Genomic DNA, 68389 nt, shown 5'->3' on the forward strand with positions numbered 1-68389 from the left:
CAATTATTCCAAGTGATTTGAAGCCCATATATGGCATTTCTAACTGCAAAAATTCATCATTCTGCAAAAAGCCTAATGGGAAATGCTCTCATGCCTATACCTTAACCTACACTTTTTACAATGGTCTTCCTGTAAAGCTATGTGCCAATCACAATATTTAAATCCTATGTATTCTCTGTACAGCTGGATTAAAAGAAGTTCACACTGAGTATTGTTAGTATGTTGGATCCACAGCTGAGGTACCACAGCTTTAGTATGAAAAAAAGTTGCTACCACAGCGTTGCATTTCTCATTTGCTAATCCCTCGAACAGCATCACCTATCTGGCTGTCATCACAGAAATGGACACTATTTTTTTCTAAAATAAATGTGTAAATTCCACCAATACAAAGCACGCAAATGTCTGCATGCACCAATGAGGTAACCAACTTATACAAAGAGGCTCTAACAAGCAACACAGTTTTGAGGCAATGCAATGCTGTTCCTGACAGAGGCAGTTTATTTGGCCTCTTCAGTGCACAACGAGGTACCACAAACAACAGTAATTCATTCCCTTTTTTTTTCAGGCCTTTTGAAAAAAACAATGGCTCAATTTCTAGAATGCTTGGCAGCCACAAAATGGGTTGATTTGCTGGTCCAGTGGATTGATGTGAATTTTGAAAACAGAATCCGTTACATGCCATAGAATGTGAGTTTTCTTTTATTAAAATGGAAAGAGAGAGGAGAAATAACAACAATAACACTAGAACTTGGGATGCATTCTGACACAAGCAACATTATGACAAGCAACAAAGTTTTCCTCCAGTACAATAATTCTTAAGGGTGGACCAAAAGGATTATTTACCACTGCAATAAACAAGGTATTATCCATGTATGAGATGACTACTCTATTCCCTATATGTGATAAACAGACAACATAACCTGTATCACTTTGGAAACCCATTATCAACACAATTCTGCTCAAACTTTCTGTCTTTCCTGTCTCTACCAGATCACCTAAGATCATATTTGGACAGTTAAAGTCCAACACATTTTCCTCAGTATTATTTTACATGGGTTAGCTAATTTCAGAAAGGGATTTTGTCAGAGGAACTTAGGCCGAGGTTTTTTCAGTCAAGACTCATTTCCAATAACTCTTGCAGCATAGAAACACAGGAAAGACATAAGCAGTTGGTGTCATAGAGCTTTTCTATGCTTCATACTCAAGTATTTTAAGATCTTCAAGTAGTTCTTTTGCAAGTGCTTGCAGATCTGCATTGCGGCTCTTTGTCAGTGCGATGATGCGCTGAAATGGCAAAGTATCACGCATCTCAGAGGCTGACTTGGCTAATACTTCTGGCTCCAGAATGACGGACTGGAGGAGCCGCAGAACATGCAGACAAACTTCTGTATCTGGGTCTAAACATGGGGGAGGAAAAAAAATCCAGTGCTTATTAGAAGTGAGTCCAAAAAAAGTAGCATTAAAGTTCGACGCTGCCATTTCTCATGACCCACCACGTAGGTGGGGAAGAGCTGAAGGGCCGTAATTCTCAGCTGCCATGTGGTGCTGGCTGGTTGGCTCCAGAAGGAACCTGAAAAAAAAACACCTAAGCCCTCCTCAGCAGCTTTCGGAGGGACAGACAACCAGAAACCTTTCTCTTGCCTTTCAGATTTTGAAAAGGTTATAAATGAGGGCATTTATCAACTTGAATTTATTCAGTCAGGAACCAAGATGTACTGTTGGATGCAGTCCAATTTAAACGCACAACAAGCTATATCCCATTGCTACTCAGACTTAAGAAACAAACAGGCCAACTAATCAAATCAGCAGTAAATCACCACGCTTTCCTTTAATTTTGTTTTACATAAGCCTTCAGGTTCCTTGAAAGCTCAATAAAATATTAATCTTTACAAAACTTTCTTGGTAATGATGTATCAACCTTTCAAGTGTTTAATTCAGTCTACACAAAATTGAAACGGGTACAGAAGCTAAGCGCTGTTGCTTGGGCTGAGGCAAGTTCTTTTATTTGCTGGCGATTTAATAACTACACCAATGGCCTGAGAAAGGAGTAAGGAGAATTATTCGTTAAAGCATAAGGGGAAATGCTGAAAGCACCCAAGGGAGAAAATGGAGTAAGATGGACAGCAAAAATGACTATGGCTTTGAGCATGAAACTATCTGTTCAGATGGGAATTTTTAAGCAATTCCCATTAGCGCAAAGCTGAGGTACAACATTAAAGAATGTGACATCTGATCTACTCCCACAAGCCAGCCATTATCTCTCTTCCTCCATTTTCCATCAGTAAATGAGATATGGAGGTCTTTTCTACCATATCTTCTTCCCTATTTAAGGTGTAAACCTCTTAAGAAGTCTTTCTCCTGAGAGATGCAGAGCGTGGTATAATCAGAGGACACAGGAACTGCCCCAAACCAATCAATAACATTCATTTCCTGAGTTTCTGTGCAACAAGAATCTTAGTCATTGGACATACTGGACAACTTTAGTCATTCAAGTCAGTATTTAAAAACAACAGAAACAACGATTAGTGCTGCACACCTCACAGAAGTGACCGTGCCCATAGCACAGCTGCTGCTACTGCTGGCTCCTGGGCTGAGGGCCCTACAGAATTCCTTTCCATCATCAGCTCCAACAGTAGCTGGAGCTGAAGTGGAGCTTTGTGAAGTGATAAGGAGTCATAACTTCTCACGGAGAAATGCTGTAACAGCCTCACAGACAGCAAGACTATGCCTGGTTTCTTGGACAGCAACACTTCAGTAAACCCTTTTGAAAAAAATGTGTGTGCAGGTTTTTGGTTTTCTGATTTATGCTGACCTCATGAAAACATGACTAAAAGCCTTGAGTTCTTCCTTCCGTTTCTTCCATTTTTATCTTCATGCCTGCTAGTCTTTTTTTTAAAATTCTTATATTTTTTTCCAGGTATAATGTTCAAAGTCTGCACTTCTCATCTGCGCCTTTTCTCTGTACTTAGTATTCCTCGCTGAAAATAGCAGTAATAAGACACAGCACAAATAGTCAAGAAGAAAGAAGCTTTTCAAAGTGAAATCTATGTAGCCCATTACAATCTTCCTCTGTGTGAGATTTCCCTCCATGAAATAAAGACATTTATACTTTTAGCGACTTGCAATGCTGCTGGGAAGCTTCATGTATGTAAGATGTTGTAAATCTCTGGATGAAAAGTGCTCCATTATTAATGCTGTTACAGGCATCCACATTAGTATTATCTGCAAGTGTTTAAAGGCTGTAGAAAGTAAAGAATTGATCAAGGAAGATGTGTTAGCAGGGGAGGTAATAAGATTAGTATCTTTAGGAGATCAGGAAATGACTTCCAGCTTGACTAGCAAGAATGTTTTCCAGTAAGAGCAAAGAGATTCTAGGAAGAATCTCCAACAGCAGCCAGGGAAGCCCAACAGCTTGAGTCACTCAAATGAAGAACACATTAGGCACTCAGGCACACAGCAAAGGAAGGAAATGGTCCTACACCAGAGGATGACATAATATGCATTTAACCTCGCATTTCCATTGTTGAGTATGTGTTCCGAGATGCTCTGAATTAAATAAATACATATGCCTTGAAATATGCTCCCTTAAAATTACATATGGTTTTGAGAAGAGTACTTACTACAGATAACCACATTTCCTAAGAGGATTTTTAAAAATAACCCTGGAAGTCTTTCTCTTCCCTCTCCAATATCATTAGGGATTTTTTCTGAAAGACCCATCTAGAGAATGCTCACAAGAAATGTAAGGAATCTTCATTATTCAGCATTATGTGTGTTTCAATAGCTTCCAGATTTAGTCATTTCTACACTAGCTGAGTAACATTTCGTTTGTACAAGGTGAAAAAAAATAAAAAGCTTCAGCTGCAATCAAATCACTGCATCACAACCTCCCAACAACTAGCACACACATCTCCTACACTGAAACTTCAAAACTACAATCATTATTTCTGGGGAACAGGGTAGGAAATCAAGCTGCTTGCCTCAGTCGGGGATCACACGTGGAGCGTAAGCCTGCCACCCTCATAAAACGCTGATGTCATTTTTACAAGGTATTGAAGCTGCTGGAGTTCGCTGACGTTCTGTGAGCTGCCAGCACTACTGTTTGATGTCACTGGCTTTCAGTCACTGACAAAAGCAACTGATAACGTGGACAGGTTTTAGTCACATCTGTCATTAGCACCGTGCTCTCAGATGAACTGTTCCCTACAGCGGGATTTAAGTAATTGCATTACATCAATGCTAAACAGCTTATCTACAATTGGCTCTGAGCTGGGTGAACTCAATTTACACGTGCCCATACCATTCCCTGGCCACCTGAACAAAAGATTTATTACCAGCAAGCAGTTTACAGCTATGCCTATGTATGACAGCAATATTTCAACAGCTCCCCACCGCAGCTGCTAGTGTAATTCAGTTCAATCACTGTCTGATTCTAGCACAAAGGGACAACCTCTCCCTTTCCTTTTTCTGAACCTGTCAGACTGCCTATGTTCACAGCAGGTCTAACAGGGCCACAGGGCCACAGCTTGCCCTGTGTAAGATCTTACATTGCTAGCACTGGTGGAGCTGAGCTAATATCTGCAGCAACGCAGAGTTTTCAGGACACTTTCATAATGCTGATAGGTCTGAGGAGCCAAGAGGTGTTGCAATAAAGGCACTTCGTGGGGAAGGAGCAGAGAGAACACTATGGCAGAAAAAAAAAAAAAGAGTTTTGCTTGCTGTTGCAATTCTTACGGATACAAATGTACTTTCTCTTTCCAACATACTTTCCCCCAGCTCCTGTATAGCAGCTGGGCTTGCTTCAGTCTGCTCCCTGGCCAAGAAACTACTCTCACTATCAGTCAAGGAGTTCAGCTAACCAGAATCCCCCACTCTCCTACAGATACATGCCTGTCATGCTTTTATCAAGGAAATCCTTGAGAGAGACTCCTGGAGTCCAGACTGAAGCAGCAAACACAGTCCCGATTTGCCTGACAGCTACATAAGGTGCCGAGAGTGAAAAGGAACTGGCAGTGATGCCGCTCTGCAGCTGGCAGATCCTGGGTGAGCTGTTAGGTGCGCTCCCCAGCTTCCATCAGTCCTAACTCGGGCTTCTAAGGATCCCCACGGTAGCTACTGAACAACAGCCCAAACTCGTGCTTTACAATGACAGATGCATTTACCAAAGTTAAGGTTCCTTCCATATATTCACAATTGTTTCTCCTCAGGAGAACATCAGCTTGCATGAGTCTGCTGTTAAGTAGTTCTGAGGACCTGGTCAAGAAACTCCTGCTCAGACGGTAAGGACAGCCACTTGGGGCTCAGCTGGAGCTCCATCTAGGCAAACATCATTTGCAGCAGCTGCTCAGAGAAGAGTGTGGAAAAGGGGAAGCGTTTAGTGAGACCTCCTCTAGCCACTCTTCCAGCCTCTCGTCTAACAGTGGTTCAAGGACTTTCTGCGTCAGAGCTGATATATTTGCATTCAAGAAAATGGATGTGGTCTTTAAGGGCAAGAAGGGCAATCCTCTTTTTTAGCGTAGTTTCACAGCCCAGAGACTATGAAACTGTTGAGAACCTGACAGACTGGTAACTGAGCTTTTGATTTATGAACCAAAATTTGTTTTAATACAGACACTGATTTATAAACAGTGGGGCTCTGTTTGTCCAGATGTCTTTTAAATAACATGTTGCCATGCAAATAACCTGACTTTCAAAAACTCTGACAGCCACAAGCAATTCAAACAGAAAAGAAAGGCATTAGAAACCTTCAGGGTTACTCATGAAAAGCAAATACTGAAGGTTGCAGGCAGCATTAGCAAAATGAGAATGTGCTTCCTATAGACATTTATAAAGGAGCCATCATTTGCAAAGAATTTGGATAAACAAGGTTAGATTTCCGTATGGAACTGTTGTGGAGGAAACTGAAGGGAGAGGTCTAAAATTAGCCCTTGTCTCTTGTCTTCTGTTTAATGAAGTACCTGGAGCAATTTCCCATCTATGGATGGGAAATGTCACTGACATACAGTCTCTGAATTCCACTTTTCTCATGTATCCAACAAGAATATTTTTTTTAACTGCAATAAAAGAAAAAAGGGGAAAAATAAAACAGAGGTATGGGTTATTTAAAAAACAAAGCAGAGAAGAGCTCAGACCAAATCTTACCCATACATATTTGTTTGTAGATGTTCTGTATGATCAAAAATGAAAAACAAACACAGTATTTACTATTAATACCTGAGCTGACTGCATTTTCTTACTCTTCGAAAGATCGTTGGCAGAGGAAAGTCCCAATCTACCTCTTGGGGAACTACAGATTGAAAGTCTTATTGCATCCATAGAAGTAAAGCACCAGAAGAAAATAATACTGAAAAATCTCAAGTGGATTTCTACAGAAAATTATATAACATCTTTTTCTACTGCTGAGGACGGGGCTTCCTTAAATCTGAAAGTTACATAAAGCCTTTAGCCAAGATACCAACACAGGGATGGCAGATGGAGATGGAGAAAACTAAAGCTGCCTATTTTCTCCAAGACAGTAACAGCTGCTCCACACACAAATGGTGCTCCACAAGAAGAGAACTCTACTAATCCCACAAGCTGCTCCACAGACAGAAATCTGAGTCATCATTCATTCACATGTTTCATGCTGGTGCCAGGCTGGGAAGGTATAGGTAGGTACAGGTGATACCTATGCAACACCAGTACCTATACAACAGCTAGATAGCTACCAGACTATTTTCTTCAGAGACCTCTGTTGTGTATTAAAGGACGCTCACCTTTCAGTACATAAAGGGGGGAGGAGGAGAATAGCCTACGTGGCAAAGTGCTAAGGCTACAGAGAGCTGCGTTACCTTCAAAAAGTGTGTCAAACATTTGTTTTTCTCCTATTTTCAGTATAGCCTCCAGCAGAAGGAGCTATTAAGAATTCTTTCTCGTGAATGTGAAGACAGACTGGCTCATCCAAATTTTCTAAAGGCAGCAGGACAGACAAACCCAGTTTGCTGTTAACATTCTTACTCCAGCAGGAATCTTAATCAGGTTTACCTCCTTTCTCTTACCAACCGTGTCTTCAATGTCAAGGCATATTTCAAAAAGCCTACTAGACAACCTGAATCAAACCCCTCTTTGCTTTAGGTACAGCAAGGGGGAATAAAGAGAGTCAAGTTATTTATTATTTGCTCTCTTCTTCACTGGATGGGAAGGACGTTCTTCCTCGGGGGATGAGAATATTGGGAAGGGACTGAAAATTCTGAGAAAGAATTGAGGGATTTATAGCTGTGTACAAGCAACTGGGAGAAAAATGGCCTTGATGTATAGTATGAGGTCACAGGCACTTGTAGCTTGGTGACAGCAAAGCAAACAGGATGATTCTCTGAAAATAAAAAAGTCAGAGGATGATTTCTGGGGCCTCTCTTAGTGGTAACGCTGATAAAAGCTTAGAGAACCGTGGAAAGCTGAATCATCTCATAAGCCTTAACCAAAACACTCTTTGAAAAAGCTTCCTGCAGGAAGGCAGCATATACAGGATACCCTGACAGCAGAGTGCATTGCTCTGCTCTTTCCTACGGAAAAAAACTGTGAGACCTTATGCTGTAGCGACTCCAGATGTATCTAAGCTGAATCATGGCGAGCAGAAGCTGAAGATGCTGGCCACGGAAACAGCTGAGGAGCACGTGTGGGAGGGAGCTACTGGAAAAGTTTAGAAATGGATTAAATGTAGAGAAAAGGATAGAGATCTCACAAAGAGTGACTGGAACAAGATTGGGTCTTGGATCTGACCTCTCATCTGATATACAAACTAGTCAGCCATCTCCCTTGACAGTAAGCAGACTTCCTCTGAAGTCAAAAATCTGAACCAGCAGATGTAATTTATCTGAGAATCCTACTCATTTGCTGTAGCTGGAGAAAATTATTATCAAAAAGTAAAGGAATTAGCCATGCCCATCTTTTCCTTCCACCACCCTGCCATACGTGATTAACACTTTCAAAACATAGAGTAGCTTTTCAATTTCTTATTGCCATTAACAACTGCAAATTATTTATAACTGTGCCCCGTTTCATCCTGTTATATGACCTGAGAGCCTTCTTCAAACAATAGACTGCATCAAACAAGATTAGCTTCCTTGTCTTATCACAACATTTAGAAGGGCACACTTGGGAACTCATAACAAGGAACTCATATATAACAAGGTTTTTGAGGTTTTGGTTTGGTTGTTTGTTTTACTAGAGCAACAGCTTACGTATATATTAGCCGAACATAAAGTAAATCGGAACTAACGTATGTTAAATTTCTACATATAGCAGAGTAAAGGATGATATACTCAGTTCTCTCTGAGAACGTGGTTCTTCTCAAACTACATTAAAAACTGTAAAACAGACAGGTGTTTTTCAACAGTGTTACCAGGATTACCAAATTTTCTGAGGCCACAGAAGAGTGAGCCTATGGCAGTACAAAGCAGTAAGTTGTTTAGTGAGAAGTATGAGTACCTACATTTTCTTTAAAATAGCTGAGGGAATTGTGAGAACTGTGAGCAGCTTCCAGATTACCAGCCCAAGTCAAAGCTGTTCAAAAACTTCAATATTAAATTAGTTCCTTGAAAAAGCAGATGCAACCTCTGCCACTTCAGCTACCTTTTGTATTTACTTCTTGTATTGCACAGCAGTAGAGAGCCAAGATGACTAACCTCTCCGATCCTATGAACTGTACACCAAAATCTTCTCACAGACAAACCACAGAAACTTCAGAAACCCAAGATGGGGCAAACTCCAGGAGCAGTTCATAGGCAGGGCAGTGTCGTGACTCTGTCCTTACTGCTGTCCTTACTGTCCCTGACAAGCTGTGCACGCAGCTGCCAGCCAAATTCCAACGCATGCTATCAACGTCAATCTCTGCTGGCTCTTACGCAGGGATTTGAAGCCTCTGAAAGAGCAGAGCTTTGATGTCAGTCTTGTAGCTGACAGTGGCAACAGAAGTCCTTGAAGTCCTGCACTGACCAAAGGCAAAGCTGGGAATAGTACTCAAGCCGGGCAAGCTCAAATCCTATTAGAGCAAAATGCCAGCCTTCAGCTGAGGAAGGGGGCACTTTTGTCACAGGCTGAGTGTAGCTCCAGAGATTGGCTTATTTCCCCAAAATGTCTCAGAACACAGTTACATTTCCTTTTGTTAAATACTAGTGATATATAGTTTCACTCAGGTTTTATTTTCAAGTTGGTACATGAAAACACAGGTGGCTTTTTTTTAAAGCACTTCACAAAATTTCACCATTTCCTATTTTTAATACTACCATCCATAAATTTTGTATTTATGGAGTATTACACACAGCACCAAAAATGTGGTGGGAAATGAACATCTCCCTCTATTTGACCTTTTTGTTTACTTTTAATCTGACAAAAGCTTTACATATATCAGGTTACACATAAAAAATTCTATTTTGGTATTTGCAATACCCATTCCCAAACTACAATTCCCAAAGTCACAATTTGCAAGGTTCTCAGAGGAACTTACCATTCAATAGCCACCACAGCAAAGGAATAAAACCTGGACTTTCACTGATGTACTTCAAGCCTTTCAAGTTGATGCTCACGTTGTAAAGTGACATTAGCATTAGCCTGAAATTGAAAGAAAAAAGAAGTGATGTTCTTTGATTTCTTTGCATCTTTTGCTATTTACACCCACCACATATTGATGCAGAAGCCTATTCTAATAACTTACACTTTGATAACAGAAACAAGTCTGAAATGTTATATAAGCAATGTTGTGCAAAACCTTGATTCTACTGTTAAATCATGTATTTTGCTCATGTGGAAAAATATCCCATGTGACAGTAAGAAAGTCCCATCAAACTCTATAAGATGCATTACATAACATGTGCAAAACCAGGATTTGGCTTTATGTGACCAGACAAGCTCTATAATAGAGGTTTCATAGTGACAATCCCCACTGGCACACAATCATCTCATGATGATGAATCATCAGCTGTCTGCCCTGACAAACAAAAGGGCCAATAAGAAACACAAAAAAGAGAGGTTGGACATTGAGTACTAGAAACAACGTAAAAAGAAGTATGTGCTCCATGGGTTGTGCAGCATGCACCTTATGGACACCGATCCTTCGGTCAGCTGAAATACAGACATACTGCTTGTGCCACCCTCTTTCAAGTATCCTCCTATTTGTCCTGCAAGCCAGAACAGATGCAATACACAGCCAATGCACAGCAAACACCAACGCGCTCTCCCCACTGTCGGGGAAGTTACTTTGCCTACAAAAGCACTTGAAAAAAAGGGACAGGCCCTATGGATGGAAAAGGGAAGTACGAGTAGTCATAACTCAGCTTAGCACGCTCCCTCCTAAGCTAGACCTGTCCTTTCTGCTGCGGGTGAAGGGCAGAGACGGCTCGCCCTGCCTGTCATCCAAGCCCTTGGGGAGCCAGGCAGGGCCACGCAATCCACACTGTGAAGGGAGACCCTGCTGTGAAAAGAAGTGACTGCTCATCCCTCAGAATGTCATCACGGGCTTTTCTATTTATTCTGCCTTCAGGAATCCAGATTGATTACGTCCAATTTACAAGTGGAAAGAGATCTGGCTTTTTTTTTTTTTTCGTTTGTTTTAAGTCAACAACACCGGAATTCAATTTGGCTGTAAACTGTGCTCTTTTCTTAGCACAGACCAACACATGACAGCACAGGCCAAAAGGCACTCCTCTTCAACACCCTTGTTTCCAAATGACATTTGGGCAAACTCAAAGCCTTTTTTTTTTTTTTTTTCTTTCCTCTGGTCTTTTATTATGGTCACTGACGTTGAAGAAGGACAGAACCAATATCCTGCCTTCCAGGTAACACGGAAAGTCTTCGGTTTGGCAGCTAGAAAGCATTTACTGACTTGGGAACTGAAAAAGATCTACCTCGACACCTCTGACAAACAGAAACCAAGACCGCCGTTCTTGACAGTCGCGCTGCACATCAGTGTGTAAACCACATAATAAAAATACACGTAGCAAGTCTACAGTAATTTTAACCACATTTTGAAAAGCTTCCAAAAACTGCATTTCCTAATTTATCAGCCCCCTAAATAAGGAAGTTCACTAGTCATTTTTAGGGCTGCATACAAAACAAGTTATACATTAACCCAAAGTCTCAATTTTTCTACAGAGTCGAAACCAGATTTGTTGGAGAAGGCTCTGCATGTTGAAAGGATGGCTCTAGCCTGCCAACCCCACCAGCTTCTCCCAAGAAGGCTTCCGCTGAAGTTGTTACAAGCAAGAAAAGCTTCAACATGGTCACTAACTTGAAAAATCTGAAAACCATTAAGAAAAGTGGGGTTGACTATAGGTGCCACCTCAGCCTCAGCTACAACAGTGCTGAGGTGATGCTGTAAGACACGGGAAGCTATGGACAGAAATGACAGCTGTGCCAGTTTATGCAGATAAAGTGCACAGGCCAACATTGTTTTTTAGCTGCTTTAGACTGTTGGACAAGTACAGCAACTTGGGGTTCAAAATGCATCTCCCTATCCAGTGCTACCCAGAACAACTGTTAATACTCAAAGCAGAAGATTTTGTTGGTATTAAGCCTTCTCCTGCAGCTTCTGCTGAGCTGCGTTCTGCTTTCATCCATCCTTCTGGCGATATTCTCCTGCTCTGCCCTTTATGCAGTTGTGCAGTAGCTGGGAAGACAGGATATTAGTGCATTTTATGATTTGCTACGGTTGATGTTGTGAATTTCTATTTATTTTCCAAAGATGACAGCACGCAAGTGAGTTTTCTGGACAATGAAAAGGGAAGAGGAATGAGCACAGCTCCTCCAACATTTACGGAACGTCATCATACCCACCCACAGCGTGCTGCTGGGTTGCAGACAAAACAATAGCAGAGAAACAGGAATGGGCTGGAATTTTCTGCTCTGTTCTGGGGCCAGCTTGGCTGTTGCTGTCTCTCATGACTGTGATAAACCTGCCTGCTACTGTACTGCCACCATTTCCAAGCAAGAGGGAAATAATGTTGTTCCTAATGGACTTCACACCTCACGTCCTGTACTCAAACAAGTGATCATGCCTTAAGTTACTATGCCATCACCAACATTTCTGACAGTACTGTCAGACAGCAGGAATGGAAAGCAACATGATTCAGTCTAGCCAGCAACGGAAGAGGTGTGAGTTATATTATGTGCTGCACTATTATCAGTTTGATCACCAAGGCTCTTAAGTAGTTGGAAGAAGGAATAGTAGATTATTAAATCTACTGCATCAGGGGCCACCAATAAGCAGGGAAGGGTGCTGTGGAACTGAATTTGCAGCTTGTAAAGCCCACGCATTCCTTTTCATACGGCCCCTGCAGCTCCTGCTTGGGTTCCAGAATCCAAGCATTGACAAAGACCTGCAGTCATAATTACATATAATCAGCCAGAATGAAAGTGATCAAAAAGACAATACCTTATAATGGAAAGTGGTAACATTTCTTGACAATGTCTTTCATCATTAATCTGTTTGACATTTGCAGTTAGAAATAAAGTGACGTAAAAAGATGCTGCTGTGTTTGTATTTTTCTCTTACTTGTTTGCTTTGTGCAGACGAAAGAGACAGAGTAGTGGTGGTGATCCAGGAAAGTGCTGCTGTTTGGAGTGGCAAAAGACTTAACCCATACCACAAGCCAATGTTAAATGGCTAGCCCAGAAGTAGCAGCACATTATTACTAATTAAACATGCTCACGTGGGCACAACATAGAAACTTTTGCAGACACTTCAAACCAGCTTCACCTCTAGTACTTGCACATTCCAATAAGTATTTTTTGCAATATGTATTCTTATTGAAGGAAACCTGACACACAGAATTACTTTATAAGCAATACTTTCTGGTTTTTGTTAACATGGAAGGTTTTTAGTTTTTTTTTTAGTTTTGCACTTTGTAGTCTTCATATTTAGGGAAGCCTAAATTTAATTAACATCATGTACTACTGTATCTGTCAATGCGTTCTTTAAAATCTAGAACTAAAAGCACAGCTGAAGTCCCTTCTCTTTTACTGATAATACACGGGATTAGTACATACAACCACATATTTTTACTGTCTGCTTTCAATTACTACATAAGCAAAGTTGAAGATTCTTAGCAATTTAATACAAACAACTGTGTAAATGTTTATTGAGAGCCTAATAATTAAAAATGTTGAACAAAGCATATACTAATGAAAAGAAAATCTGAAATCTTTCACACCGCTATTTCAGAAAGGCAAAGAAACCCATGAGATTTCAGCCCTAGCACTCATGTAGATCTCTTGGTTACACCTATTACATACTCATAGACTAGAATGGATATTGTAGCAGTGCTAGAATAAATGAGTTTTTCTCTGTAAATGTTTTATTTATATGCTGTTACAAGTAAAACAGGATTGCTAGAACTAAAAGAGAATTCTTTTTCAGTTTACTTTGTGTTTGATACTGCTGTTTAAAATTAACTCAGTTTCCCCTGATTTGTCACACAGAAAAGAAAAATATTTTTGAAAATATAAGCTAAAAAAGAATTTTAAAACAAGAAAACTGAGCAAAGAACAAACACACCCTTGAAAATATGAAGCCAATTTTTCTCTTTTATTGCTTACATTTTAAGTTGATGCTTTCCTTCCACGTAACACCACGGTGATGTTTTAAGAGAAATACATTGCCTTTCCACAATAATGGATATTTCCATCCATGAGATATAGTTGAGAAAATCTGTCTGTGTTTATGTATATAAGAGTGTGTATGGGTGTGTATAAACGTAATTCATGATGACTCCAGAGTCTGTCTATATATAACTCTTAAATTTCACTATAATTTCTGTTAACTATCATATCTTTATCTCATGATTGTCTTTCACTTTGTACTACCTTATGTTCCTTATAGCAGAGAGTTCTTCTGACATGTCTGCTTATGAAAATGTTGATTATTTAGGATCAACAAGCAGCCAAAAAATCTCACATGCAGCGAACAACTTAAAAACAAACAAACAAACCCCCCAAAATAACCTTTTTTTCTGGGCTGCGAGAGTGGAAAATCTCCAGAAAGGATAATGAAAATGTTAGTAATGAGTTTTAGGAACTGAACACCAACAAGACATATAGGGAGCTTGCAGACAAAAAGGAAACCTGACCATGGACGTAAAGACAAAACACAGGGAAACATTTTGTGCTAAAACATTTGAGCAAATTAGGATCCTTCATTACATGACAAGGCCATGAAGAAATCTCATTTCTGGCATTTGCTGTAATGTCATAATACAGCATTGTTTTTTGATTGTTTGTTTTTTAATCAAATGACAAGTTCAGAGTAAGAGAAAAAAAAAACGAAAAACATTGCTAGCTTTGTGGAACATTGGAAAACATTATCATAGCACTGGATTCAAGCTAATGCAACATATGCTTAAAATTTCAAGCCACATATCCTCAGCTTGTAACAGCTCTGAGAAAAAAAAGGAAAAGCCAACAGTTTATTTCATTCCTCTACCACCTGGTAAGTACAACTTTTCCAGTGTCTGAATGGTGTAAGATGGCCTTATGGCCTTTTCTTTACAACTTGGTATCACAAGGTCCATTTACAGGCAGCACCTTTTAGAAATGTAAGTGCATGGTGCTTCTGGCTATTCAAGTAGGATAAAGTAAACTAACTTTTGCTTTTAGTAGACCACATATTTCACTACGCAGATGTAGAATTTTACAGTCTTCTTCATATTGGAAAGGAACGAGTCCACATTTCCCATGGTTATTATTTAAAGCTTGACCTCACACCTTCCTTATCAAAACATGAGCCCCTTGTAAGCCAGAGGAGTGTATCCCTGCTCATCCCTACAATATTACAGTGCTTAAGAGACTTTCAAAGAGACATGTATCCGGGTTGAAGCTAGCACTGCAGCCAAGCCTAGTGCATATGCAAGGAATGCTGCTGTGAAAACAGTTTTCCAACCATTATTCCTTACGTCACAATCAGATTTAGATATTAGGAAGAAATTCTTTACTCAGAGCGTGGTGAGGCAGGTGAACAAGTTGCCCAGAGAAGCTGTGGGTGACCCATCCCTGGAGGTGTTCAAGGCCAGGCTGGATGGGGCTTTGGGCAACCTGGTCTGGTGGGAGGTGCCCCTGCCCATGGCAGAGGGGTTGGAACCGGGTGGTCTTTAGTGTCCTTTCCAACCCAAGCCATTCTACAATTCTGTGATCTCCAGGAAAGGAAATAATGTGAGAGTGGGAAGCCTGCTGTAATCACTGTGATCTGCACTGTAAGGTAATGCATTTCATTTGAAAGAAAAAAAAGGTCACCATACACTTTGAATTTTGTACAGAGTCCAGGCTTCATGTCTCCCAGGAGGTGCACCATTGTGTCCAATAATTCACGACTTGAAGTAACCAGGAACTCACGGCCACATGCCAGCGCAGCCACATCTGTGAGAGAACACAGAACATTACTATAAAAATTCATGTTTCAAACAAAGTTTTATGCTAATTATAAGGACAACTAAAAAAAATGTCAGCTGTGAAGAATGAACTATGGCATCTATATAAACTTCAAATTATAACCATCTACATAGCAAATACTGAAGCAGCAAACGATACTGATTAAACTCCTTCATAATTCTGCTTTGATAATTCAAATATTTATTCAGGGTGGCCAGTATCCTAATAGTAACACAGTGAATCATGAAACAAAATGTTGGATTTAAGCAGTTCTAAGCTGACATCTGCAAGTAATGTGGGAATGAAGCAAAGCTGATCATCATAGGTTCCGTTTTACAAAAATGAGATTGCAGATTGTTTTACAATCAGTCAATCCAATGTGCCTGGCACATTACACAACTGAAACACTTGTGAAAGTCTACTCAAAAGTTCTTTTTCTATTTCTCTGCAGGCACTGCAATATTCATGCACAAACCAAAAGGCAAAACATTTCCAGAAACTACTGCTCCAAAACATATTTTCCTGAAATGTTTTTCCTTACGCTTGCCCCATAATTCAGGGCATCCTTATATGCAAGAGGTATTTTCCAGCGACCTTTATCATGCTGAAGTTTCAGCAACCCCTTTCCTAAATTACAGAGACAAAGAGAAAAATCTTGGCATTATCAAATTCAGTGGAAAAATTTGTATAAGCTTCAGTGAGGCAAGATTTCATTCCACCACAGTGATTCCTGCTCAGGCAGAACACCACCATCCTTCCCCATCCAAGCCTTTAAACATCGTCTTTGTTCAGACATTACTTTTGCTATGATTTTTTTTTTTCTTTTTCCTCCAATGAAGCTACGAGAGAGAACTGGATTACACCTTTACTTGGTAAAGTGGCACAATGTGCCACGTACTGTGCTTTACTATAATCTTTAATGGAACCATGACACCTAAAATCACACATTCAAAAAAGCTGTTAATACGCGATTCCCTTACTTGTATAAATACCCATTGTTTCATCTATCTTACATCATGACATTACCTAATGCCATTTTGAGAGCTGCACCGTTTCACAAAAACGCAGCTGACATATCATCCCCATTTCTAATAGCCTTCCAAGTCAAGGGCAGCCATACTAAGACAGATGTGTGGCTTCCTACTTATTTCCTGACTCTAAAAATAAGTATTTAGTATGGAAATTATGGAAGTTAGGTTTATTAACTTTTACTTCTCTTAGCACCATGGAATTGGGAGATCTAGAAGACAGTGGAGTCCACCTGGCATCAACAAAATTCTCACACAGTTTCAAAATGCTGAACACATACCTTGAGGTGGCTGCATCATCTGCAATTAATTTGAGATTAGTACATCTCTAAGATGTTAGCATTACTGGTGATTCAGAAAGTATACTGCTTGACATTTACAAAGTAAGGTGAGTACATATGATGGGTAAAATGGCCCTTGTTTTACCTGAGATTGAACAGAAGTTCAAGGACTTTCAAAACTGAGTGGTTTTTATACATCTAATCCTGAACTACGCTACAGAAAGTACAACTCCTCACAGACTTGCCGAGTGACAAAATCTGTTAGAACTTTAAAAGAATAGGAAGTCACCAAAATACCAACACTGGCTAAATACCTGACTTCAAAAAGGTGTAATTATTGCAGTACCTATATGGCAATGTGGAAATTCCCAGTGCCTACGGAATGCTATTTTGAGAGAGAACATTAACTCACTTGTTACAATCCCTGCCAAAGCTAACACAAACTGGTTTTCATCAGAATCCAAATCCTGCTGTTTCATGTCTTCACTTAATGACTTCACAAAGCTCTCCATAGTCTGTGCAGTGATTGTAAAAAACTTTGCTGCTTTGCTCTGCAAGTGCGGAGGAGAAAAAAGGGTTATGCACACTACAGCAACAATGATTATTAGATGCTACAGTAAACTGGACAATCTGCAATATTACTAAGACATCCAGTCACCTCACAAGACAGCAGAAAACAGCAGGTACACACTAAGTGATGTGTTTAATCCTCTAATATTAGAAATCATTATCTCAGGAGAATATGGGAAACTACTCAATACTACATTTATTTGTAAAACTATACTATTGTGTATTGACCTTCTAAACCCACAATAACACGTATCAAACAATAGAATTAATGCTTAGTCTCAAAACTGAGGACGTTATCTTTTTGCTTTGCAGTAGTTGCATGTAGTTTCATATTCACATTTCAAAACAGCCATGGTCAACATCCTATCCAGCTGAAGACTGGACGGCTGCCTAAGTTAGTGGCTTGACATGAATTTCCTAAGAAAACCAATGAAATACCCAGAAAATAAGCATTTGATTGGATCCTAAAAGGATTCATGAATTGCTCAATACAGGATGGAGAACAAGAGGCTACACAGAAGTTCTTTGGAAAAGGAAATTGAGGTCTCTTCTGGGTCACAGGTTGAATTTTAGTCAGCAGTGTCAGAAGTATAGCCCATAATTATGTGATGCAGTCTTCCCCATGCAGCACAAGACCTCAGCAGGAATACTGCTCTGTTTTGGGGTATCTCAGCTGAAGAACCAACCAACCAGCACAAAGCTCAGAGCGGATCAAAGAGCCTTGTCAGAGGTGCAGGCAGAACCCACAGAGAAGAACTGAAAGAATCATTTCTGTTTATTAGTAATTCTGACCTGTAAAGCATTGCTGAAACACTATTTCCCACAGAGAATTCTGGTTTTTGTAAAAAAAATAGCATAACAGGAAGCCCAGATTTCCCAGTGCATTTAATAATTTTGATAGTTGTTTCATGAGAGAGCTGAAACTTCTAGTAATTTCCTGCAGCAACCCAGTAAAACAGCCGGACAGTTCAAGGAAGTGCCTAGAAATTAAGATAATTTTGTGAAATTCCGGAACATCTATTCATTTTGCAAAGTGACTGAAAAATTCAGTATTTTATCAAAACCACAGTCTTCACAATATGTACAAATCTACTGATACCATTCATTTATTCCTCCATTGCTGCACATTGACCACATCAAAGACATGTTTTGGGAAGAAAGGAATACAGTTCCTGTGGGGTGATTCCAACAACAGGGAGTAAAAGGCAGGGTCAGCCAATACTCCATTTCTTCACAAATTAAATTGTGGTCCCAGACCAACAGGAATAAAGGGATCATGGGGAAAGAGAGGGGAAAAAATGCACGTTGCTTGCTCCGGATGTACTTTATATACTTATATGGGCAACGTACCTCCAAGAAGGTCATTTTAACATAAGCAGTGATGACTGTTCAAGCAGCAAAGGACGTTAAAGAAAGTGAAGGAAGACAGCCTACCATTGCAGACTAGTGTAAGCTATTATAAAAAAGTGTATTCACATAACAACACAACAGAGTACTAAGCAGATCAAGTAATTGGTATGTTGCACAGACACCAAACAAAATCTTTTGTCAGTCTCTTGAGGTGCCACTGGTGTCCTCTCCGCTGAGCCTTCTTCTTTCCAAACAACCATTCCTTAACTAGTGGGGAGGTCTGAGAAGCTGAAGCAGAGACCAGTCAGGTTTATAAATAGCGAACCTTACATACTCTGCACAGTCTAATTAGCTTGACAGTGTTTTCATGGAGCTGAAGAATCTCTCACTCACAGACATTGAGATAAGGGCAGTTCTGAGAGCAGCCATTAAAGTGCTTGAGCTCAAATGGTATTTAAGGAACCCTTTGCATTCCAAGTAAATCCTGAATGAAAACATCAGGTAACATGCCATAACACACAAAGCCATTTTTCACCATAGCAGATAACTGAAATAGCCAACCTCTTTGTAGGATCCAAAATTTCTCATGCTGAAGTAAACCCTGCTGCCATTCTGAAATCAAACCTTCAGTTTCTGTTTCAGTGTTAGAGCCCTGTAATGTGGATGTCCAGCTGAAGCTTTTTTGAAAGACAACTAGAACAATTTCATGGGAATTAATTTACTTCATCTCTGGCACATGCAGGTAGGCATACTTGAAAACCGTCTCTCATGCTGCTTCTCTGGATGCTTCTCCAAGCTCTAGAAATGTAGAGCATGGGTAGGAACACCAGGCATTTCTCTCCCATTGCCTTGCAATCTACTCGTGCTACAGTTCAGATTTGCTGCTCAAGTTTTGACTTGCCTAACCCATATGGACACGAATGCTCTATTAGTCACAAACACCATTTCAGTCAATCTGCATTACAGAACTGTACAAAAGACCTACTTCTGTATCTGTGCAATGACTGAAAAAGCTGAACATTGTTCCCTAAGGCATGAAATTATCTTGAATTGACGCCACCCCTCCCCACACAGTTAAATATGAGCAATAGTTTGAAAGCACTCCTGATGTTCTTATACATTTCTGTAGTTTATAGCACTTTCTCAGGGGAAGGGGGAAGATGCTACAGGCATCACAGCTTGTCCAAAAATAACTCAAACCAAAAACTTTTTATGACAAATCTCCATCAACTTTTAATAACCTGACTCACTGTCAGTTGTAATCTGTTGTTGATGCAATGCCATGCAATCCTTTTATGTTTTTCCTAGTAGTCTTGTTGCAAACCCAGCTACCTTTCTTATCCAACACAAGAAAATGATGTCCAAAAATTTTGCTATGACCTTCACCAGAAGCGCAGCAGTTCAGTGGGCTCTAATGATTGTTAGGAATGACTACAGCAGAACGATTCTGCCTTTCAAATAAACTTATAAAAAAAAGTATTGCATCTTCATAGTAAGGCCTTTTATTCTTACACATGATCACTGTATCGGTTTTGTTTTTAATCAATTCTATTTTATTTTGATATTTAAGACTGTTTTCAAAAAGGCTTCTACTAATTTTACTCTCATCTTGTACAAAAGTGGTCATTTACAGCACTGGTGTCTTGTTTGTAGGAAGCATGCCCTTTCAATACTGTTTCACAAGTCCAATAATGATGGCGAGTCACCAGACAATACCATTTAATAAGATTCAGTAGACTTGAAACAGCTAGGCATTCTAAATCTCCAAGACTCATGTAAATATTAAGGTAGCACAAAGACAGTATTAGGATGAAGATTTAAAGGAGTTGAGAATTGATGGATGTATCTTCTCTTCCATGGAATTGGCTCCTCCGAGCTTTCTGCTGGCATGGGAACAGCTGCTTGTGCACAGTGCAAGTCTTTTGTGCAAGTATTACTAGCTTGCAAAGATATTTACATTGTGCTAGCTGTAGCCTTGCTTCCAGTTTAACTGTGTGTGGTGGAAAACAGTTAATCCTTGTTTGATAACATAATATTTAATTACTGCACTTATTCCCAGCCCACTACATATTGCTAAATAGCTCCAGCGCTTCTTAAATGAAAATGGATTTTCCCCCAAAAATATACAAATCAGAAAACATTTTTACTGTCCAACTAGTTTCTGAGATATATCCCTACATTAAAGCGTGTTACAGAGCAAGGTACTTCTTTTAAAAAACCAACAGCATTGCCACTGCTAAGCGTTCACCTGCCATACTTACTCCTCCTAGGATGGTTTTAACAGCTTCCTCGTTGCTAGAGACACCCCACAGCAAGGTGCACACCGCTGCACCCATCTCTGTGCAATACTCTGCTTGCTGCAGGAGCTGCTGCTTAGCCTCATGCAGGTGCTGCCGGAGGTCTAGTTTCTCCTGAAACAGGACAAGGAAATTTTGGTTGCACTTCATGTCAGCCCGGGTGTTTTAGGCTACAGGACAGAACGAGAAACATCATCAGGGCCATATATGAAAGAGGGGGCAAATTCACAGCAGTTGCGGATACAGACCTTCTCTCCTGAGCTCTATCTAAGTCGTATGTATATCACGTAGGCTGACAGTAACCAGAAGCCTGTCCACAAGGTCAGACCAAGTGACCCACTCAGACTGAGCGGCACCTAGAGAAGCCTGATAGGAAAGTTGACTCCTAAGCAAATAGCTACATGTCTCCTAGAAAGGGAAGGATTTCAGCATTAGAGGTCAGCCTTTCCAGCCACCTTACAAAAGATAATGGACACATCTTACAGGAAGAGAGAGTTGTACTGTTTTTCAAAATGGACTGTCTTAGCCAGCAACTCTGCCACACTGGCTATCTAGGATAAATCCTGTTGTCTCTTCCAACTTCTTTCAGTTGGCACATTCCTGAACAGCAGTGGCAAAATGAGACAGTCCCTAGAAAAACAAGCCTAAGGTTTGAAGTTTGGAGCACCTTTCACGCGTATGACCAGAAAAGCCCATGCTCTACCATGCATCCATCACCTGAGCGAGCTTGCAGAAAGCACAGAGCAATTCAATACAACCAGGACACGGTTTCAATTTGCTCGTATTTCCTTCCAGTAAGATGGGAAGCTGGCCAGAAGATATCATGAGATTTGGTGTGATTCTATGTCTCGCTGGCTTGCTAGAAAATGTCACGGGGTAGTGAAGCTTCTACATCTCATTCTGTCCATTTTGGGGGTATGTGATTTTCAGATTCAGCTCAGAAAACACCCTCCTCAACCCAACCTTCCCCATATATCTGGTTATCATGATGAAGTCTGGGGAATGAGAAGGGATCTTTTCTATGTCATTTTGGAAAGTAAGCAAACACAACAAAACTTTCAAGCACGTATTCCCAGTGAGATTTTAAAATAAGTATCTTGTCATTTTAGGGGTTCACCTCAATGGTTTGGAACGAGCAGAAAGGTAAGCTCATCTAAAAATGTATGTAGCATGGTATTTACCAGTACAAAGCTGCTTGTCTTCTGTTTGTCATCAATTACCTACCTAGCCTCCTATATCACATCTGACAGACATATTTGAGTTGCTTTATCATGCTGCTAATGGAACACACAGAGTATAGTTTGTAAAGTTCAAATGAAATTTATGAAGCAGGTTGCTATGTGTATTTTCTCTCTGGACTCTCTCTCACCTTATAATTTAATATATGCAAAAGGCTGACACTTGCTGTTGATTTCCTAGGCATGGAGTGCCAGGAAAAGTCTCTTACCTCTTAATTCCTCTATAACAATGCTGAGACATAAAACTCTGCCATACCATATAGTTACATTCCCCCAACAATGATGCAAAGCCACCACAAGAAATGCCAGAATTTTGAATACATCAAAAGCAACAGCAGAACAAAGGTACGAAGCAAGGAAATCAAAATAATACATTCAAGAGCCAAGAAAACAAATAGAGCCTGCAAAAGCAAATAACCTAGCTGGAAGCAACACTCCGGAGAGTTCACATCATGAAGCAATCACTGTGCTGTGCAACACCACCATCTTCAGGAAATGGTCAAGGCACGAGAATACAGCAGTGCTTAAGTACCTAACTACAAAAAGGCAAGGAAGACATTAGCCAAGAATAACATGTGCACTTCAAGTTTTGCTCAAGTTCAGAAAGCACCGCAATTCCCTAATCAGCGACACAACGCTGCAAAGAAATTTTGGAAAACAGAATGTTGATTTATGATCCCCTAAGAAAAGGGCACTGCTCAACCAGAAAAGGCATTTACTTTATGATCATTTCAGTGAATCATTTCCTTTTCCTTCAGAAGATAAATACGTAGAAAATAATTCAGGACCTATATACAAGGATGCCTATAACAGAACAGCAAGCAAATGAAAAACACTGTGCAAAATGATTAACAGGAACAAAAAATCACACACACACACACACATATATATACACACACAACATCATCATTTATCCTGAAGAGGATTTCGTGATGTATATAAGCTCAATCCACTCAAACAGACTTTTTTGGCATACGACAGGAGCTATTTAGACAACTGATGTATACTGCTCTGCAGCAAAGATATGAAGGGAAGAGCTTTGATCTGGAACACCAGAACAACTACTCTAAGAAAACTATCCATGCTTGAACTAGGAGTTTCATCCAAAAGAAATCACAGACCTAAACCACCTCCCATTCGTTTTGTAACACTAACATGCATAAAAGTTGGGACCCACTTATTTAGTAGTTACAACAACATTAAACATTAGTATCTAAGCAGCATTAAATAGTACAGAGATTTCATCCTGGATGCTTATACAACTAACCACAGCAAAACTAAGTAGCTATTGTAAAATAGCTATTCCAGAACATACTTCTTTTGAAGTAAGAAATATACAAATAGACAGCTATTCTATCATACCAGCTACCAAACTTCATTCCAGAATGACTTCTCCATACAGACATGCCCTGAAACAGAAAGCCTTATCTTTTCATTTATTTATTTTTCAAAAATGAAATCATTTCTGTAGACTCATCTGCCTTTGTGTAACCCCCTACCTGGCAGATGCTATCTCTAGAACCCCAGCAAAATGAGATTTTGCTGACTACAGAAGACAACTCACAGTTCCAAGGAAGTGAACTTGTACAGGCAAATAATCACCACTGATTCACACATCCCTCTCAAAGATTAAGCCACTAGTCTATGTGATCCTGTTTGAATCCAAAAGGCTTCACGGAAGATCTGCAGTCTGAGAGGTCATGGTCTGGGTTACTCCTTCATTGTTAACAACTTTCCTCTTATAATCACTAAACACAATATTGACATAGCAAAAGGAGCACTGTAATTCTGTTTTGACTAACAGCTGTACATGGCAGTTGGATCAATAAGTGCACTGAGAAAGACTATTAAAACTAAACAAAGGTACACAGCTTCAAGCAAGCCAAACAAGAAACTACTTTCATTTTCTATATTGTGTGGCTTACATTATCCTCTATTTTTCTCTTTGAAAATATGTTATAGTTACACTGAATTGAAAAAAAAAAAAAAAAGATTTTGTAAAGTACCATTTCAATGCCAACTACACCACAATCTTTCCAAATACCCATTGTTTTACTTCAACATGTTAATAGAGGCAAATTGATAATGGTTGATTTTAACATTCCAAACATCAGGAAGAATCCTACCAAGAAGCCCAGAACACAACCCCATACAGCTACACCTCACAGGATATGGAAGCTAGAGAGATCTATGCAGTTATGCAAGAGTTATGTATGTAAGTGGCAGACCGCCTGTTCACCGTACTTGTATTTGTACAAGTTGAATACCGTTTTGGTATCTTGTCATATTTTATCTTGTTATAATATTGACCTTTCTCCCTTTCAACAAGGGAAAAATGCATCGAATGGTAATGAACTTCTAGGTAAGTAGCTTACTCATCATCTAACTACATGAATAGAAATCCCAGACTGTTTTCCAGGCTGACGATGTGACATGAAAATGGAAAATTGATCACTACTGTTTTTGTTCTCAAAGCTCAAGCATACAGGTATCAATATACTGACAACAAATATACCTTCTTCTCTCTTATGCAATCTGCCTGGGCTGCTTCCAGGCGGGCTCTGAAGTGTTCACAATCCATTTTTAACTGCTCTAGTTCCTCCTCCTTTTTCTCCATGCCTGTGATAGAATAAATTAAATAAAGGAAATAATAAGTTACGACCAACTCGCTTGCACTACAGAAAAACGAATCCACCAAATGCAGACGCGTTAAATGTTTGCTTGTGTTAGGCCACCTCCTAGTGGCTACAGTGACATATAGCAACTTGCCACATAGTTCCTACAAAAACTAAATGGACATGATGTTTCTGATTTAAAACAGGGAAAGACTGAAAGAAACACATCTATCTACTGAATACTGTGTGCTGGTAAGATACCGTTCTGGAACCGACTCCACATCCCCAGGAATTTTTTAAAATGTAGTCAATTTTCTACTTTTTTGTTCTGCTTTCACAGTCTGTCCTGTATCTTCAATGAATTCAGTGAATATAGAGAAAATCTAAGAAAAAGAATACCACAATCATTCAAAAGTGATTGGTCAATATGCAATGTACAAATTATGTGAATAGTAAGAATATTGTGCAGCTATTTCAAGTATTTAAAAATTAATAGCTATAAAGCATTATAAAAAATGATAAACCATTTTAACATTGTCAGTGACAAATTTTATCACTGACTCCCTTTAGAAAATGAGTCTCTGATGTCATCACGTCACGTAATACACATGTATTTCACATTACAATTTAGGTGCTTTATTTTAGTGAATGGAAATCAAAGCAGTGTATTTCAAAATCCTGATGTCTTAAAAAAAAATCCCTTTGAAGGATATTTTTAACAATTACTGAGGTTTATATAGAGCTATTGTATTTTATTTTAAAAACCATGGTTCTGGGTGCTTGGTATTTATACTGAAAAAAAAAAAGGAAACACATTTAAGTAATTCCAAGCAGTAATGTCTGAAGAGCATCTACTGTATTTTTTATTAGCTTAAAAACAAGTTACACGCCACTTCAAGCTCCACACCCTTGATTATGAATGTTCAGTTTATAGCTTAGCACACTTTATGTACTTCCCTTATACGTGGTCGATATTTTTGAATGTGTTTACCAAGTAGCATATCAAATTAAACCATAAAAAGATAACATTAGAAAAATACAGCCCTTACTATCCAAAGAGGTTGGATTCTGGCATTTTGTTTAGTAATTCTACTTTATTTGGAAATAAATTTCTTTATTTTTGTCTTAACCGACAAAATATTATAATCTCAAATACACACACATTGCTTTGAGTAGCAGCTATAAAAGAAGATAATGTAGCTACATACAGCTTTTCTAAAAAGGTGGAACTTATTTCCCTCAGCCCATGTGTGATTCTAAGCCACCACACTAAGACTTTTTAACAGAAACCACAGAGGCAAGGCAAGGAAAATATTTCCTAGGAAATATGTATGTGCCAGGGCATGTTCTCCAAGCATTCAATTCTTTTCAACCTGCAACTCAAAGGAAAATAATTAAAATGAAGGGGGGAATGGATTGAATTTTTAAGGAACTACTCAGGTTAGTGGTAGGAAACTTTTTTTCTCTTCCCTCAAGTGAAGAAAGTCCAGTCCCACAAACCTATTACCATGCGAATGTGGGCCCTAAGTACTTGAGGGAAAGACATCTGGAGTCAGAGCAGGGCATACTCTGCTTATCAATGGCAGACCAAGAACCTCTTCATCCTTGCCACGTACATCCAGTGGAACCAACCCCCAAGGAAACTCTCTGGCTCTGGAAGGAAACAGGCTCTCCAGAATGAAAAGAATCACTTCCAGCCTTTGGGAGGATGGATCCACCCTGAATTCAGCAGCAGCACAGCCAGCAGGCATACACAGATACTGCATTCTTCACTGCTAGGCTTCAAAGGTCCTGGAACCAAAACTGAGCCAGGGGAAAGGGAATGCTATTAACTACTGTGTGTCAATACAGCACTACGTGTTATCTTTTAACGTCCTCCAGATAAAAGGGGAAGTATTATACTCCAGAGTATCATGATGTTTTACGTCAAGGGAAATGAGGCTTAGGTCCACCCTATATAGGAAAAAAAAAGAAAAAAAAAAAAAAAAGGTATTGTTTTAAGTTGATAAAAAGAGACCTACTATGCTATGCCTTGTTCCTGGAAACTCCTCTATTATGTCAACTCTCCCTGCTCTGCACTCCTTTGCTCTGAAGTGAATTCAAGGTTGGATGCACCAGTCCCAACATTTGACAGCCCCTTAACATACAGCAGTTTAATGAACGCCGGAATAAACCCCAGGCATTTTGCTGGCACCAAACACCATGGCTGTGCTGCGCGCCCCCAGCACACTGTGGTCTTGCCAGCACAACAGCGAAGTCTGACCAGTTCTCCCACTGCCTGCAAGTCCCAGCCCTCTAGTAAAAAAGTTCCTTCCCTCTGGAGACTAAAATCTTGAGGCTGAGACTGCCCACTTCAAGCAATGAAGAAAAAGCTTTCACTAGCAACTTGGATGAGCAAAAAATATGAAATGACATCTTTATACACACAGGAAATACCTAACATTACCACTGCAGTAGTAAACCTGATTTTGGGAAAAAGTGACATTTTTCTCTGAGAGCAATAGCAGACTCACAAGCAGAACAAGGCTTTAGGTAGGACAAAATAAGTGGCACGTTTCAGTCCAGGTGGGCTCATTCTCATCCATGCTATAGGTCACACCAGGTGTATTTTCTGGAACAGAGATCTGCTCTCAAAGCTCTGGCAAGTGAAGAACTGAGTACAATTACGATGAACGTCAACAAGCGATGGAATTCCAAGACTGCCAACATCTGCACTGGTGTCCCTGTGATGTCTCATCTTCTATGAACCACGTGTTCCAAATCTTCCCCTCAGCATGCTATATTGCATGATGCTGCCACTACAGAGGTGGGGGCAGAGTGCGGTAGCAAAAATCACCACTTGACTTGTCCAACTGTAGGGCAAAACAGTAGCAAAAGCCTGCATAAATATTCAAACCACATCATTAATTGGAAGAGAAGTCTCTGTTGTGGGGATATACTCGAGATAATCTGAAGACTGACTCAGCTTCAGGTCTACAGGGCTGAAGAGCCTACAGAGTACTGGCTAGCCAGCAGAACATTTGGAAGAACGCCTTAACATCCCTGTGTCAACACCACAAATCTGCAGCTAGAAGACCCTGACACTGTCACTCTGATGCTTGGCACAAGGAGTGTAAGAACAATCAGTGAGAGAAATCCTCAGACTGAGCACTGAAAAAAAAAGGGTAAATCAAGGGTCTGACTAACTGAGGATCTTGAATGCTTAACCCAACTGGAATCAGTCCTTGATGTCGTACAATAACACAGATCATTTCCAGAACTTACATTACTTTTTGTGACATGGATGATGTCTTGATTGGCAGCAAGAGGGACAGGTGGTACAGTCTCCTCATCTCTATTGGTATTTGACGGCATGGAAAAATCCTTCCAAAGACTGGATCATGGAGACAGCTGTAAACTTGGCCTCAATATACTACTTGGTATCAGAGATGGGCCTTCAGGCTCTATCTTAGTCTTTCTTTGGAGGAGAAAAGGATGAAAAGCATTGGCACTGAGGTTCTGCCGGTGACTGCAGCAAGCTATAATGCTTAGCACACAGTTCTGAAGAGGGGGAGAACATGAGCATTTGAGCCATGATGTTTTCTAGGTATTCCACTGTACTTCTCACTGAGAAAGCTCGGTAAAGAATTAGTTAACAGCAGAAAAGCAACCCGAAGCCAAAGGATCCTACAAAAAGTGGTTCCACATCTGTCTTAACCAAGACAGCAAACATTCTGGCGTAAGGCCCAGAGCCCTGCTTCTCTTCCAGTACTCCACAGCCTTAGCCTCAATCATCTGGGTCAAACTCTCACGGGAGGTTAAAAGGATATACACCAAGACGTCATTTCAGAAGGCTACAACAGAAGGCCTTGTGAATGTGGATACCCACACCAGGGGGTAGGGACCTGCTAGATAGATCCTCCTTGGTCTGGCTGCTTGGGTGTTTGAGGGAGTCCCACACAGCAGGAGTCAAGAACTGACTCAGCATCAAGGCAGAGTTCTTAGCTAGACATTGCAAATTAATCTTTGATTAATCACTTAGTATTCCAGAAGATACACTCTTTCTAATCTATTTGAATACTTGTCCCATGTCTTTTCAGACAAAAGCAATTCCTAGGAGAACAAGTGAATTGTATTGCTGCACGTAAGCTACATGCTAGGCACGGATCTGGCTCAGATTTGGTCCTGATGTCATATTGGAAGTGATTTAGTTGTTGGAAAAATAATGCAGAGAGAATTAACACAGAACAACTGGACTCTGGGGACAGCAGTAAAAAGACTTTTGTAATAGCATCTCCGATTTTTTTATTATTATTATATTTATGTCCATAAAGATATCCAAGCTAGAACCAAGACAAGATAAATACAAAAATATTATCTCTTCAGTCAGATTTAACTTCTTATCTTCAGCCATTTACCATTTTTTTGTTTTTTGTTTTTTCATCTTCGAAGACATTTTGAAAAACAGAGTACTTACCCCTTCTCTCAAAGAAGAATCACTTTTTTTTTTTTTTTGATACAGCTTCCTTTACTGGCTGAATTAAGTATGTTTTTGTCCACAGCAAAATGTTTTTAAAGATTAATTTGACATAAGTCTAATTATTTCTAACATAGTTTCTAATTTTCCTCATTATAATCCCATTGATTTAATGAGGCAGTCATTGAACACTATAGTTTAATCTGGATTGCCTCAACAAACTCTATAACCGTTCAAAAACCAGTTTATTCTAAGTAGTTTTGACAGAAACTGCAACATGGTACCACTCACTTGATTCAACAGCATCCAGTTTCTGGAATGTCCACAAGATATCCCCATTTAATATTTTGGGCAAGAAATCCCGCAATTGCATAACCTCAGTTGTCAGCCTTTCCAAATCACTCCTTCTAACTTTAACGAAGTCCTCTTTGGTCTCAGCCTTCTGAAATTGGGGAAACACAAACAAACAACAAAAACAACACACACACAAAAACCATACCCACAGAACACCACAAAAACCCTCCAACCACCAACAAAGACACTGCTACTGCTCTGCAGTACTCCTTGTTTCTCAGACAAAAAGATTGTTCTGTATCGCAGCATTTCAGAAACTCATAACCTGATTTTAAAAAGGAACTAGCCAGTAATAATTTAAAATAAGACTCTGGAATAGAAACTCTACGACAGTAATGCAATTTTTGCCACTCTGGCCTGAAGCAAACCATATTACCTCTCTTCATGTTTCTTCACCTAAAACGTGTGCAAGGTCCCTCAGAATGTTGCAAAAATTAACATTCACGTGTTTGAAACTGTTAACAGCTGTACATATGCTAAGCTATTGTTTTGAGACAATTGTTTTTGTTGTAAAGCATACACTATAACTGTTTTTAATTAACTCAAATATTTGCAAGGTCCTCAGTCACTTTTGGCAAATTACCACTGCTCTTTCAGAAGAAATTATATTTTTCAAAATAATTCACCTTTTGCAAGGAGCAAAAACCATTTGCAATCTAATCCCACATAAAAGTAATTCAATCCCAAGTAAACACACACACAAAAAAAAAAGTTTACTATTTCCCCTTGTGCCAGGCTACCCCTATGAAGTAACTTCAAAGTCCAAGAGAATGTGAATTGATTTTAAAATGATACAGAAATTTCTGTATAAAAAACTCCTAAACTCCAGTTTCCAATGTATGTAGATATGCCTACTGCTGTATCTTAAAAAGGTTACCATACACACACCAACAAAGGTTTAACTTCCCTTGCCTAATACATTAAGCACCCAGTATGCTTTCACAAAGCAAAAAATACATCTCCATGCATCGCTTTGCTTTTTGAGAATGCTCCAGATCTCATAAATTAAGATCTTGTATGTAGATTATGTCATCTTCAAGAGGGAAGAGGGTACCAGAGAACAATGCAAGAAGCCATCTCCTAAAGGTACAAAGCATGCCATCCCCATAGCCGTCTCAAGTCGAGCTGCCCAAGATTAATGGAGGTCATGACCACTGGGTACCTCTTCCAGTCCCACAGAAAATGGGACTGCTATTTCTACCCTTTCCAGCTACCCTCTACAGTCCTCCTTCTACTTCCCTACTCCCTCAGGTTAACCACTTTCTTACACATTTGCTTCCTGCCCACTTTATTTCCTAGCTCTCTCAAGCCCAGACACTTGCACGGACAAAGCAGGCCAGTCCCAGCCTTCCCACTTCATAGAATCACAGAATCATTAAGGTTGGAAAAGACCTCCAAGATCACCTGGTCCAACCATCCCCCTACCACCCATGTCACTCACTAAACCATGTCCCTAAGCACCACGTCCAGCCTTTCCTTGAACACCTAGAGGGACGGTGACTCCACCACCTCCCTGGGCAACCCGTTCCAATGCCTGACTATTTTGAGTACTACTACTCTACTCTTTTCTTTTTCTTCAGAGGCATCAGATCCACAATGAAGGCATGGAAGGAAGGTTTTTAACTTGAAGTCGCATTTAGGAAGTGCTTATGGCGAAGTATGGCCAAGTACCACCACATCACACGGTTCACAGAAAACCAACTGATTTTGGTCTCAAGAATGTATGGAGGACATATGTGGCAACAGGACTCCGTAAAGGAGTGCCATGTGAACACCTGTACTGATATGAAGACCAGAAAGGCCAGTAGTGTTCAAAACGTGGCTGAAGCAGAAAAATAGCATAATTTGCTACCAGAACCCAAGTCCACACAAAACACACTGGGAGGCACCAGGAATGCCATATGAAATGCACACCACAGAGAAACCCCCCGTGTCTCGTTCTCATTGCAAACACGGACTTTAGACAGTTTTTATTTCCTCTGGTACCGCAGCCCCTCAGCACTCCCCTCCCCCCCCCCGCTCTGCTACCAGCACAAAATGGCGGCCCCCCCTCCCGCGCTACCTGCGCGTCCACCTCGAGGCCCGCGCGGCGCCGCATGGCAGAGCGGGGTGTGTGTGGGGGGGAGTGCGTGACGTCACACCGCGTCACTGCCCGGATCCCCCGGATCCCCGTGACGTCATTTATGATGAATAAAACCGTATTTGGGCTGGGTTCGGGAGGGGGAAGGGGGAAGGGGGGGGGGGGGGGGGGTTGGTTCGCGCGGAAGCGGTTCAAAGCGCTCGGTGCGGCGGCGCGATGACGCTAGAGGGAAGCGCCGGGCCGGGCCGGGCCGTCACCGCGCGGCGGGCAACGTGCGGACCGAGCCGGGCCGAGCCGAGCCGGGCCGAGCCGAGCCATGGCTCCCGCCGCCGTGCCGGCGCCCGAGGTGCAGTTCGCGCAGCGGCTGGCCGCCAACGAGAAGCGCATCCGGGACCGCGCCGTCAGGAAGCTGCGGGGGTACATCAGCGGCCGCACGCAGCGCCCCGAGGGTACGGATGGGCACGGCTCGGCTCGGCTCGGCGGCCGCTTGTGCCCCGCCGCCAGCGGCCGGGGGAACGCGTGCGGGGGGCGGGAGCCGCTGCCGGGCCTGCCCCGCCGGCCCGGGGTCGCTGCGTGGCGACCTGGGGTGGTTTTTCCCTTTTTCGTTTATTTTTCGCCTCTATTCATTTTTTTTTTTTTTTTTTTAGGGAGTGCTTTGAGGGGCTTGGGAAGCGTTTGGTTGCTTAATTGCAGCCGGTTCTCCGTTCTGGAGCCAGTTCTCCTTCAGGTTATATGGGTTGTCTCGTAGCCCTGCGTTCGTGGTATTAGCAAGGTTTGTTGGCCCACGTGGAGCCCCGCGTGGCTGCCCCAGGACCCGATGCAGGCACCCTTCAGCGGCATGCCGGGACGCAGCCTGTGTAAGCCGCGCTTAGTGGCTTTGGGCAGGCCATCCTGGAGCTGGCTGCACCTGGAGGTGCTTCTGTGCACCCTTTCCTTGCCCACACAGGAGGCTTACCAGCACAGTGACAGACTGCGAACGCGTGGGCCCAGTTCGGTAAACCTTCCCCTTGGAGCGACAAGGAGCTCGGTGTGGGGATGTCCAACGGCTTCTGCGATGCACGTGGATTGCTGTTTCCAGCACGCTGTGTCACAGGCTGGATGCAGTGCATGAGGCATACACGGACACCCTCCTTGGCTTTGAGGGCGCCAGCCTAGACCTGGCACACCAAGAGCTAAACGGGAAGGCTGGTTCAACCTAAGTTAATTCCTTGCAGAGACACCGGGGAACGTGTTGTTTATTCCCTTTCCAAATAATATTTGAGCTATTAGCAGTGTTTGATAGAGGGAAGAACACATAAGAACAGCCTTACTGGGCCAGGCCAGGGGGCCAGTAGTTCATCATCCCATTTCTGACAATTACCATAGACCTAGGGGATGCCTAGGGATGTGTAAGAGAAAGTGAGTGCACATGGTATTCCCATACACACACATATTTCCCAAGCTTCCATCTGTTTTTAGCTCTGGAGACTTCCTATGCTGGATATGACATCCGTATATTCAGTACTTCTCTGTGCATCTTACTGCAAAGCGCAGATTCCTCTTAAGTTTTTGGATGTAGTTGGCCAGGTGGAGAGGAGCACCCCAACTGAGGGAAGAGGTTGCATATTCAGCTAATGCCTTAAAACATTAGGAAACTAACACGGGGAAACCGTGAGTTGGAATGTCAACCTTTTGCATGTTAAAGTTAACCCGCCGTGAAATGCAAACAACTGGGAAAACAAGGTGACTTAATTTCCAGTGCTATTAGATTGACTTGCTCTTAGGTACTGTTTAAGCTGGTAATATTAAATTTTAAGTTAACTTTTTCAGACTTGGAGAGAAAGTATTATGTTGAAGAGAGATTAAGTTATTAATGAGCAGGCTTATATCCAGGCAGGGTTCTGCCGGAGACAAGGGTCACACTTCAGGTAACCCAGCTAGACACTTTAACTCGAACAATCGAGAACTTGCTGACTTTTTAAAGAGGGGGTAGAGTTCCTGCTGACGTTCACTCCAGTCAGGTTTTTCACAGGTAGACAGAACACAAGCAGAGGATTGTTCAGTATGGTCTATGCTAGGCCATGTTGGGGAAACTTTGAAGATGCAGAGCCTTCCTTACTTGATTTTAAAGAAGTTAGTTTCTGGAGAAGGTATAGAACGGCTGAAGTCATTATATGTGTGCAGTTGAGCTTGGATGAGCATGTTATTCCTTGGAAGTGTTCATTTTATTTTTTTTTTCATGTTAATTCATTGTTAAAGTCCATGCCTTGAAAGAGGAAAGGTGTGCTATGCTGGGCTGATGATTGGAGGGTCACATTTGCTTGTGTCATCTAATATCTTGTATAGAGAAATCAGTAAATTAATTGGTGAAAGAATAGTAAGAGTAAACATGTTAAAAGAGGAAAGATTGTGAGGTGTTTTTAAACGCTGGCTGCATTTACTTGAGCCCAGTTCTGTAAAGGATTTATGTAAGTATACCATTCTCACTGAAATAAGCTTGTGTAGGTCCTTGGAGATTATCTACAGTAAATCAACAATTTTAACTAGCATTGTCAAACCAGAATAACTCCCAAACAGAAATGCTAACAAGACTTTCATTAAAGTAGCACGTCTTCAGTGGCTGCTTATGAGTGATTACTAGTGCAAGCCCCCACACTGTACATAGGGACAGAGTTACAGTCCAGATGTGAAGACCAAACTTTCTCAAGGTACCGTTTAGATAAAGAAGGCCTTCAGTTTTGTGCACTGCATTTAGGCTGAGATTTTAAAATAACCTTGCCAGAATGATTTTTTGCCAGCAGTGGATGGTGACAGCAGGGCTTGCAAAATGGAAAAATAGAAAACCCAGTCTTGAAAAGTGCTTTTTGAGTGACTGGGAAAAGGAACATGCTCTAGAATGTTTTGGTCAGGGTCCTTTGTCAAGATGAGAAAGGATTGCCTAGGACACTGTTAAAAGCCCTCAGTGTCTGAAAAGCAACTCTGTGGGAAGCCCATGTTCCTTAGACAAAGTCTCTTGGGCCATCTTTATAGATAGAAGCTGACGTCCCTGGGGCATAAGCCTAATATCTGATGCTTCTATGGAGTTAGTGCTATGTGCAAAGTTAAGCCTGCTTCTTACTGCTATATATGTAGCATATGAATCTGTTAAATATAAAAAATAACATTTATTAAGTGAATATTAAATCAGTGAATCAAATGATATCATGTTTAATCTTAACATCACTGACAAATCCAAGTTAAACTTATTAATACTAGTAAGCATATTGCTTCCTGCGGTGCACTTTGCATATATCTTCCCCCACCTCTACTTCCTTTCTTTTTAACTGAGCATGACTGCAGATGATTTAACTAAGACGTTTACAGTTTTTTGTCTGAGTAAAGAGTGGTGCAGTAGTGATGATTGCTTTCAGATGACTTGTTTTCCAGGAGAACATGCTCAATTTGGATCTAGCAACAGGCCGTAGCTTGAAAATAGCTCCAGTAGGTTTTTGCAGCTACTTTGTATGCTGTTAAAATTAATTCTAAGAAATGTTAATTCTCAGAAATGTATTTGGGATCTCTAATTGTTTTTTAAAGCATTCTTTCCAGGTAGTACCTTCTGTCCGTAATGTGTGCTTTTTGCTACAATGTGAATTTTTACACTGTTTGTAGCAAAAATAATCTTTGCTGTTAAAATTCAGGTGATACTGCACCTCAAGACTAAATACAATGAAAAGATTTTCTTGATAGTTGCTCAGGCTCTTTGATTATGGATCTTAATGTAGAGGAAATTTGTTGACTATCAGAAGTGTACGCTATCAAATGAAGCCAAATCTCATCTATGATTTCTTTGAAATCTTTGGTACTTTGGCACAAGATAGAAGCCTAAAGTCATGGAATGACTAAACTATGCCGAGTGGCCTTCTAGTTAGTCTGCTTACAGTGGAAATCAACATTTGGCTAAGAAAATATAACAGAAGTGAAGGAGAGCAGGGAAGAGAGACTACTGCTTGAAAGCATGTGGGTGGAAATCTGGTGGATTTTTCATTTTCATTCAATCTTCTTGTATTCCACAGGTGGCTTCAGCCAGGACGAACTGCTAAAAATATGGAAGGGGCTGTTCTATTGCATGTGGATGCAGGATAAACCTCTGCTACAGGTATAGTAACTGCTTTTATATTTGCCTGAGTGGGTCTCCTAAAACATACTAATTTACAATAGTGAAAATGGCCGTGGTAAGTCTTACACACTTTTCTTTCTTCCCCTGCTGCTCATATGTGGCATGTGCAGGAGAGGTGACCAATTCTGTGATCCTCACCACATGAACAGAAGCCTGAATGGCTTGGTGCTTGCAATCACCCTTTCCCAAGGCAGGTGTAACTGTATTCCTTCCAAATGAAATATACGTAATTATGAAGTACATGGATTTGATGGGACTACAGCAGTAGCAGCAGGTTGCCCTTAACTGTAACTTAAACATACATGTAACCTTCAGTTAGCCTATTTCAAAAGTTTCAAACTTCCTTTTCTTTTGTTGTTATGAAGAGTTTGGTGGCACTGGCACTTCCTCCACTACAGTTTTTGCTTCCTTCTCCAGTTCGTCTACCTGCTTTCAAAAGATAACAGTTTTGGAGTACCAAATCTTGGTAACCTCACTTAACCAGTTTTCAAATCACTTGCCTCTTTGTGTGAGCAAGTTTTATCTCATAAATAGTACAGAGAGCTCCACCTACAATTAACTTACATTAGAACAGTACCCTTGAAATTTTATATTATTTGTTAATTCAAATACACTGGATTATTCTCCTCCCAACTTAGTTTTGTCTGCTGCCAAAAGGATGATTTGTGCAGATACCTGATAAATTAACAGGGCTTGATAGCCTTGACTCCTCTCTTAAAACAGAATTAATCCCAGTGGAAGGACAGCTACGGTATGAAAGCAGCTGTTAAGAGAATTTTTCTTAATTTTGAGGGATGTTATGTCATATTCATACTTGCTGTTTTCTCGTTGAATGTGTAGTGAGGAGACCAAGCTCTGAAACATGCTCTACTAACTGTATTTATTTACTTTTAGGAAGAACTTGCAAATAATATCTCACAGCTTATCCATGTGATTCAGAATACAGAGGCTCGTAAGTACTGTTTCATTATCTGACTCATTTTGAACCCGCTATCACAGTCCCACAATAGGGACAGCGAGGTACGGGTGGTTCCTTGTTTTTTCCTTTGTTGTCCAGCTGGTATGTGTGATTGCACTAAGGGAAGCATCTATGCCCTGGATCAGGTGCAGTTTGTTTCCAATCATTGCAGGGGAAGGGTTGTACCTCCAGTGCAATAAAGGTGAGATTTTGCAGGGTGTGTGGCAAAGCAAACTTGTTGCCTTACTTTGCTATTCTGCGTCTACTTGTTCTGGGTATATCATACTCAAAACCAACCTCGTTTCACGAGCTGTGGAGTGTACAAAATGCACTTGAAATACAGTGCTTGGTCAGTGCCAAACTAGCATGGGTAGACACGAGTGCAGAATGGGTATCTTGCTCTAACTTTTGCATATATAACAGAAAATGTACATATAAAAAGCTCAGGCTCAATAACTTCCTTTTATTACAATTCTCACTGTAGTTGCGCTTGCCTTTGAAAGTAGCTGTGTGCCTTTCTTGTTTTTCTGAAGTTTAATCAACTTGTCCTTGTACTCATCTCAAACAGGTCTTCCTTTAGCTCTATCCCAGTCCTTGGGTAAACCCCTAGCGAAAAACGTCTCTTCCTCATGTTGAAGTGATTTCTTGAGATTTTTAGGTTAGCGAAAGAAACTTTTGTGCCAGACATGCTCATGATTTTTTTTTCTTATTTTCTTACAGGACACTTGTTCATTCAAACATTTTGGCAAACTATGAGCCGTGAATGGAATGGGATAGACAATCTGCGTCTTGATAAATATTATATGGTAATACTAATTAGCTCACTTGTAGATCTTTTCTGGTGTAAATGGTGATGTTGTGTTGGAAGACAGCTTTGTCTGCACATGCATTTATGTGTATCGTAAGAGAAGACAAGTGACTATCTTCATGATGCATTGCAAGACACTCGTTTTAAAGGCTTTCAGTCACTGTCCAAGATCTTAAAGTAGTTATTTGTCATGCCATGAGTGCTTTTTTGCTTGCCTTCCTTTATAACAGTGATATTTCTCATGGATTTTCATTGGGAAAAGCTTCTTAGGGAGGAAGCTATTTTCTTGCATAAGTGCCCTCACTACATATTAATGCTGTCTAGGTGGACACTGCATCAGCATCAATAATTTAGATGAGACTATTTAAAGTCTTTTATGACTCTATATAAAAAAGCAGTTGTCACTAGAACACCAACTTTCCACGACTGTAGTAAGTTCAGCTATCAGTCCTTTTTATAGGAAACGCTATATTAAAAGACAGTAAAATCAGTGAAAGAACACTCTTGAAAGACCTGCCTTTGTAAAGAATGAAATCAAGTTAATCTTTTTATTTGAAAGAAGCTAATTGCAGGCACATTTGCTGCTGTATTTTGTTTCTCAGCGTTAGCGTAAAGCAGGTAATTCAGTAAGTGTTCTGAGCCAGTTTAATGTAGCTGGTTTACATGTGGCTGTCTCTTAGCGAAAGGTTCCAGTCAATTAAATGATTATTGTTGTAATCTGTCTTTATTGTTGTCTCTTGTTGAAGTTGTGGGTTTTTAAATTTGGCAGCACTTAATGAAGAAATTGGGGTGATGGAGCGGGAGAAAGCTGTATGGTAGAGACAGTCATTGATTTTGCTGGGCTCGCTGTGTGAGAATAGTTTATTGTCTTTGGAGCCTCACAGCATCCATCTGTAGCTTGACATAATAGACAAGTCTGTCAATGTTTGGGGGAGGAAGCTTTTCATCTTGTACTATGAAGAGCTTTACAAAGAAATCTATTCCCATTACAGTACATCAACTCTTTTCTTTATGAATGCGTGTAAAAGATCTTGTACTTTGCAGCTAATCCGTCTGATTTTGAGGCAGTCTTTCGAAGTGCTGAAAAGAAATGGCTGGGATGAAAGGTGAGCAGACTTCTGAATGTAATTTCTTCATAGAGAAGTTACCCAGTTTATTTCTCATCAACATTTAATAGATCCTTTTTGTCTGCAGATGGCGCTGTCATGAAGTCTTAGCACTAAGGCTCATTTGTTCTCTGGATATCTTATGATACATAGTTCAGAAAAAAAGCAGTCTTGAAATACAAGACCTCCAAATATATGATGGGGTTTGCCAGATCTTTTTTACTTAGCCAAAAGAGTTAGCAGTGGAACATCATCTCTGGAGAGATTAAACTGAGTTAGCACCCCTGAAAACACAGAAAAGGAATTTATTCTTGGTTGTAGTATGTTTCTCACTGGCTCTGTCTTTTTTTTTTTTCCACGCTGTTTAATCACAGTGACTTGCCTTTTTATGAGACTGAACTGGAAGTTACTACTTAATTGTATACAACAGGGAGCCAGGTTACATCAGCGAGTTTATTTGTATTTCTTCCATATCCTATCAAATGGCAAGTAATTGCAGCCATCTTGCTCTGTTTAGAGCATCTCTAAGATGCGTTTAAACTGATGAAGAGCTTTAAAGTCTCTTAATGCTAGGCTGTCAAGCACTTCAAGTTTATCCTTTATCTCTCATGCTTTCTGGAATGCAGATGCATGTAGGTGTGATATCATGGAAATAAAAGGGAATGTAAAGCTGACTACCTGTCATCCCCTCTGTTTTACCTTAATTTTGTATTGGGTAAATGACCACAGGTTGAAGAGCTAAAAGTGCTCCTTAAAAAGGAGCAGAAAGTGTGGGAGGAAGGAATTGGAGGAGGCTTGACAAAGCCAGTACTCTTTCCCACACATTTCCATGGCAGAGTCACCCAGGGTGATCTCTGACAAAGTGTCATTACTTAGCATGCCTTTTTCCAGCTTCACTGGAGGTATGGCTTGGAGGTCCTTCTCCATCAGGTGAGGCAGTGTGGGAAGAGAAGATCATGAATTCCTCTCTTTGCAGAGTGAGGGGGCTCAAGAACCACGTTTCTCCATTGACCTTCCTCTGCACAGCTTTCCAGACACTCTGCCCCCAAGTCTGTAGCACTGCATGGGGTTGTTGTGGCCAAAGTGCAGGACCCAGCACTTAGCCATGTTGAACCTCATCCCCTTGGCCTCTGCCCATCAACCCATCCTGTCCAGGTTCCTCTGCAGGACCTTCCTACTCTCCAGCAGATCAACACTTCCCCCAACTTGGTGTGATAGCATGTCTTTTTGAGCCTTGTGATTCCAGCAGTGGGAAGTATTTGTTGGTAGTCCAGAAGTTAGTTATTGAGCAGAGCCGCAGCCCTTACAGCTCAGTCACTTCTGGCTTGAGCTCTTGGGATGATGACGTTTTACGCCTAACAGCCTACGATCTGTTCTTTGGTGTAAATGTTTTGCTCTAAGGGACAGTGGATAGTATGCTTCAATGCAGGCAAAGTGTGCACAGCTGAAATGAGTTTTTGATCGGTGTTAAATTTAACTGTTGGGTGCACACCAACATGAAAATTGTCTTGTAAAATGGGGGGTGGTAGGTGTTGCCCATCAAGGATGAATGTGACAGCTGGGGCTTTAGGAATGCCCTGCTCAAGTGGCAGAAGCCTTCATCCTATCCATCAATCATATGGGATAGTAAAGTTCAGTCCGTGTTAAAGTGTGAATTTTAAAACCATCATTTCCACTGTAGCAAACTGGTGGATTGTGATGCTACAAAATAGTCTAGACTGTAAGGAGTTCTAGGTATGGATGGATTATTTAATTGGTTTTTAAGATGTGAAAATTCATCACTGGATTTATTTCTTGTGGCTGTTGAACAGCCATCTTAAGAACTGGTAAAACTGAATGGCTAGAGTTTATTTTCAAAGCAAACATAATCTGAGCAGTTGAATATGAATGTCTTGCTCTCTTTTTTTTTTTTTTTTTTTGTAGTCTAAGAGAACTATTACTGCAGCTATTGATGAAAGAAGTTATGGACCCGGAGAGCAATACTCCTAGCGGAATAAAGTTCCATTTCATTGATATCTATCTTCAGGAATTGGCTAAAGTTGGTGCAAAGGAGGTTAGAAAATACATTTTAATTTTCTTCCTGATTAATGTCAACTGTGGCATTCAGCACTTCAGAAGAAATACAGTTTTTGTGTATTAGTGTGGAAAGTGAGAGTATAGTAGTTTCTCTCAGGCTCCTGACTACTGATATCCGCTCCAAATTGAGGTTGGAAATAGCAGTCAAAGAGTTTTACCATTCTCATTTGTTTGTTTCACAGAATGGACTTATTCTTTTCCCTTGCATGAACGTATTTGCTAGTCCTTGCTTTCACAAAGACTGACATAAAGCCTGCTCTTGGCTGATTCTCTAGCACACTAAAATAGAGGAAGAAAAGCTTTCAAAGGTCTGGTTTATTTTTTTATTGTTGCCTTCAGACCTGTGCATTGAGCAAGTTACCCTCTACATCTAGTTGTTTTGCTGATGACAACTGTCTTTCTCTGCTGTGGATTGCTGCCTGCTTTTGTTCCAGGTGCCCTTAATTTTGGTAGGTGCTGGAGAGTTTTGCAGCAGCTGAAAGCCTGTTGCTGCAGCTGTTGTTGCTGATTTCTCTTAAGGGTGTTTCTCCTGTTAGTCTACAAGGCTGAGCTGCCGGCTGCCCCGCACTTAGTTTCAGGCTCATTTTTCTCCTCGCTTATGGCATCTCTGATACCATAACAGTGGCTGAAAGTGTCAGCAATTTTCCACTAGTATCCTTTTGCAGTCAGTATTACAAGCTATTCTGCCTGCAACTTTTGTTGTTCCAGACTGTGGAGTGAGAGAGAGGTCTCTGCAAGAGAAGTGTCGGGTCTTGGAGCATAAATGTCTGCAGCTCCATAGTAATAGAACTCTCAATCCATGGCTAAGCCACTTAAAGTGACCGTGGGGACTTACACGTGTAGACCACTTGAAATCACAGGCAGTGTTTATAAATTTAGTTGAGGGAAGGGTCTTTATCTTTAGTAGTATTGTAACTGATGGTGTTTTGGTCTAGGCTGGCAGGTTAAGAGAAATACAGATCTCACTCATGTTTACACTGCAGGCTTTCTTTGTGAAAGAGCACTAAAAAATTTAAGGTTTCTTGGCCTCATTTTTCCGTTTTTGAAATAAGAAGCCTCATTATATTTCCTCTACTAAGAAAGTTAAAGTTTGCAAAGCAGTTAGCATTTTTATAATGCTTCCAGGGAGTATCCGGAAGTTGGTGGTAGCAGTGGTAAGAAAAGGTCACTGGATATTCCTGTTGGTTGGAATTAGACAGCGTGCTGAAAGACTGCCGTAATTTCTTAAAGATGATCCCCCACCACACCAAGCATTCAAGGAATTTCAATGTGCACGTATAATATTTACTGTGCTAATTATTTTTTTCTAATCACACAGCTCACAGCAGACCAGAATCTCAAGTTCATTGAACCTTTCTGCAAGTTTGTTGCCAAATCAAAGGAGTAAGTTTAATGAAAGGATAAGTATTTCTTAAGAATTAAGAAATTCTGTAACAATGTTCTGCATCCTAATAAACGGGTTAACGAAGATACATAGTGTAACTTCAGAATGTAGAGAAAGAAGGATATTTTACTGTGTATGCAGTCCTTTGAAGATAACTGATGTTTATCAAAGTTACAAATAACCCTTATGGATTTATTAAAAAAAAAAAAAACGCTAACATCTGTTGGTTAGTTTTGTTTTTAACATGCATAGTGCATAGTGATCTGGTTAGATTTCTCTGTTGCTGCAATGTAGTGTAAAGTAGTAGATAAACACAGTGAAATTTAAGAGGGGAACATTGGCAGGACACCTACTCAGCTATGATTATTTCGATTTAAAGGACTGCTGTTTAGGAAGTAACAGGTTCACTTTCCTTATCTGGAGGGCTAGATGCTCTTCTACTTTCTTCCTTCTTACACATTTTCCCTGTGTCTCCCAAATTTCCATTCTTTTTGAACGTGAGAAGGGAGGGTCTGTATGCTTCTGCTTTTCCACTCGCACCTCTACTCTCTTTTAATACAGTTGTAGCATAATGTATGCTGTAGCTGGTGGTATCTTTGAAGTCATTGTGGATCAGTCCCCTTATGCCATTGAGGACCTAATGAAAGAACTGGGTGGTGGCAGTGATGAGGAAGGAGTGTCTGAAGACGACAGTGAACACGGAAATGATGAGGTGCTTAAAACCAAAGGTGAGGAGAGAATTCTAACTGGCCTTGGTAATACTAATATCACAAAAAATCTGCTTCTTAGAAATACATTTCTGTTCTGAACCACTCAAGCACGTGTTGAGGGTGATGTAAGGGTAATTGTGATTTGATCCCCTCAGATGAGGTTAAACAGAGTGATTCCTCTAGAACGTGTCACAAAAACGAGCAGTCTTGGTTTAACCAAACAATAATCAGCTTTCCACAACAGTGGGAGATAATCTGGTCTGGCTTTTGGCTCTTGGATATTCAGAACTTTTTTGAAAATGTGGTTTTGGCATCCTTTGAGGGCTTAAAGTTTAGAAAAGGGAAAAAAGGCTGAGCAGGAAAGGAATGTTTTCAATCCAGATATGCTTTGGTACAGAGACGATTCAAAAACACTCAGATAAGCAATACACAACCATTGCATTAATGGTGACATAAAGTAGTTAAATCAGTACAGATTTCCAAGATAGTGTGAAGAAAAATGCACGTATATGAGAGCTGTGCTTGGCATGTCTGTTTTTACAAACTAAACATTAATATTCATTCTTTTTTTATTGCAGCAGATAAATGCTTTTCAAAAAAATCAGTGCAGAGCTCTGAAAAAACAGAGGATGTTTACAAAAATGCTGATGACGGTATTGGGCCTGTTCTTCAGGTTTGTTGCTTGCTTTCTCTTTTACTAGTGCTCTTCCTGTTTCCTTTTTTGATTATTTTCAAGAAGTACTGAAATAAAGGGTTTTAATTGGATAAACATATTAAAAAATGTTAATCCCCTTCTGCCCTAATGTATGTTGGTATTTATGTAATGTACTCTGAGTACTTCGTAAGGAAATAAATCCATGTTGAAATTCTGATTCCTTCTTCCCCTCTACCATACCTTCTGCTCTTCCCTTCCCGTTTCAAGAGTTCAGGAATGTGTGGCAAAAGCCAAATCACTATGAATAGTCAAGCAGTCAGCATAAGTTTTACTGACAGTAAGAGCAAAAGTAATGGGTGATGGGATGCATAAGAGAGAGAGTAACATGTTGCAGTCTGTGTTTTCAAGACCTTCCAGTGCAGTGTAATGTTTTTGAAGTATCTGCCTGAATGTGTTTGGTGGGTGCTCTTCATGAAGAGCTTTTAAGTAAGAACTAGGACATGTCATTGTTTAAATCTGATACTTAAATATTTTGGGGAGTTTTGAAGTTGGTTGGCTTCTCTCATCAATAGGAATTAAGGTTAGAAATGTTTTGGGAAGCGATACAGAGTTCAACTGCTCTGTTAAAGAAGCAACCATTTGTAAAAGTCAGTATACGTGTGAGAAGGGGTGTAAATTTCAACAGAGAAAATTACTTTGGGTTTAAAGGATGTGTACGCTACTTGAAGTGTTGGTAATGTTAGTTTTATTGAGTAATGTGAGTTTCATTGCATGATAAGCCAACGAAGAAAAAATGTCTCTTACTTTCCTCCAACAGTTTGATTATAAGGCTGTTGCTGACAGACTCTTCAAACTGGCGAGCAAGAAAAATACACCTGCGCGTAACAGAAAGCGTCTGTACAAGCTGGTCAGAAAGTGAGTTCTGTTGAAATACACATCACATCTGCTACCTTGTCCTAAGCAACTTCTGCTTCATTTTCTACTCACCCTCTTTTGACCTGAATCATAGAATCATCATAGAATCACAGAATGGCTTGGGTTAGAAGGGACCTTAAAGATAACCTTGTTCCAATCCCCCCGCCATGCTCAGAGACACCTTCCACTAGATCAGGTTATCCAAAGCCCTGTCCAACCTGGCCTTGAAAACTTCCAGGGATGGGGCATCCACAGCTTCTCTGGATAACCTGTTCCAGTGCCTCACCACCCTACAAGTAAAGAATTTCTTCCTAACCTCTAACCTTAATCTCCCCTCTTTTAGTTTAAAACCATTCCCCCTTGTCCTGCCATTATCTGACTGAGCAAAAAGTTGCTCTTAATCTTTCTTAAAAGCACCCTTTAAGTACTGAAAAGCTGCAATGAGGTCATCCTGGAGTCTTTTCTTCAGGCTGAACATCCCCAACTCTCTCAGCCTTCCTTCATAGGAGAGGTGCTCCAGCCCTCTGATCATCTTTGTGGCCCTCCTCTGGACTTGCTCTACCAGCCCCACATCCTTCTTGTGCTGGGAGCCCCAGGCCTGGATGCAGCACTCCAAGTGGGGCCTCACAAGGGCAGAGCAGAGAGGGACAGTCATCTGCTGTCCACTCCTCTCTTGATGCAGCCCAGGATACAGTTGGCCTTCTGGGCTGCAAACACACACTGCTGGCTCATGTCGAGCTTTTCGTCCACCAGAATCCCCATGTCTTTGTCTTCAGGGCTGCTCTCTGTGAGTTCTTCTCCCAGTCTGTGCTCCTGTCTGGGATTACCTGACCCAGGTGCAGCACCTTGCACTTGGACTTGTTGAATCTCATGCAGTTCACGTGGGCCCACTTCTCAAGCTTGTTCAGGACCCTTTAGATGGCATCCCTTCCTTCTGTTGTATCGACTGCACCACTCAGCTTGGTGTCATCTGTAAACTTGCTGAGGGTGCACTCGATCCCACTGTCCGTGTCATTAATAAAGGTATTAAACAGCTCCAGTCCCAGGACAGACCCCTGAGGGACACCACTTGTTACCGGCCTCCACTTGGATGCAGAGCCATTGATCACCACTCCCTGGGTGCAACCTTCAAGCCAACTCTTATTTTCTGAATGGTCCACCCATCAGATCCATCTCTCCAATTTGGAGATCGGGATGTCACGTGGTACCATGTCAAAGGCCTTGCAGAAGTCCAGGTAGATGACGTTAGTCGGTCTTCATTTGTCAACTGATGCAGTCACTCCATCACAGAAGGCCACCAGATTGGTCAGGCACAAATTGCCCTTGGTGAAGCCGTGCTGGCTGTCTCAAATCACAGAATCACACAGAATCGTCTAGGTTGGAAGAGACCTCCAAGATCACCTAGTCCAACCTCTGACCTAACACTAACAAGTCCTCCACTAAACCATATCGCTAAGCTCTACATCTAAACGTCTTTTAAAGACCTCCAGGGATGGTGACTCCACCAACTCCCTGGGCAGCCCGTTCCAATGCTTAATAACCCTTTCGGTAAAGAAGTTCTTCCTAACATCCAACCTAAAACTCCCCTGTCGCAACTTTCGCCCATTCCCCCTCGTCCTGTCACCAGGCACGTGGGAGAACAGACCAACCCCCACCTCGCTACAGCCTCCTTTAAGGTACCTGTAGAGAGCGATAAGGTCGCCCCTGAGCCTCCTCTTCTCCAGGCTGAACAAGCCCAGCTCCCTCAGCCGCTCCTCGTAAGACTTGTTCTCCAGACCCCTCACCAGCTTGGTCGCCCTTCTCTGGACTCGCTCGAGCATGTCCATGTCCTTCCTGTAGCAAGGGGCCCAAAACTGAACACAGTACTCGAGGTGCAGCCTCACCAGAGCCGAGTACGGGGGGACAATCACTTCCATAGCCCTGCTGGCCGCACTGCTTCTTATGCAGGCCAGGATGCTGTTGGCCTTCTTGGCCACCTGAGCACACTGCTGGCTCATATTCAACCAGTACTCCCAGGTCCTTCTCTGCCAGGCAGCTTTCCAGCCACTCATCTCCCAGCCTGTAGCTCTGCTTGGGGTTGTTGCGCCCCAGGTGCAGGACCCAGCACTTGGCCTTGTTGAACTTCATACAGCTGGCCTCAGCCCATCGCTCCAGCCTATCCAGATCCTCCTGCAGAGTCTTCCTGCCCTCGAGCAGATCGACACACGCACTTAGCTTGGTGTCATCTGCAAACTTACTGAGGGTGCACTCGATCCCCTCATCCAGATCATTGATAAAGATATTAGAGGACTGGCCCCAGTACTGAGCCCTGGGGGACTCCACTAGTGAGCGGCCTCCAACTGGATTTGACTCCATTCACCACAACTCTTTGGGCCCGGCTATCCAGCCAGTTTCTAACCCAGCGAAGCGTACGCCAGTCCAAGCCCCGAGCAGCCAGTTTCTTGAGGAGAATGCTGTGGGAAACGGTGTCAAAAGCCTTACTGAAGTCAAGGTAGATCACATCCACAGCCTTTCCCTCATCCAGTAAGCGTGTCCTTTTGTCATAGAAGGAGATCAGGTTCGTCAAGCAGGACCTGCCTTTCATAAACCCATGCTGACTGGGCCTGATCGCCCGCTTGCCCTGCAAGTGCCGCGTGATGACACTCAAGGTAATCTGCTCCATGAGCTTCCCTGGCACTGAGGTCAAACTAACAGGCCTATAGTTCCCCGGGTCTACCCTCCAGCCCTTCTTGTAGATGGGCGTCACGTTTGCTAGCTGCCAGTCGACTGGGACCTCCCCCGATAGCCAGGACTGCCGATAAATGATGGAAAGCGGCTTGGCCAGCTCCTCTGCCAGTTCGCTCAGTACCCTCGGGTGGATCCCATCCGGCCCCATCGACTTGCGTACATCCAAGTGCTGTAGCAGGTCGCCAACCATTTCCTCGTGGATAGTGAGGGCCACATCCTGCTCCCCATCCCCTTCCACCAGCTCAGGGCACTGGGTATCCAGAGAACAACTGGTCTTGCCGCTAAAGACTGAGGCAAAGAAGGCATTAAGCACCTCAGCCTTTTCCTCATCTTTTGTAACTAAGTTTCCCCCCGCACCCAGTAAAGGATGGAGATTCTCCTTAGTCCTCCTTTTTGTGTTGATGTATTTGTAAAAACATTTTTTGTTATCTTTAACGGCAGTAGCCAGACTGAGCTCCAGATGAGCTTTGGCCTTTCTAATTTTGTCCCTGCGCAGCCTCGCAACATCCTTATAGTCCTCCTGAGTGGCCCGCCCTCTTCTCCAAAGATTATAAACCCTCCTTTTTCTCCTAAGCTCGAGCCACAACTCTCTGTTCAGCCAGGCTGGTCTTCTTCCATGCCGGTTCATCTTTGGGCACGTGGGGACAGACCGCTCCTGAGCCATTAAGATTTCCTTCTTGAAGAGTGCCCAGCCTTCCTGGACTCCTCTGCCCTTCAGAACCTCCTCCCAAGGGACTTTGCCAGCCAGTGTCCTGAACAGCTCAAAGTCTGCCCTCTGGAAGTCCAGGACAGTGGTTTTACTGGTCCCCCTCCTGACTTCGTCAAGAATAGAGAACTCTACCATTTCGTGGTCACTCTGCCTGAGACAGCTCCTGACCACCACATCTCTCACCGGTCCTTCTTGGTTTGTGAACAGGCCTAGTGGGGCACCTCCCCTGGTAGGCTCACTAACCAGCTGCATCAGGAAGCTATCTTCCACGCTCTCCAGAAACCTCCTAGACTGCTTTCTCTGGGCTGTGTTGTGCTTCCAGGATATGTCCGGGAAGTTGAAGTCCCCCATGAGAACAAGCGCTGACGATTTCACAACTTCTGCCAGCTGCCTGTAGAACTCCTCATCTGTCTCCTCATCCTGTCATCCTGGTTCGGCGGTCTATAACAGACCCCCACCAGGATGCTTGCCTTGTTGGCTGATCCTAACCCATAGGGACTCAACCTTATCATTCCCAGCCTCAAGTCCCACAACATCAAAACACTCTCTAATATAGAGAGCCACACCACCACCCCTTCTGTGCTGCCTGTCCCTTCTGAAGAGCCGATAGCCAGACATTGGAGCACTCCAGTCATGAGAGTGGTCCCACCACATTTCTGTGATGGCAACCAAGTCATAGCCTGCCTGCTGCATGATGGCTTCCAGTTCCTCTTGTTTGTTACCCATGCTGCGTGCATTAGTGTAGAATCACCTCTTTGTTTTGCATATGCCTTGACACTGCTTCCAGGAGGATCTTGTTCCACAATCTTTCCAGGCACAGAGGTGAGATTCACTGATCTGTAGTTCCCTGGTTCCTTCTTTCTACATTTTTTTTAAAAAATGGGAGTGATGATTCCCTTCCAGTCTCCAGGGACTACACCTGACTGCCAGGACTTTTCAGATATGACAGAGAGAGGCATGACAGCTCTATCAACCAATTCCCTCAGGGCCCTGGGATGCATGTCATCGGGCCCCATAGACTTGTACTTGTTCAGTTTCATCAGGTGGTCTCTGACCTTACAGTGGGAGGGACTTTGCTCCCCCAGCCCTCATCTTCATGTTCAGGGAAACAAGAGACGTGGGAAGCCTGACTGATAGTGAAGACTGAGGCAAAGTTGTTGAGTACCTCAGCCTTCTCCATGTCTGTCATTACCAGTTCACCCTTCTCATCTTTCAGAGGGGGCACACTCTCCTTGGCATTCCTTTTCTGAGCAATGTGCCTGTAGAACCTTTTCTTGTTATTTTTTGTATCCCTTGCCAAGCTCAGTTCCATCCGTGCCTTGGCTTTCCTGAGCCCATCCCTGCGTATCTGAACAGCATCCTTGTACTCTTCCCAGGCCACGTGTACCTACTTCCACTGCCTGTGCATTTCCTTCTTGCGCTTCAGTTTGACCTGGTGACAGTGTCACAAGGGAAGGCTTATCTCACAGCCCTGGGTAACACGCATAGGGCACCTGAAGCCTGTGCTGCTGTTCCTTATTGGTAATACACCTCAGCTAGCTGCAGCTGTTTAGCTACACTGGGTGGCTTTGTACTGCAAGACGACATTGGATTGTGAATGGCACAAGTTACATGGTGCAGGAGAAGTGTTAAATTCCTCTTTTCTCAAAACTTTCAGGTTTTGGGTTTCTGAGGCACATCTCTTCTGGAATGAGCGCTTGTATTTTCCTGTGTAAAATACATTGTTCTTATTTTGACAAAAGTATAATTAAAGTACGGTGACACTATGCTGCTAGTGCTATAATTGGTACTAAATCAGTAATACTCTTTTGTTTTCCTTCTCTCCCTCCCCGCCTCCAGGTTCCAGAACTTAGCAGAAGGTAAGGACTGAGCAGCATACAGAGACAGTTTCTTTCCATTAAATGATACATAATGTTCCCCATACGATATGTATTGCAAATCTTTTTGTTATGTGTATGTCAAGGATTTCGTGCCCGAAGAAGGGCAATGAAGCTGGTGAAGCATCAGGAGATCAAGTTTTACAAGGAGCAGTTGGGAAATGGGGTTATTTAGCTTAGAGAAAAGAGGGCTCAGGGGAGGCCTTATTGGTCTCAGCAACTACCTCAAAGGAGGCTGTAGCGGGGTAGAGGTCGGTCTCTTCTTTCAAGCAACAAGTGAAAGGACAAGGGAAAATAGCCTCAGGTTGCACTACGGGAGGTTTAGGGTGGATACTAGGAGAAATTTTTTTCACTGAAAGGGTTATGAGGCATTGGAACAGGCTGCCCAGGGAAGTGGTTGAGTCACCATCCCTGGAAGTATTCAGAAGATCTGGAGATGTGGTGCTTAGGGACATGGTTTAGTGGTAGACTTGGCAGTGCTAGGTTAACGGTTGGACTTGATGATCTTGGAGGTCTTTTCCAACCTAAGAGATTCCATTCTATGATACTGTAGTGTTTTGTTTTTTTGCCTTTAACTTCATTAAGACACATTGCATGTTTTTGGTGAAATGGCCAAATCCTCATCACAGCTTGGTCAGCCCTGTGCTTTGTTCCAAAAATGATTATTTTTACTTAAATAAGAATCATTGGTATGATTTTCTTTTGGCCGGAATGGGGAACAGGGAGTTGATTTTCTTTCTCTGGGAGTTATGCTGTATATGTACAGCAACATAGGAATACTGTTAGTTTTCAGATACCTTATCCTTCATCCTCAACAGGAATCTTCCCCGAAGATTTTCTTGAAGATGTTTCTACAGATGAAGATGAAGATGATGATACGTTTAGCAGGGGAAGGCGAAAGAAAAAAGCTGTCAAACCTTTGGAGAAAAACAATTTGGAAAAAGTAAAAGGTAAGGCAAGATCAACCTTTGGAAGAGAGACTATCTGTAATCACTTGTGCAATTAGGCAAAGTATCAGAGCTGTTCCGAAGATGACATAAGCTGTTCTTCAGAATGCGCTGATTTGTATTGTATTGCAGAGAAGGTTAAGTGTGAAATTAAGGTCACTTTGAAAGGGGTGGAAATTTTATTACGAATTTTGAGGCAAAGATCACATCGGTTTTGATCAAAAGCAGAAATGGGAGCAGTTGTTTGCATGACTCCATTGAGCAGTTCCATTTACTGTAGGAAAACAAATATGACAGTCTTCTTGAAATCGGATAACTTAAAATATAGGAATCTGGGGGTGCTTCTGGAAAGATGAAGAACTTGTAAGAAGCACATGCAGGTGTCTCTAGCATCATGACTTACACTGACATGACAAAAGCTGAATTTGTACCCAAAAACATTTCACCAAATTACTGACCCTGAGATAGCCTTCTGTTGGGCTTAATAGGCAGGTAATAACTCTTTCTAGCAATATGACTATACAGGACAATGTTACCACAGGGAATGGCTTAGATATCAGCTGTGACAAGGTGAGATCAGCAAAATATTAATTAGGCTAGGAGTTGGGAGAATGCAATGTCTTGATTAGCTGTAACGTTAAAACTGTAGTGATGGTTGATAGCAGGAAGATGCTATGCCTCTTGGGGGACGGGCAGGGGGAATAACTAAATAGAATTCAGTTGCTCTAAGTTCCACATCTTATGTTTCACATCTGTGTTGTATGGTATTCCTTTTGGGGTAGACTCAGGGAAGGATGAACAAGAGGCTCCAAGTGCGCAGGAGACATCAGTTCACCAGAAGAGGAGGAAAAAAAGGAAGAAGCGGGACAGCCCAAGTGCTGATTCTGGAACAGCTGATGGAAACTGTGAGGAGAGAATGGCTGAAACATCTGGATCTATTGTATTTAACCAGGGAAAAGTGTCAGAAAATAACAAGGAAAGGAAGAAAAAGAAATTGCTAGTAAATGAGGTGAATGAGACCAAAAATGTAACAACTGACACCAGAGATAAGCACAGCACCTCTGTGCAGAGCAGTCAGACTGACACAGAACAGAGTAAAAAGACTCAGTCAAAGAAAATGAATCCAAAGGTGCAGAATGTTCCTGTAAAGCCTGCGTGTCAGAATGGACCAGCTAATGCCAATGGGGCAGAGGATGTCAGCCCGTCTGTCACACCATTAATTTCTAAGGCTGTGAAAAAGAAACAAAAAGCAGAGTCCGTCTTGGTCAACGGGGATACCTTTTTGCAGCAGACTGGCCTGAAATCCAACAAGGAGGGCTTGCCTGGGGCGCTGTCAAGGGATGCAGACTCTGAATCTGTACTCTCCAAGAAGGTCAAATTAAAGAAAAAGACAAAGCTGGTTAGTTTGGAAGGGATGAAGGTCTCCAACCAGAAAGCAGCAACCTTGAAAAAGAAGAGAAAAGTAAAAGAGGTGCTAAACTCTGTTGAAGCCAATGGAGTTCTGGAGACTGCGTGCAAGAAAAGCAGACAGGAGGTACGTAGATCTCTCTCTCCCCACCCCACTCCCCAGCCTTCCTCACAAACTGCCAGGCTACTTTTCAAGCCTGTCTTCAGCTTTCTGAGTGTGGGACTTCATGAGCAGGTTGTACGTTGATGTCCTTATGTACTGTCACCAAAAGGACCAGTCTCCCAGAATCTCCACCCCTGCCACATTCTTATGCCTTCTTATGCAATGGCATTAAAGCCTGCGCTAGGTGCTCGTCTGAAAAACTCATGTAGCTGAGATTTGTAGTATTAGGGTGTGGGTCTTTGTTTTTGTTCCCCCCCCCGGTTATTTATTCATTTGCACTGGGTGTGGTTGAGCTTACAGCATGCTTACGAAGGGCACATTTTGGCAAAAAGATGGGAATGCAAAAAGGGTGGCAGCGCTTGTCTGTTGGCTGATTGGTCAGTCAGCACACAAACTAGTGGGCCTGTTTTCCTATGTGTAATTCCAAAGAAACAACAGAATTTGCTGTTTCTTGCTCAATCCATGAAGCTGTCTGTGTGTTTTGGGTGGGGAGGGGTCATGAAAGAAATGTTGGAAGTTGATTCAGGAGAAGGAGAGTACTGGTATAAAAAGTGAGCAGGGTGAAGCTAAAAAACATAAATATGGAAGAAATCAGGCTTTGCCCATTTTTTTTCATTGCTTGAGAAATGTTGTTATATTTCCTAGTTTTAGTAAGGTAATATTGGTCTTAGTAAGGTAATATTGGTCAAACCAGTAACAACATACACTTGCTGGGTTTCTTGAGTGTACACAGATGTCATAGTCTGCTTTTTTTTTTTTGTCTCCATCCCAGCCTAAAGGTGAATTTGTTCATTAGCTGCATATCTCTTCCATTTAGAGGCACCAAGAGGTACCTCTAAAGAGGTTTTGCTTAAAGCCAAGAAAAAAGACACCATCAGCACTTCAGTGCAGGAGGGCTGGGTTGCTTGTAAGGAATCCTTATGCACAGTAAAAAAAAAAAAAGCTTTGTTTGCATTCTCATGGGCCAGAAAGTTTCACAAGTTCCACTTTCCTTGCTATGCAATGAGCTTTACGTTCCAGAGCAGAGCCAGTCATTTGCAGTCATGTTAACTGTAAGCTTAGCTCCTGAGAGTTAATCAGGATAATTGGTTTGTGTGAGTACCAGTTAGCACGTTCTCAGCTGTGGCAAAGTTTACAGAGCCATGTGTGGTAAGCTCTGAGCACCAATTGCTGTACTAGGTATAGTTAGCTAAAGTGCTTTTGTACTGAGAGGATTTTTTCCCTTCCTTCTTTACAGGAAAGCAGCACCGCTCTAGCACCATTAAAGAAAAAGAAAGCAAAACCAGGAAGTGGTTTTGTAAAATTTGAAAAATCAACTTTACCAAAGCCGGTATTCTTCAGGAAAGCCAAAAGTGCCATCTCTTCCACCAGGACCTCCATGCAGGTAATGTGATCTCACAAACGGCAGCTAGGTCTTGCCACAGGTTTCTTCCCAAAACACACGCCCAAACTAAGTGCATGCATGTCCTTACTCATGCTGTCTCTTCCAGTCTGTGTTAATCTCCTGACGCAATCAGATAAACCTGGAAATACTGTCGCATTTGTGGAGCCATGCGTGGCTCTGTCTGCAAGGAGTTTCAGAAAATGAGTTGTAGGCATCTTTAAAGTCTCTTCTTCCTTCTGCACTGATTTCAAAAATACCTTTCTGTTAAAAGGCTGTCATTCTGAACCGGCTCGTTTCACGAGAAAATGAAAGCGTTAACTGACTTTCGGTCGTGCTAAGGGACTCTGAGCCTCCATTTCTTCCCACTTGCGGAAGCTGGTAGCAGTGCAGGGCTTCAAAAGACTGCCTTCTTTTCTAAACCTTTTTAACATACATCTTTTCAAGCCCTCTTTGCACTTCGAGGTATGGGCGTATTGAAGCCAGTGTGTTTAATACACAGAATCTTGTTTGTTATTGAATTATGTAAGGACCTTAGGGGGAATGTCACTTCTCTACAAATGGAATGTTTGCTTTTAGCTGGAAAATTGGTGCTGGCATAGCAGAGGGCAGCATTTCAGTGGTAGAGAATTGGAGGGGATGGAGGTAAAAGAATTCATACTGTTGCCTCAGAAGTCTTATTTTATTTTCTGTCTTTATTTTGCTTCATAGTTGAGTAAACTGCAATCGTCTGGCTCCAAAAAAGTCACCTTTGGCTTGAATAAAAACATGACTGCTGGTGAGTCTAATCCATCTGTGTGTCTCCACAGTCTCTCATGTTGCCAAGGAAGGGGGAAGCTTCCCCCTTCCCCCTACGTACACACTCACATACCCTCCCTCCCTCTCTCTCATGGTCTCATCCCTTTTTGTCTAAATACTTGTGTACAGTTCATGAACCAGTTTATAAACCATCCTCAAGTTCCCATCCAGAGGAGATGATGAAATTCAGGACGTTCTGCCCAAAGTGCTAGACTTGGGTGATTCTAGAGTGCTGCTTTACTGACATGCAGATGGAGCCTTCCAGACTGAAAACAGCGCAGCAGTGACAAGCTCTCCTTCCTGGGCCTCCCGTCACGCAGGGTGCCTCTCAGGAAGCAGATGCACTTCACGTTCTTCATTGCCGAGTGCTGTTTATTAGAACAAAGGCGTTGATATGATGAGCTCAGGCTGTATTACAGCAAAGCTTCGCTTTATTTTGTTTGCTTCTGATTTATTGTAGTAACGAGTAGATAAATATCAGTCCTGCTCTGGATCCCACATGTAAGCAGACAGTTTTCCCTGTTCCCAACTTCTGTGCTATGGAGCAAGACATTTTCTTATTCCATGTATTCATTCAGCTACTTTTTTTTAATCTGATGCGTGCTATAGGCAAAGTTCAAACGGAAAATAGTGTGGTTTGATATATGTGTTTATGTTCATATAATACAGCTGCACAAAGAGCAAAAATGCCTATCTACTAGCAGAGGGGATAACCAGGAATCTCTAGAGATGTGCTGCTTAAATGTAAGAATAGCACCACTACTTACCCATTGTGATCCTTTAAAAGAATGTGGGGTATTTGGGGTACATAGAACGCTTGTTTCTGAGGAGTAGGCTAAGTCTCCAGCCTGTGAAACCTTGGGGAATGGTTCACAGCCTCTCTGCATTGCGGCAGACCCCATTCTCAAAGAGACTCAGCCAAGAAATGCATTTCACCACCATCTTTCTCTTTTTCCACCAAAGTCTTAGGCTAGACTTGCATGATCCTTAATGATGGACTTACAGATCTAAAGCAAACTTCCAGGGTTGGACAATTCCACAATTGATTGATTGGGCCCAGGAACTGCATCGCTTTTAATGTGCTTGCTTGTTTTTCAACAGAATTTAAAAAGACGGACAAAAGTATCTTGGTGAGCCCAGAAGGACTGTCCCGTGTAGCTTTCAATCCTGAACAGAAACCCCGTCACGGAGTCCTGAAGTCACCTGCAGGTACCCCAACAGGAGAACCTAAGCTGAAGAAACCCTTTACTGTTCCAGCTAAGAAGAAATCAACTGCTGTGGACTTCTTTTAAACCAATAGATGTGGCCTACTTTTGTACAGAACATTTTGCTAAACTAGAACGTTCTCTGGAGGTATTTTGAACTTGTTTATTTTTTTAAGTTAATATAAATTGTATATACAAGATTCTGGTTGTGACCTGGGACGTTGCTATTTTGACACCACTTCAGCTGTATCTTGAAATACTTGTTTCTTTTCTATTAACAGAAAAGAAACAAAATCCAGTCTCTGCTCAGGTGTGGTCTACAAAAAGTCTGGTCTCTGTCCATGTAATTCCCAAGAGACCCATTCATTTAATTAAGGAATGTTGAGGGTTAGATTGTTCTGGGAAATTTTTGAGCCAGTTAAAGGAACCTTGCACTTCATGCTGTTAAACTGTCTCTCACTGGATAGGGCTTAAAAAGGAAAAAGACACAGATTTTTAACCCTATTAGTTGTTTGCGTAATTTAAAGTTTTACCCCATCATTTTTCCTGTGTCAACCTTGTCATCTGTTGATTCTTCTAGAAATAATGATTACCTCATGTCTCTGCTTAATACCAGCTGGACTTGCTTAGCTTTACCCAAGTAAGCAAGCTTTTCCTGGAATGATAAATGCCTAGCTGCTCAAGTGATCACCGATACAAATAAGCCTTCACAGTGGGTTGCCTGTAGAGCTGAGAACACTCACCATGTTATTTTCAGTAACACAAGTGCCAAAGCTGACTTACACTTGTCATGTTGTAAGCTGGCTTCTTCTCTCTACTATAACCAAAATAATGCTCTCACATGAAAGAAATCCTTGGTAACTCCAGGTGGTCTCCCTCCGCCCTCAATGCTGACTTTCCTGAAGGTCTCTCAAGGATCCTAGTTTTCCTTTCTAGCAGCTGGTGTCACCACATTTTACCAGAGCTCAGATCTCATTCAGTGAATGAACTTCTGACTGTAGTAAAGCTAGATCAGCGTAGTGCATCCTTGGCTATAGGGTACACATCTCTCAAACTTTTGGTGCCTCTCAACACAGGGTGAAATTCTACAGCCCGAACAGTTTGGTTTTGGCTTTGATATAGAACCAGAAGAGAGTTCTTTCTGCAGCATTTCCTTGTGTTAAGTTTTTATTTGGACTTCTTACTACTGCTGTGCATGCTTTGATTTTTTTTTTCTTTGTTTCTGTGGTACAGAATGAGGTGTACTTCTCTGAGAGTCTATTAATGTATTTTGAGGGGGAATTGTGAGGAAGGGGAGAGCAAACAAAAGTAAACTTCTGATACAGTTGAAAGATTTGAAATCTTTCTTAGAAAGTTTTGCTTATGCAAATAAAGTAAAGGCTTTGCAGCAGATCTCTACATTAGAGTTCAGTTTCAAAGCACGAGCTGGTGCCAGAATAAAGCTGTTCAAGAAACTTCCCACCAGCTGCTTTGAGGATCCTTAAAAGAGGGAGTAGACCTGCTTCATTAATTTGTCTTATGATAATGATAAACATTTGGCTGCTTCAGCCAGCAAAATTAAACATTGTGGCATAATATATTTGCTTACTTAAATATTATTTTTTAATAGTCTTTGATGCTGATTGTCCTCTGACAGATTACTCCCCATAAGCAACTGGGTTGAAACCACTCTTTCATAGTTCACCTAGAATTCCTTCAAAATACTAGCGTACTTGTAGATTGCTAGTTGGTCTCGGTTGCTCGATTCTAATCCATGCTGGTTCTTGCACTAAATTTGTGGTACTACCATCAGAGTGTTAGAAAGTCATTTTGCTCTTGTCTTTTCTCATATAAATGAAGGACTGATTTTTTTTTTTTTTAAAGTTTCTATTGGCTTAACAGATCAGTAAAGAACTCTGGAGAATACATCTGATAAAACTGATAATATCTGCTGTTTGAGCAATTATTGTTAATCTTACTTTAAAATGTCATTGTTTATTAGCATAATGCAATTTTCTGACAAGACAATAAGTATGTTGTACATTTGTCTTGTACTGTGGGTGAGAAGTCATTTGTGGAATATGCATAAAAGAATTTGTATGTGCATGGCTGTTAATGCAGTATGTTGAAGATGCAATATTCCTCCTAGGATAGAGATGCAAAAAATCAGTAGGTGGATCTGGTTTGCGTAGATAAATCAAGGATCAGGATGCATTGGGGTTTGGTTTATTATATATAACCTATTATGGAAATGTATTTAAATGATTGTCTAAATCTTTCAATTGGCTCTGAATCTTTTGAACCTGTTGCTTGTTCAAATACCCTCTTGCCCACAGTACTAAATGGAGCAGGCAGAAATGGCAGTCAGTTTTTTAGCTAAAATTTTAGTGATGTGATCGTGTGTTGGGATTCATGCATAATGGTGTGCCATGACGCTGATATAATGTTTTGTACGTATGCATGTGGAGTGTGTATTGTCTTCAGCAGTGTCTAGAATTTCATTCAGGACAACTTTACAAACAAAAATCAAACACTGTCAATTCAGTTTCATTGGCATTGTTGGGTTAAATTGAGTAAATTACCCAAAATATTGGCATAGTGAAAATTGCAATAAACGTTGAAGACAAAAAGAAGAAAAATGGGTAAATGTAACATCTGGGATACCCACTGCACAGACACAATGGCACTGTAAGGAGAGATGTATCTATAGGGGAGAAAAAGTAAAAGAAAAACTGATCTAACCTGTTTGATGTCTCTCCATAGTTTTTTCAGAGTTACTCCAATTCTACAGCTGCCATTCACTCTATGAGTTAAAATACATTTCTGGCATACCTTTTAAAAGACAGTATTTTATAATGGTTATCTACATTTATGTTACGAATCTGATCAGCTTTGCATTTCTTAAGCTCAAATAGTTTATAATTCTTTATAGCTTCAAGAGAACTCAAAAGCACAAAATTCAGTAACGTAAAAAGTTGAAACTATATTTGAATTGTTGGGCATGTAAGATCTTTTGTAATCTATGAAAGCTTTGCGACTTGGAAGGCATCAAATGCCCTTTTTTGTACTTCTTGTGCTTAGACTCATTACATGCATTAAAAAGTTCCGTGCATCATTTATGTACCTCTGCAACAGCATTGTTAATGCAAATTTGGTGTCTAAGCATTAGATCATTTAGTCTCGTTCAATAAATCATTTTTTTCTTGTGGACATTGTATTTTGGATAAATCTGTAAATGTGGGGGGTGGGATATGGGGCCTGCTTGAAAGCACAAAGTTCTTGTGTTCACACTGCTTTCTCTCTTGTTATGACTGTATACTGTATGAAGTAACTAGAAGTGATGAAGAAGACCGTCAGAAGTAATGTAGGGCTGTGATAGGATACACCTGTTCATATACCTTGAGCTACTGACCTTTGGGATTGCACCATAGAGAAGATAGCAGCAGCTGAATGACTGCTGAAAAGAAGCAAAGTAGCTCAAACACTATCAGTCCTTGACAATTAAGATTGGTAACAGAAGCAATAATATGGCACAACATGTACTTCAAAAGTATAATAGTGCAGGTACCAAAGTAGGTAAGAGATGGGCGCCCTAAAAGCTGTTTCCATATTAAAAGCAGTAGAGTGAAGTACGTGTTACATACACCGAGAATCCTACACAGTATTTTATGTCTCCATTTTGGGAACTGATAGGTCCTGCACTTGAGCAGGATCAATACAAAGAAATAATGCTGTGTATTCTTGAGAGGCACAGAATTTTCAGAAATGCCAAAAAATTATTCAAAGAAAAGTGACTGATCCACAGTAGTGGCACTAGTAAAACTAAAATATAATTGCAAACAGATTTCCCTGATTTTTAAACACAAGTGTATCTTACATTTGATCCTCACCATGCAAGTTGAGGAGAAATACAGTGACTCTTTGAAGATTAATATAGTCTGTAATAGAACTAGAACAATAGGAACAACCCTTCCTGTGGGAGAACTTGTTTAAAAAAAAAAAGTTTAAGAAACCTTCAAAACCTGTTTTAGAACCCTGTTTAAGTTAATTTCATTTTGGAATTTAAATTATTTTACAAAAATTGACTTTGAAAAGCATGCAGCAGACCCTGGTCTGTAGTGCTGCTTATGTTATTTCTGAGAGGTAGACTTCAGTTTCTAACACCTCCATATTGCCTTTCTGATACTGGCTCGACTCCCTTAGCATTTTTGTATTTCAGTGGTGTGATTCGTCAGTCCTTCCTACGTAAGAAGTCTTGAATGTTTATTCCTGGAGATGAGAACAGGCTTAAAATCTTTCCTACAAGTCAATTGTGCGTGGATTCCTTGTGGAGAGTTAAACCGAGAAGAACATTTAATGGTGACATCATTCCTTTAGAATTGTATGCTGTTTTTCTGAATTATCACACAGTGTTTTGGATTCAACACCAGCATATAGTAGCCAATGTCAGAGTTGCTCTAAACAACGACAACAAAAAGCCTCCCATGTCTTCGCTGTGGGCATTTTACACTGTTTCACACAGAACATGTAACGTGCTGTAACAGTCCCTAGGCTAAGCTGTGCCTTGTTTACATTTCTCCTTCAGATGTTTGTCTTGCAGAATAAAAATAAAGCCCTGGGAGGCTTTGGATTTTGCTCACTGTATTTTTATTTTTTTATTTTTTTTTTTACTATGTACAAGTTCTTCAGTCTTGGAAAGTCTCTCCTGTTAGCATTTCTGCAATATTTGTTGCTGAAGTTAGTTGCTGTTTCTTCTTCTGGTTGACCTTCAAGGGAGACTCACAGGGCTAACCAGATAGTGAATGCAAAGCTCAACATAAAAATATACACACAAAGTCAGAAAAAAAATACATTAGAAGGGAAAAAGACTGAAACTGGAGTTCAAGATCTTAAGGGAGAAGTCTTTCTTTTTTTGTTAAGTCCACTAAGATTCCCAGGCATTCAATTCCTTAGCATTTCTTTCTGTAGTTGAAAGCATTAGTTTGATCAAGGTTTGGTTGGACTCCAATCTTGACCGTTCTGTGATCCTGCTCAGAGAAGGATATGATCCCAAAATAGCTCTCATTGAGGTAATTTTGCTCTTCACAAACCATTGTGTATGTGGAGAGAATCCCTGATTAAATCCTACCTCTTTGATCCAGATCTGTTGAAAAGCGTGGAAGTGCCAAGACTTCAGCTCTGCAGGGAAATGAATCCCACAGTCTCTTAATGTAGGGAGCAGATCTCATTCCATGCGGGAGCCACGTTTTCATTGGCTTTAACACTATGGTAAACATCTGGGAGATATTTGCAGTAAAATGAAGGCTGAAATTGTAAACGCTTGTATAATCCAATATGCGTACTCGTCTCTGCAGAGTATTGCCACAGAGTAATTTTGTTTCTGGAAAGAAAGCCCTCAAGTCTCGCCCTGTCATTAATGCCTTTGAGAGGAAGAACAGGAATCATTCATGAGGTCTGCACTGTCTCCAAGTGGACTGACAGAAAGGAGAGAGCGCCCAGTGTTTCTTCCTTAGAAATACGCTCTTTTTCTTTATGGAAAAGGGAAGAAAATGCTGTTTGATGTTGACGGGCTGCAAAATTGGCCACTGAGGGCTTGAACTCCACCACTGCTGCCTGCCAAGAGTAGAAAGTACCCTATCGCTCCCTACATACACATACTTCAGAGCACAGTGAACGAGCTCCTTGGGTGGAATAGATGAATTTTTAATCTAAGTCAATAGAGCACAGTACTAAGGGAAACAATACAAATGCCAGGCACAGGAATTTGCAGTTGACTCTTGCCATGTTTTGGGCTTGCATATAATTTTTGCTGATTATTTCTAACCGGCTATGGACAATGATCCTAGTTTGCCACGGAGCCTTGCTGCTGATGATAGGCAGCTCATGAATCTCTCAGGACCCGATGGCAACTTACAGTTTTTCTCATGCAATCTTCAATCTTTTCTGTATTAGTTTAGTGTATTTAATGCAGGTTGTCACAGGGAAAAAAAATTTTGCTATGAAAGCTACTAGTATCTTGCTGGATGTTTTTCAGTATGTGGTGGTGGTAATTTTTACATAAAAGGTTCTGTCTTTTCTCCTCCCATCCTAAAATACCAACTTTAAGAAGATTAAAGGCCCTCAAAATAAATAATCTTTGTATGAAGCATCCTGTTTTCACTTAGGCAAGAGTCTGAAATGAGTTGAAAATGATGATGTGTTTTCTGGCTCTCCCTTTGCAGAAACTTAAATCCACATTCTGTGGCTTGCACACAACTGCATTGTTCCAACAATGGCGTGTAGTCTTCGGTTTTGATTTTATTCCTTTTACTTTTTATTTATTTATTTTGTATTCATTTGACTATTATCACTATCTTGCTAGTGAGCTGATGCTAGCTGGAAAAACTAAGCAGTTTGGTTGCAAGCTTACTGAATTTCATTCAGACTTTTAAAGGTTAATTTAAAGTAGAAAATCTCTTTGTAACCGCTGAAGGAAAAGAACAAAGTGAAAATTGCCATTACCCAGGTAACAGGACTAGAAACAGAGGCAGCATTAGTCAACATACCATGTACTCCCTGCAGCTTGAACTCGAATGCAAATCTGTTCTGTTGGGAGCGCAGCAGTGGCCTGACTTCCCACTGCTCCGTGTGCACATTTCCCCAGGGAATAAGCAGCACGGCGATGCCAAGCTGCTCTCCCGGAGCAGTGGGGTCTGAAGCAAGTGACTCATGGCTGCACGACGACAGCATCTGACGCAAGACACACACACGGCACAAACTGCTGAGAGAGGCAGTTCGTGACTGCAAGGTTTATTCCTACGCGCAGGAAAGGCCTCGTTCTTTTCCAGCTGTTACCAGGCTTTACAAAACACATTCATGTAGTGTGGCATCTCTCATCCAAAATCTACACCGAACAATTTTCAAGGTCAAATGTTAAAAATCAGATACTGAAATCTCTGTGAAATCAAACCATTCAATGCAATGAAGTAACACCCTTTCCTCCCCTCTTTTTCCCCATGTACCTTAGAAAGGAAAGAAAAGCAAAATGAAAAGAGCACATGCATTTCTCTAGTGCCATTATCGTTGTACTGTATCGCACCATAGCTGCTTGTGTCTCCCACCTCGCTGCTTGCCAGAGCAGGGTTTAGGTCTGCTGCTGGAAATATTACAGCTGCTGGCGAAGAGGTATGTGCGCTTATTCTGCTACCTCTAACACTGGCGAATGATTACAAAAGCAATAAAAAGGGGTAACCGGGGTTAAACACCTAATAATATGAGTTACTTTTCCCCAACATCAGGTAGTAGATACTAAGCACACTGGGAATGGATCCTGAAGGTGTAAGCATGAGCATCCAGGAAAAAAATGCAAGCTGACCCTCAGCGCTGTAGCTCCCTTAGCAAACCAACAGAGGCCTTCTGCTTCCCTTCCATTAACTCAAACCATGGAGTTAAGTGGACACTGGAAACAAAACGTAGACAACAGCAGCAGTGGAAATATTTATGTCCAGTTACTGGGATTTGTACCAATACAGTGAGTGTTTCAGCTGAGAATTTCACAACAAAGTGGTCTTGCATTGTTTTTAACAGGAGTATTGTCCTCGTGAAGGAGATGATGTTGAGGATCAAGACTCCTATACTATACAGTGCTAAACAGTGTTCAACTTGTATTCAAGCATTTTAAGAACTTTGTTATTGCTGGCCCATCTCTCATCTTGACACCTGGCCCCTGGTGTGTTATTCCTTTCACTTCCATAAAACAGTTCATGTGAGGATTGACAGACTGGGCCTGACAGCTGGAGGCTGATACATTTCATGATCTCCCTCAGGCTCCACTGGGAAGATATTTTTGTGAAAATGCTCAGGATATAGGGAGTTTCTGCAAGTCTGTGATAAAAAACAGAGCTGAATCAAAGGTGTATGAGAATCGATAATCCATTCTTGCTCTTCTGATACTGTCCTTTCTTAGTATAAAAAATGACTTTTTTTTTTTTTAATTGCTACAAGGCTAGACTACTCTGGGGTGTGGGAGGGATTATTTAGGTCCCCATTCTGCAAAATTACAAAGGCAGTAAGAGAGTAGTTTCCATGACTGGATCTGGAGTACAGAATTGTATGTACTACTTTCATCATTACCTGCCCACTCTCAGGACTGTTTCCCTCAATTCTGATGAAATGAGTGCTGTGAGTGCTATTCTCTGTGTGCTAATCACTAATGCAGTCGATATGGATTTAAGTCCAACATTTTTTCTGTGGGCTGTTTTTTCACCAAAGCTGAAAGCACGTCAGCCCTGCTAGTTTGCAGTTCAAGTTCACGCGAGGTTTCTGCAAAGCGGCGCCGGTGCTCTTTTTGTCCCACAGGCAGCAGCCTCACTTGCCTGTGAAATGCTTTGGCATGGCCTTTCTAATTCTCCCCTGCAGAATAAGCTTGATGGCAGGATCAATTTTTAATAATTTACTTTCTTTTGCTGTAAAAATGGCTCATTTTCTGCCATTATTGACAATTCCTGGCAAAGTTAATAATTTTAATACAGGCCAAGTGAAAATTTGGTCTGAAACAAGAATGGCAGTCCCCTCCTAAGGCAAAAGCTGCTAATACTTTGTTATTACTGTTCCAATCATAAACTGGTACTTTGCAATCTGACTTAGCAAACGTTCAACTGAGCAGCAAAAATCAGTATCAAATACAGGTGGTCTTCTGATCAGGGAGCGCACTGTTATACTCTGTGCTGGTCCAGTTCTGCTGCCTTGAAGACTTGTTGAGAAAAGGAAAAGCTACTGATCTGATTTTTATATAATCTCAACCTCTTGTCTTCTGATAAGGCCTATGATTTGGAGAATCCATATATAATTTACAAATTCTAATTTAAGACCCCTCTCCCTATGCATCTCTTATCAGGCTGAGTGCTTATTCTTGGCAGTCCCGTATCTTTTCTACCATGCTTATGTAGAAAATCTGGACTGCAGGAGACGTTGGTAGCTGACATAGTCTGTCCCCCATTCCAAGACAAAATTAAATATAGCTACCAACATTCAAGAGGTATTTCTTTCACTAGTTATGAAACGCAAAAAAATTGAAGAATAAAATTCAACAGTCTTCCAAAGTAATCTCTTCCTGTGCTTTTCATAATCCTCTGCACAGTGGAGGTAAGCCCTCCTTTATGGACATAAAAATTGACAGCACTCCATCAGACCCTAACCATGCTGAATATGCGGCAAGGATTACTTGCAGACTAGTCTTGCAGACTATATTTTTGTTTATGCAGTCCAAAAGGTGATTACCTTCACTGCAATACTGATATTGTTGACTCATGTTAAACTGGTTATTCACTGTAATCTCACCATTTCTTCATGCACTGGCAGCTGAAATTCCAGAGGACAGCAAGACAAACATCAGAGGGCAGCAGTCTGTGCAACAAATGGCCCACACAGGTGTTTGTCCTGCCTGCCCACGAGGGTAGGTAAAGATGTGTAACTTCTTTCACTGCTGGCTGGCCAATTGTCATGTGTATCGCCCTAGGTCTGCCACAAGGTGCTCTGCTTTTTCATGCATGGACAGGCAAAGCAGACAAGCAGGGAGATGTGAGAAAGAGGAGAGTTGTGGAAGGAGACTATAAAAAAGAAAAAGGAACATTTGTGGAACATTGCCATTTCTTGATAAACCATTATCTTCTGGAATGTCCTCTCTCTTGATCAAATTAAGATCATCATCTAACTCAAAATTCATTATTTCTGGACAATATTCTGCTCTGACCAAGCAGAACTGGTTTGAGGGGATGGGTTACCCTAAAACAAGCAAACATGCAAAAAACAACAAACAGTAAATCTCCATGCATAAAATGCCATGCAAAATCCAGTGACAAGGTCAGGAGCTTGAGAAGGTGCCATCTCAGCAGTACCACAGCAGTATCTGTAGTAGCCTAGGATATCTTCTCTATTTGCCTACATTTGATCTAACCTGGACTTTTTTTTCTTTTTCTTCTAATGAAACCCCTTGTCACATATTGAATGGTTATTTGCTCTTTGAATAGTCCTATTAACCCCCAGATTTGGAGGAGTACCTGGGAGTTATTATTTTTTTTTTTTTCAAACAGAACAGGTTTGAGGATAGCATGACAGAATGCACAATGACTATGGACTTGAGGCCTCGCTTTACTGTCTCCTGTGACACACACTCATTTTCCTGAGGAAGGGGCCTCCTTCTCAGGCTAAGCAGGGCAAAATCTGCAGAAAACCACTGCTCAGAAACAGGGTGCTCACACTTGCATGAACTGTTTTCTGGACAAAGAGAACTGATATGTGGTCTTTGTCTTGCTTGTGATAACTTTCTTTTAGCAAACAGGCATATAGGTTCCCCCATCTTTTGAAAAACTGAGTGCTTGATACTCACATGCTGTTGAGTCTCTCCCTTGCTAACTTGCCTGGTGGTGCATGCAAGTTCCACTGCTTAATGCATTACACATACACTTACAGCTTAGAGTATAAGGGGAGGCTTCAGATATTCCTCTGGGGTAAGCATAAAGACTGTTAGGAGTCTTTCAGACTCCTTTCAGAATATTAAGAAGAATGCAGTAATCCTGCAGAGAACGGGTTTCTCCATTTGCTTGTAGAAACAGCATGTGCTCCCCTCCAACAAATACACTTTCACTGCCAGCAGCTGCAGAGGAAGGCAGAAAGCTCTGCCTTTGCATGCTCACTGCCTTCCTACCAAGGGCCTCAGCATTGCCACACTGGAGTTCCTTCACCCACGTACATAAGCGTCTAGTATCAGCTGTTCTCTGCTACGTGAGACTTCCCTGAGCATACTCCTTGCTTTGACTACGTGGCCAAGTAGCTGCAGGAGTAGCTGCTGTACAAAACCTAAAGACAGGCCTTACTAAACGCATGAGGCGTGCTTTCCTTCTTGGGGGAGGAACGTGCTCCAGTGAGAATGTCAGATGCGCTTGGGCAGTTTTTAGAACGAACAGCTGTAAGTGCCAGAACACTTCCTGGCATCTTTGAGCGGTATATCACTATCACGAAGGGAAAGATAGAGTCAGGGCAGGCACAAAAAGTACAGAGACAAACCAGTAATGTCAGTGCACAACTGTTTTTACAGCGGCCCAGTTTCCCCTGACAATACAGTGGAACCCACAAGATAATTTCAGTCATGCCCCAAAGGAATGTATGACAGTCTGTATGTATTGTATGCTTGCACAGTCAGAGCAGAGTATTATGCCCCATTGCTGGGGAAGGGAGGAAAAGCTGAAAAAAATGGACAATATCTATATTCCAACAATTGCCCTCCAAGCTAGAGGAAGGCAGAAGATAGGTTACTCTTCAGTGTTCCAAGAGCTATGAAAAAACACAGGATAAGAACATTTCAGCATTTGTTGTGTTGCGTTTGTGGAGGCTTTAACAACAGCAAAACAAAGGCACATATGCCATCTGTTCCAAATATATGAAGCAATAGCCACTCACTTGAAAAGCGTAGGACACAGGCAGCAATTGCTATGAAATGAAAAAACAGTGTTTACACTTCAGGCTGAATGAACAAGTTGCTGAATGAACAAGTAGGTTTCATGTTAACTGATGGCAGTGTGTAAAGCTTCAGGCATGTATTGCAAAGCAGGCTGTGTTCTCTGAACATGCATCACGAAGAGAGGCATGAGTAAGTGTGTGTGGTGAGAGGACAAGTGGGAACGGGACAAAGAATTTGAGGCAGGACAGGAAGCCGAGAAAAAATGATGATAGGTTAAAAGTGGAAACAGGGACTAGATAGCCAAGGACATGGACTTGGAAAATATGGGAAGAAAGAAGACATGGCAGAGCTGCTGGTGAGAGATGGCAGAGTTATCGGGGAGGTCAGAATAGCTCAAGTCAATGAAAAATTAGAAGAAAGTCTATCACAAAAAAAAAAAAAAAAAGGAAGAAAATGTGAAAGAGGTTAACAGACCTGGAAAGCAGTGTTGGCTCTAGGAATACTAAAATGATGAGAGGAGAATAATAAGGCTTGGGACACTGCAGAATGAGGGATATGGGATGTGACTGAGTGGAGGAAGGCAGGCAAGGAGCCTGGAGGTGGAAAATGAAGATGGGTGACCAGAAACTCAGGAAGATCACATCCCACTGTATGCCCTTGACCTGCCACACAGATCTGTATCCCTGAGACAACCTCCTCGTGAAATGCTGTTTTGTTACGTTTTCCCAGACTGCTGTATCATGAGCATACATGGCACAGATCATCCCCAACTTGAATCATTGTTCTGACCTTATACTCCAAGGAGATGCACTAATTTCTGAAATTAGAAAACACCTAAATTTATAGATGATGGAAATGTAAGTCTCAGCCTTAACTCTACTGGAATCTAAGTTCCGCTGTAACACTAACTAAAGCTTTAGAAACAATGCACTTTCTCTTTCTTTGTGCTAAATTCATCCCCTTTAAGATTAATATCTCAAATATTCATCTGACAGTTTATTCATCCAAGTGTGAGTAGTAGCCAGCACGAAGAAAAGATTTTTTGTTTGTTTGTTTGTTTTTAGAGCTTTCATATCCTGTCGTCAAACACTGCATAAGGTACTGCAAACTAAAGTAGAATCTGTTAAGTGGTAAGGCCAGCCTAGAACAAGCTCTAAGTTCGGCAACTGGAGTGACAAAAGAGAACACTATGTTCCCTCATTTTCCACCAAATTGCCTATGATGAGGAGAATATTATTTCATATTGCTGACAAATAATCATGCCATTTCCAGAGTCATTTTAAGGCTAAGAAGAACAAGAGACATAAGGCATGATTTCTTGCTGTGATCTTTGACTGAACCCGTATC

At 41.4% G+C, this 68389-nt stretch overlaps 2 protein-coding genes across 3 annotated transcripts; one reads left to right on the forward strand and one right to left on the reverse strand.

Annotated features, from left to right (window-relative positions):
- Nucleotides 1-685: 685 nt before the first annotated feature.
- HSF2BP (heat shock transcription factor 2 binding protein) lies at nt 686-31752 on the reverse strand. 2 transcript variants are annotated; one of them, XM_035545753.2, is made up of 8 exons: nt 31645-31752; nt 29520-29670; nt 24673-24776; nt 20884-21033; nt 17115-17253; nt 15264-15381; nt 9485-9588; nt 686-1397 (listed from the first exon to the last, which is right to left on the reverse strand). In XM_035545753.2, the coding sequence occupies exons 1-8, from the start codon at nt 31678-31680 to the stop codon at nt 1189-1191; spliced, it is 1011 nt and encodes a 336-aa protein (XP_035401646.1). In that variant the 5' UTR covers nt 31681-31752; the 3' UTR covers nt 686-1188. The 2 variants fall into 2 exon arrangements, with proteins under 2 accessions (XP_035401646.1, XP_050568066.1); XM_050712109.1 differs by lacking the exon at nt 17115-17253 and having other exon boundaries at nt 20871-21033.
- A 71-nt stretch (nt 31753-31823) lies between these two features.
- Nucleotides 31824-58815, forward strand: RRP1B (ribosomal RNA processing 1B). Its single transcript, XM_035545773.1, has 16 exons — nt 31824-32111; nt 35697-35779; nt 36695-36752; nt 37479-37564; nt 38611-38672; nt 40596-40725; nt 42067-42131; nt 42694-42860; nt 43421-43515; nt 44315-44412; nt 49688-49707; nt 50544-50675; nt 51455-52206; nt 53480-53626; nt 54335-54401; nt 55523-58815. The coding sequence occupies exons 1-16, from the start codon at nt 31979-31981 to the stop codon at nt 55711-55713; spliced, it is 2286 nt and encodes a 761-aa protein (XP_035401666.1). The 5' UTR covers nt 31824-31978; the 3' UTR covers nt 55714-58815.
- The last annotated feature ends 9574 nt before the right edge of the window (nt 58816-68389 follow it).

Source organism: Cygnus atratus, chromosome 1 (genome assembly GCF_013377495.2).
Source record: "Cygnus atratus isolate AKBS03 ecotype Queensland, Australia chromosome 1, CAtr_DNAZoo_HiC_assembly, whole genome shotgun sequence".
NCBI lineage: Eukaryota > Metazoa > Chordata > Aves > Anseriformes > Anatidae > Cygnus > Cygnus atratus.

Coding starts and splice junctions, on each gene's coding strand:
- RRP1B (XM_035545773.1), top strand. CDS start 31,979: ATGGCTCCCGCCGCCGTGCCGGCGCCCGAGGTGCAGTTCGCGCAGCGG. Junction 44,413..49,687: donor CTGTACAAGCTGGTCAGAAA/GTGAGTTCTGTT, acceptor CCCCGCCTCCAG/GTTCCAGAACTTAGCAGAAG. Junction 53,627..54,334: donor CCACCAGGACCTCCATGCAG/GTAATGTGATCT, acceptor TTTGCTTCATAG/TTGAGTAAACTGCAATCGTC.
- HSF2BP (XM_035545753.2), bottom strand. CDS start 31,680: ATGCGGCGCCGCGCGGGCCTCGAGGTGGACGCGCAG. Junction 17,254..20,883: donor TTAAAACCATCCTAGGAGGA/GTAAGTATGGCA, acceptor CCGCACTTGCAG/AGCAAAGCAGCAAAGTTTTT. Junction 15,382..17,114: donor TTTGGCAGGGATTGTAACAA/GTGAGTTAATGT, acceptor GTTCTCTCACAG/ATGTGGCTGCGCTGGCATGT.